This window comes from Melospiza melodia, chromosome 21, assembly GCF_035770615.1.
Source record: "Melospiza melodia melodia isolate bMelMel2 chromosome 21, bMelMel2.pri, whole genome shotgun sequence".
Classification (NCBI taxonomy): domain Eukaryota; kingdom Metazoa; phylum Chordata; class Aves; order Passeriformes; family Passerellidae; genus Melospiza; species Melospiza melodia.
Window position 1 is genome coordinate 2905459 of NC_086214.1, and position 71150 is coordinate 2976608.

At 54.5% G+C, this 71150-nt stretch overlaps 1 pseudogene; it reads left to right on the forward strand.

Annotated features, from left to right (window-relative positions):
* The first annotated feature begins 11700 nt into the window (after window positions 1-11700).
* Window positions 11701-56754, forward strand: LOC134427978 (Fc receptor-like protein 4; annotated as a pseudogene).
* The last annotated feature ends 14396 nt before the right edge of the window (window positions 56755-71150 follow it).

Genomic DNA, 71150 nt, shown 5'->3' on the forward strand with positions numbered 1-71150 from the left:
GTGTCCCTGTCCCCACAGATGCCCCAGCCCCAGGATGCCTCTGCCCACATTCCTATCCCTCCAGCCCTGTTCACCCTCTCCTGTCCCCACGGCCACCCCATGACCCCGGTCACTTCATGCTCTGGCTCTGCTGGCATTGGGAACCTCAGGGAACCCTGCAGCTCCCCTGTGCCCCCTCCCCACCACTCTCTGCCTCACCAGGGCCCATCCCTGGCGTACTACCAGTGAGGCCCATGCCCGGGCCTCACCCCACTGGAGCAGCGCCACCTTCCCGGCCATCCCGGTGTCCCCAGCCATGTGCACTGGATGTCACTCGCTGCTGTGGCCACCGCTCCCCTGGCTGGCGGCTCTTTGGATGAAGGGGAAGGAAGCGAGGTCACATCTCGTCCCCATGTGTAGGTGGCACCTAGTGGGGGCAGGGTGGCCACAAGCTGGGGACAGGCTGTGGGCAGTGGGGGGACATGCTGGGGTCAAGGCTGTCTCTCGATAGGTGGGACATGGACTTCCCAGGAGCAGGGGGGGCGTGGTGGGTTTGTGGAACCAGGGATGGGTGTCCAGGGGAATGGGGGTCCGGGGAATGGTTCCATGGAGAATTGGTGTCGTGAGGAGGGGGAGTCACAGGGGATGGAGGTGCCTTGGGAATGGGGGTCCCCAGGGCTGGGGGGACTCAGGGATAGGAGTCCCAGGGGAAGGTGGGCTCCAGGGATTTTGTGTCATGGTTTTGGTTTGCTAATTTGAGATATTTTGGTTAATGTAATAATTAGTATGGTGGGTTTAGTGTTGGTTAATTATTAGTGCATTTATCAGAATGTATTTATTTCTTTTTTGTTTTGAGATGAGACTAGGAGAAAGGTAAAGTATATTTAAAACTTTAAAAGGGTATAAAAGAAATTTTTTTAATTTAAATAGATTTATTAGTAATAAATCCCTCATCAAGGGATTTTTGTGCCAGGGATGGGTGCAGGGGGAATGGGGGGACCTGGGAGAATTAAGGTCCCAGAGGAATGGGGGATTTCAGGGCATGGAATGAATGGGAGAGGGTTCCTTGGGAATGGGGTCCTGGGCCATGGAGATCCTGGGCAATGGCAGCCCTGGGATGGGGGTCTCAGGAAAGGGGAGAGAGAAGGAATGGGGGTCCCATGGTCAGCTTCCCAGGGGAATGAGTTGGCCAGGGATGGACAGTGACGGGATGTGCATGCGGGTCACAGCTCCTTCCCTGGCTGCCTCAGACTTTGGGAAGACTCAGGGGCTAGTGCTGCCTGCTGGGTTGCCAGTGATTTGTGGCGGCAACAGGAGAGGATTCAGAGGTGCTCTGGGTTGTGCCACCACAACCTCCAGGGGCATTTCCCGTTCTTCATTTCCGTTTCCTTCCTTTTATCCCTCAATTTCACAACCTCCCAGTTCATGCCTTGGTGATCCTGGAGAGCTCCTGAGCAGGGAACGTGTTGGGGGAAGCCCAGGGTGGGGGAAGCAGGGGTGAGGGGTCTGTAGGGAGGGTTGGGGAGGCTGTGGGGGATGGAGGAGTGCAGCTTTCCCCTGCCTACACTTTCACTTTCTCTTTCCTGTAGCAGATGGAAGAGGCCGTTTGTGCTAAGTGTCACACGGGGGGGGGAGGGGACTATTATGGGTGGGCACATCCAGGGGGCTCCTGTCCTGGGGGGATCCTGTCCCAGGGCGTAAACATGCTGGACAAGGGGCTCCTGTCCTGGGGGATGGCAGCTCTGGAAGGTCGAGACTTCTTTATTGTCGCTCATGCCCTGTATGATCTGAACCAGCAAGAGCAGCTCAGGAATGGAGCTCTGGGCAGGAAGGAGCTCCCAAACTCCTGCTCCTTGAAGCCAGTGGCCATCCAAGGGTGGGGCCCAGCCATGGCCCAGCCCCACTGCACAGGGATGGCCATTGCCCAGCCCTGCTCTGCCCAGCCCCAGGGGGCAGTCAGCACCTGAGGGTCCCTCCTGCCCCCTTGACTTTTATTCTGGCAGCTTTAGAGCTGCTGCAGAGGTGAGAATTGTGTGGGGGAAAAAGGCCCTGCCTGTGGTTTGCTCAGCCCTGCAAGAAGCACAAACCACAAAGGGAGCCCAAGCAGTGGCTCTGTGAGGGCCTTTGATGGTTTTGAGAGCAGGGCTGACTGGAAACCCCCCTGCAGAGGCAGTTGAGAAGGAGCCAGTCCAGAAATGCAATTGATCACTTTGTCCCTCTCACCAAGTATTGTAAATACATATTATATTACTGGATTTTCACAAATGTTAGAATGGATCTTATATAAGCGATTTTAAAGTAACTTTGTTACAAAGATATAGTTTTTATGTCTGTTGTTAATTAAGCTTTGTGAAATAGCTGAATAAGTATGCTTGTGTTAAAATGCCTGCTTGGATGGGATAACATCCAATGAACACAGGATGAGGACACCTGCTACAGATATACCAACTATCAGCACTCACCACCTGAAGTCGGTGTGGACCCAGGCCCAGAAATGAAGATGATGATAAGAAAGGACTAAAAGCACAGCCAAGGAATAATGCTCTAAAAAGGCAGATCCAAGGAGGAGCCATGCTAAACAATTCTTAGAATGTAATTTAGTTTGGGGAAAAAGTTTTCGATGCATAAATGTATATGAATATGCAAGAGGCTGATTTGAGGTAAAAGATATTTAAGAGGTATCCCCAAAGAGAACAGTGTGCTCTTGGCTGCATGCCAAGATGCACCCACCCATAACAACCTTTGCCCTATGGTCCTTGTCCTCAATTGTCCTTTTTTAAATTTCCAAAATTTTCACAGGAGAGAGAACGTGTTTTTCCCATACGGCCAAGATGAGAATTCTGTGGGTGGAAAAAGGCCTGCCTGTGGTTTGCTCATCCCTGCAAGAAGCACAGAACTCAAAGGGAGCCTAAGCAGTGTCACTGAGAGGGCCTTTGATGGTTTCCAGAGCAGGGCTGGCTGGAAACTCCCCCTAAAAAGGCAGCTGTAGGGGAACCAGTCCAGAAATGCAGCAATTGATCACTTTGTCCTTCTAGGCAAGGGACTGGGAGAGACCCGAAAATCCTGCAAAGACAACAACAATTTGCTCAACAATCTGACCAGGACCCTCTTCCTCCTTCCTGTCTCAAACCTGCAGCCCTTTAGAACATCCCAGAAAGTATTTTTGGGTTCTGGCTCAGTTGTGAGACAAGAGAGAAAAGGATGGAAATGTCGAGCAGGGGGTTTACCCCGCGACCGTGGTGGGGCTGTGGGCAGGGACCCTGTCTGGATTCCAGGTGTCCCCAAAGCTGCTCCATCCCTGCGCTCCTCACCTGCACAGGGCACAGGGAATAGACAGGGCTCTGCCCTGCCCCTGCCCCACCCTTTCCAGGGTATCTCTCCAATTCCCAGACCTGTGAGGGCCTTACACTGACAACGCTCGGTCCAGACATATTGCAGCAGTGGCTTCGGGCACGCTGTCACAGTCGGTTTGGACACCCCGTTACCATCCCAGCACTCGCAGCACGATGGCAGCTGGGCCCCTTCCCGGTGCTCTGGGACCACCATTGCTGTCCCTCCTTTCCTCAGACCCCACCGCAGGGTCTCTGCTCCCCCCTGTCCCAGGGTCTCCCCTCCGCCATTTCGCTCCCTCCGTGCTCGGGGCTCCCCAGTGGGGTCCCGGTCCCTCCATCCCGGCCCCTCCCACCCGCTGTCCCCCGGCCCCTCCGGCCGCGCCCCCCGACAGCCCCGGGGCCGGCACCGGCAGAGGCTGCCGAGCTCCTGCAGGATGAGACGTTCCTGGGGCAGCGCCGGCCGAGCGGGGCCCGGCTCCCTCATGCCGTCCTTGCCCGGTCTTGCCCGCAACGCTCGGGCTCCAGCAGCCCCGGGCTGCTCTTTCGGGATGTGCCGACCGCTCCCAGAGTGCTGCCCTTTGTTGGAAATGAGCCCAGGAGCACCCGAATCACCCCGGGACCTCCTGTGAGGCTGTTCCCGAGCCCTGAGGGGTTTGGGAGCCGATGGGTGTCACTGCTCTGTCCCAAAATGTCGGGGGAGCAGGAATGGCAAGTGGTGCCCCAACATGGGCCCTGCGGAATTCCCTGCGCCTCGGGCCCTACCTGAATGTCCAGGTGCTGTTCCCATGGGCCCCCTGCTCCAGCCGCTCCCCGCCTCAGCCGCTGCTCCAGCTTGGCATTCCTGGCCGACCAGTGGGAAGCAGCGGCCACATGGCACAGGCACTGAATCATCCCCAGCACCAGCAAAAACATTCCGGGCAGCCTAAAAGCTCCTTGTGGGCAGAGCTGGCAGCATCTGACCCCCTAATTGTATCCAGTGCTGCCTTGTGTAGCCCAAAATCCCCAGGAGAGCCCAAAATCCCCCAGGAGCTGTGTGTTTGTGAACAGAGATGCTTTAGGAGCATGGCTGAACTTTAGGACCCCGGCCTTAATTACAACACCTCCTTAAGGGTCTGCAGCACCCAGAGCAGAACAGGGGCATTGACCCAATCAGCTCCAGTTGTGCCCCATTTTGCTGTCCCAAGGCACTGCTCCCATCCCAGGATGTCCCTGTGCTCCAGCTACTGCTGCAGAGCCCTTGGGGCCTCCTGAAGGCCACTTTGGCCATCAGAGCAAGGAAGGTCCAAGGCCCTGTCCTCAACAAACAAACACTGGAAACTCTCCCCAGAAGGTTTCCTCCTTCCTACCCTTGGGACCCTGAACCTTGTTGCTGTTGCTGTTGGTTTTATTCTCTCTCGTTGCTGTTTCAGGAAATTGTTCTTCTCTCAGCCCTTTGGGATCTTTGTGCCTCCACAGGGAGGGAGAGGGGCAGTTTTTAGTGGCAGCACACACACGAGTGGGTGCCCATGCGTGGGGACCCTCAGTGCCCCCCAGTTCCCCCCAGTGTCACAGCACATTCCTGTAGATGTCACCGGGTTCCCATGGTTGTCCCTGGGATCCCCACAGCTCCACGTAGGTCTCCTGGGGATCCTGGGGGACAGTGACATTGGGGGACCCTGCAAAAGACAGCAGTTTTAGGAACCAAGGTGGGGGTTGACACAAGTGGGTGACGTGTCACTGGCCCCCTCATCACTGTACTCACACTGTGCCTGTTTGCTGCTCACAACGTGAGTGTATGGAACCTTCCCCTCCTCTGGGGGGAGGGGGTGGGGGCGTTGGATCTGGGGGAGCTCTGTGGGGATAAACACAATGTGTGGAAGGGGCTGGAGAGTTTTGGAGTGGGGTAATAGGGGACTCATGTCTGGAGAGCCCCACTCAACTTTCTTGTTGCTTCCTGGCAGCTGCAAAAAAAAGAGGGGAGGGGTGACTGTGAGGTCCCAGGGCCTTGATCCCTCTCAGGAACCCTGTACCCCCCTGGGACCCTCATTTTCTCTCAGGATCCCCAAGCATCCCTGAAGCCCCTCAGAACTCATGAACCTCCCCAGTGCTCCAGGCCGACTTAGCCTCAAAAACCCAAAGCCCAGCAGGAACAGAGACCCTCCAAAAGCCCCCAGGGCCCCTGAAAGAAACCCCAACATCCCTGCAGGACACTCCAGCATTTTCCCAAACCCTACAGGACCCCCGGGCAAGGTCGCAATTCTGGGGCTGTGGGTGCTGCCCTATTGCTCCCAATCTCTGAGATCCTCTAAAGCTCCCTGGGATCCCCGTCCCCCCATTGTCACCCACCCACACGGTGCCACCACTGCCAGGCCACAATGACAGCCATGAACAGGAGCAGGAACAGAAGGGCCCCACCAAACCCTGTGGCAACTGCAAGAAACAGAGAGGGACACATCAGCATCACCCATTACCCCAGGGGGCCTGCACTCCTTGGTGACCCTGTGGGACCCCACCTGTGACCCAGGATGAGCCTGGTGTCACCTCCAGGGCCAGCTCGGGGCTGAGTGCCCGGAACAGGCAGTGCCCATCCTGTCCCAGCTGGTTGGTGGCCACGCACTGGTGGGTGCCCGAATGTCCCACATCGATGTCCCTGAGCTCCAGGAGGGGACCCCAGGCCACCTCCTGCCCGTTGTGCAGCCAGGTGAAGGTGACAGGGGCTGAGCTCACCTACACTGAGCAGCACAGGGTCACGTTGTCACCTGCATGCAGCTGGTGTGCCAGGGAACCGGGGGTGATGGTGACGTTGGCCACGGGCACTGCAGGGACAGAGACAAGCCTGAGGCCACTAGGAGGGGCTGGCAGCCTCTGTGACGGGATAGGGATGGGAGGGGATGAGTGTGATGGGGGATATTGGGGACAGAGTTAGGCCATGGATGTGTGAGGAGACAAGGGGAGGGGTGGAAGGACCCAAGAAAGGTGTCTGGGGGACATGGAGGTGCCCAGGCAAGGGACCCGAGGGGGATGTGGGGGCTCCCTGTGCCCATCTCTGCACTCACTGTGCACCGTGACACGGAGCCTGGCGCTGCTCTTCTGCACGGCCCCACCCTCAGAGCACACCTGGCAGCTGTAATTCCCTGAGTGGGAGACCCCCACGGGGGGCACCAGTAGCTGCAGGGACCCCTGCGGGCCCCCCACCACCTGCCTGTCCCGTGGAACATGTGCAGGCTCAGGGGGACCCTCCAGCACCTGCACAGGGAGGAGCTCAGGGCAGGAGATTGAAGGCAGTGGGGACAGTGACCCCAAGTCCTTGGGGAGAGGCTGTGGGGGTGTTGGGGTGGAAGCTGTGGGGTTCTCACCATGCACTGTCACTGTCACTGGCGCAGACACCACCCACTCCCTGTCTTTCAGCCAGCCCCTGCAGCGGCAGCGCCCACTGTGGTGCAGCTGCAGAGGGAACAGGGTCAGCTCTGTTCCATTTCGGAGCTCCACCAGCTGCTTCTCCTCACGGTAGAAGGACACCCAGGTGACCAGGTTGTTCCACCTGTCCCGGCAGCACAGTGTCACCCTGTCTCCCTCCAGCAGTGGCCGTGCTGGTCCCTGCAGCACTAGCCAGTCTGGGGAACAAGTGGGTCCTGTCACATCAGGAGGGCTTGGAGGGTCCTGAAGGCACCACCCAATAGCGACCTCCCTAGTGGGTCACAGCCAGCACACTAGGGGTCCCCAATTCCAACACAGGGGCCCCTCCACACTGGCATGCTTTGGCATGTCCCCATATGCAGAGGATGTGCTCTTGTCACACAGGAGGTGACCCATGGAGCAGAGCCCACCCAGAGCCCTTGGGGTTCCCGCAGGTGCCAGGCTGGGGATACTCAACCCCCCTTACCATCTAAGACTCTCATGGGGAGGCTGAGCGCACTGCCAGTTCTGTCACACGTGTAGGTGCCATTCTCAGTGATAGTGAGGAGGTCACATCCCTACTGCCACCAGCGCTGCCCATGCTTGTAGCAGGTGGTGGCACTGGTGGTCCCCGAGCCCTGGCAGGTCAGTGTCACCAGGTCCCACAGCACCGCCGGCATCCAGGGGGGCTCCATGACGATCCAGGTGGTCTGAGTGCCTGCAGGTGACAGAGGATCCCAGCCTGCCAGGGCCAGCGTGGGACTGGGGACAGCGGGGTGGGGCCATGGCATCCTCTGAGGACTCACTAGCGAAGCCGATGGTCTGGGCTGGAAGGGAGAAGGGACAGGGCTCAGTGAGGGTGGCTCTATAGGTACAGCGGCATCACGAGCTCGGGTTTTGGCATCATCCCCAGATTTCTTCTGTGGGGCTACCAGATTGGCACGGACCTCTCAGGAACTGGGGCTCCAAGGCAACCTCAGGCTGAGGCAGGACACAGGGACACCATGGACAGCGTGGGAATGGCGATACCAGGACCATCCTGTGCCAGCAGAGGTCACCCCCACCAGTCCCACGGTCTCTGTACCCAGGGCCCATCTGCATGGTGCTTTTCCCCTAGTTCATGTCCTGGCCCCCCCTGGCACCCTGTCCATGTCCCCACACCTTCACCAGTCCCATGATGCCTCCCCAAATCCCTGTCCCCCCTTTATTGTCCCCATGTTCCTTAACCCTCTCTCCTGTCCCCACAGCCTCCCCATGACCCTGGTCACCTCATGCATTGACTCTCCTGGCACTGGGGACTTCAGGGGACCCAACAGCTGCCCTGTGCTCCCTCCCCACCACTCTCTGCCTCACCAGGGCTCATCTCCGGGGTGACAGTCCTGTTCCTGGGGCACTCACCCCAGGGGAGCAGCACCACCTTCCCGGCCATCCCGGTGTCCCCAGCCATGTGCACTGGCTGTCACTCGCTGCTGTGGCCACTGCTCCCCTGGCTGGCGGCTCTTTGGATGAAGGGGAAGGAAGCGAGGTCACGTCTGTCCCCACATGTAGGTGGCACCTGGTGGGGACAGGGTGGGGACAGGATGGGGGCAGGGTGGGGACCTTGTGGGACATGGGGGGGATTGTGGGACATGGTGGGGACATGGTGTTGCCAGAATTTGAGGCTGAGGTGGTGTAGGAAGCCAGGGATGGGTGTCCAGAGGAATGGGGTGCCCAGGGATGGGGTCCCATGGGAATGGGGGTGTCAAGGGTTAGGTAGACTCATATCTGGGGATGAGGGTCCATGAACAACTTGGCCTCCAGGGATTTCTGATCATGGGGTGGTGGCAAAGGATGGGGGTGCCTGGGGTGAGGGGGGCCCTGTGAGAATGGGGCCCTGGGGAAATCGAGGTCCCCAAGGGAGTGGCGGGTCCACGGCTCTGGAATTACTGGGATGCGATACCTTGGAAATGAAGGTTCTGAGAAATTGCAGTGAAAGGTAGGGAGTCCCAGGGAAGGGGGGACAGAAGGAAATAGGGTCCCATGGGAATGGAAAAGCCAGGGATGGGCAGTGGCTGGGGGGGCCCAGGGGTCCCAGCTCCTTCCCTGGATGCCTCAGATTTTGGGTGACCCAGGGCCCAGCACTGCCCGTCAGGTTTGCTCATTTCCTGGGTAGGCATCACATGGAGGTCCTGGGTAGCTCTGCTTCTGTGCCCTCCCCTGCCCTGGACTTTTTCCTCTCTTTATTTCTCTTTTTTTCCTTATTTTCTTCAATTTTGTGCCATGTAGCCCCAATACCAGTTCCTGGCTCAGCAATCCTGGGGAGCACTTGAGCAGGGAAGGGGTTGGGGGCACCCAGGGGAGGAGGAAAATGGGGATTGGGGGGTGCAGGGAATGGTGGGGAGGCTGTGGGAGATGGAGGTGTTCAGCTTTGCCAACTCAACAATTTCACTTTCTTTTTCCTGGACAAGAAGGAAGAGGTTGTTTGTGCTGAGTGGCAAAGGTTGCAAAGGGGGGGGTTCAGTCCTGGAGTGGCACATCCAGGGCTCCTGTCGTAGGGGTATCCCGTCCCAGGGGGTGACACATCCTGGCATGGGGGGGCCTGTCCCAGGGGTGGCAATTCCAGAAATGTCCCTGCACATTCCTGGCTGTGTGCCTGTCCCAGGGGTGGCACATCCTGGGGACCCCTGTCAATGCAAGGCTGGGGCCCAGCCATGGCCCAGCCTCTCTGCACAGGGATGGCCATTGCCCAGCCCTGCTCTGCCCAGCCCCAGGTGGCAGCCAGCACCTGAGGGTCCACCCTGCCCCCTTGGCTTTGATTCTGGCAGCTTTAGAGCTGCTGCAGAGGTGAGATTTCAGTGGGTGGAAAAAGGCCTGGCTGTGGTTTGCTCAGCCCTGCAAGAAGTACAAAACCCCAAAGAGAGCCCAAGCAATGGCTCTGTGAGGGCCTTTGATGGTTTTCAGAGCAGGGCTGGCTGAAAACTGCCCCTACAAGGGCAGCTCTGGGGGAACCAGTCCAGAAATGCAGCAATCAATCCTTTTTTCTCTCCCCAAGAGACTGAGAGAGCCCAAGAACTACTGCAAAGACAACAACAATTCGGCTCCCTTTGAGTGAAATTGTTGAAGGGGCGCAGCCCAACATCTCCATCCCCCACAGCCTCCTCACCCTTCCCTGCACCTCCTGTTCTCCATTTTTCCTCTTCCCTCAGTCTCCCCAGCTCAGGTGCTCCCCGGGACTGCTGAGCCAGAAACTGGAGGTGAGGGGACCTGGCAAAAAAGTGAGGAAAATAAGGAATAAAGAGAAATAAAAAGACGAAAATCCAGAGCAGGAGAGGGCACAGAAGCAGAGCTACGCAGGACCCTCATGTGATGCCTGCTAAGGAAATGAGCACCCCAAGGGGGGCAGCTCTGGGCCCTGGGTCACCCCAAAATCTGAGGCACCCAGGGAAGGAGCTGAGACCCCTGTTCCCATCCAGCCACTGCCCATCCCTGACACCCCCATTCCCCAGGGAACCTAACCATGGGGCCCCCATTCCTAATGTCCCCTCATCCCTGAGACCCCCATCTCAGTACTGCCATTCCCTAGGATCTCCATTGCCTAGCACCCCATTCTCAAGGAACCCTCTCCTGTTAATTCTATCCCCTGAAATCCCCCTTCCACCAGGACCTTGATTCTCCCAGAACCCCCCTTCCCATGAGAACCCCTCATTCCTCCAGCATCCTCAGACCATGACCCCAAATCCCTGGAGCTGACGCTCCCCTGGGACTCCCAACCCTGAGTCCCCCCACCCTTGGCACCCCCAGACCCATGACTCCACCTCCTCAGGAACCCCATTCCCCTGCATACGCATCCCTGGCTCCCCAAACCCACCTAGCCCTCCCTTCCTGTGAACCCATGTCCCACTTTGTCCCACCTACTCTCATCCCCTTCCTGTGCCCAGCTTGTGGCCACCCTGCCCCCACCAAAGGCCACCTACACGTGGGGACGGATGTGACCTCGCTTCCTTCCCCTTCATCCGAAGAGCCGCCAGCCAGGGGAGCGGTGGCCACAGCAGCGAGTGACAGCCAGTGCACATGGCTGGGGACACCGGGATGGCCGGGAAGGTGGTGCTGCTCCTGTGGGCTGAGTGCCCTGGGCACAGGCATGACACCCTGAGGATGGGGAGGGGAGGGGGCACAGGCGGGCTGTGGGGTCCCCTTGGGTGCCCAATGCCAACAGAGCCAGTCCATGTTACCCAAAGTGGACCTTGGTGGGACTGGGGATGTGGGGTGGCTTTGAGGACAGGAAGAGGGGTCAGGAGTTTGGGGATGGGGATGTGGGGACAGGAATGTGGGGACTGGCACCTTTGGGCTCAGGTAGCTCTGGGGAGAGTGACAAGGCAATTGGGATACACGGACAGAAGGGGACAAGAACGGTGAGAATGTGGCCATGGGGATGGGATCATGGGGATGGGATCATGAGCTGGTGGGGGTGACCTGGGCCAGCATGGGCTGTGTCCATAGTGTCCTTGTGCCCAGGGTGTCCACAGTGTCCCCAAGTTCTCCCTCATTCCAGGGTGGCCTTGGTGTCCCTCTTCCCAAGGTGTCTGTGCCACATGTTCCCAAGATGGCTGTGACAGATGTGTCTCTCTCTGCCTCTCCAAATCTTTTGGAGACCACCCAGACACACTTTCTCAAAAGAACTGCTGTCCATATGGAGACAATTTGGGGACAGCCTCACAACCCGTGCTCCCGTGCTGCTGTCTCTGCAGTGCCACCCCCACTGAGCCCTGTTCCTTCTCCTTTCCAGCCCAGACCCTCGGCCTTGCTGGTGAGTCCTCAGGGGATGCCATGACCCCACCTCGCTGTCCTCAGCCCCACACTGGCCCTGGCAGACTGGTGTCCCCTGTCACCCACAGGTGCCCAGACCACCCAGCTCCTGGTGGATCCCCCCTGGAGGCCGGCGGTGCTGTGGGACCGGGTGACACTCACCTGCCAGGGCTCGGGGACCACCGGTGCCACCACCTGGTACAAGGATGGGCAGCACTGGTGGCAGGAGGGACATGACCGCTTCACTGTCACTGAGAGCGGCACCTACACATGTGACAGACCTGCCACCGGCCGCAGCCCCCCGGTGACAGTCTCAAATGGTGAGGGGGTATCTTTAATAATTCGCGTGGCCCCTGACAAGTCTGGGTCGGCTCCAGTCGGTGGGTGGCCTCACACCCCATGACTCTGAGGAAAAGAGCCTGTCCCCAGGACACCTGGACATCCCAGTGCATCCCAGTTCATCCCAGTGCACCCAGATGTCCCTGGTGCCAGGGGCACCCACCTCAGAGCAGTCTTGAGCCTCTCAGTGAGATGGGACCCTCCGGTCCCACAGATGATCTGGTGCTGCAGGTGCCAGCACAGCCACTGCTGGAGGGGGACATGATGACGCTGCGCTGCCGGAGCTGGTTGAACAACACGGTCACCGAGGTGCGATTTTACCAGGACGAGAAGGATCTGAGGGGGCCTGTCAATGGGACCGAGCTGTCCCTGTCCCGTCTGCAGCTGAACCACAGCGGCAGCTACTGCTGCAGGGGCTTGGTGAGGTCCTTTATGTCTCGGTCAGCAGCAGTGACAGTGACAGTGCATGGTGAGCACCCTCACGCCTGGAACTCTCATCTCCTCAGATCCCAAAGCCCCTTCCCACTGCACTCAGAGTCACAGTCCTCCCCTCCCCTCTCCTTCCCTGAGCTCTTCTCGGTGCAGGTGCTGGAGGGTCCCCCTGAGCCCACCGTGGGGTACCCCCTGAATCTCCACTGCCTCAGCACCCCCAGCCCCCTGCGGCCCCGAGCCCCCCTCCTGCATGTGTTCTACCAGGATGGACAGGTGGTGGGGGGTCCACAGGGATCCTTACAGCTGCTGGTGCCCACCGTGGGGGTCTCCCACTCGGGGAATTACAGCTGCCAGGTGCGCTCTGAGGGTAGGGCCGTGTGGAAGAGCAGTGCCTGGGTCCACGTCACAGTGTGCAGTGAGTGCAGGGATGGGCACTGGGAGCACCCACAGCCTGCTTGGGTCCCCTGGTTGAGCATCTCCATGTCCCCCTGACACCTTTCTTGGGTACTTCCATCTCTGCCCTTGTCCCTTCGCCCCTCCGTCTTGTGATCCCATCACCAAAATCCCTCACCACACCCACTCCCCTGTCTCTATCCCCCCACACCGGCTGCCAGCCCCTCCCTATGGCTTCATCCAAGTCTCTGCCCTCGCAGTGCCCGTGGCCAACGCCACCATCACACCCGGTCCCCTGGCACACCAGGTGCGTGCAGGTGACAATGTGACCCTGCACTGTTCAGTGCAGGTGGGCTCAGCCCCTGTCACCTTCACCTGGCTGCACAACGGGCAGGAGGTGGCTCAGGGTCCCCTCCTGGAGCTCAGGGACATTGATGTAGGACATTCGGGCACCTACCAGTGCGTGGCCACCAACCAGCTGGGACAGGACAGGCACCGTGTGTTCTGGGCACTCAGCCCCGAGCAGGCCCTGGAGGTGACACCGTGGGACAAAGGAACACATAGGGACACAGGTGGGTTCACACAAGGTCACCAGGGAGTGCAGGACCCCTGGGGTGATGGGTGACCCTGATGTGTCCCCCTCTGTTTGTTGCAGTGGCCGCAGGGGTCGGTGGGGCCCTTCTGTTCCTGCTCCTGCTCGTGTGTGTCATTGTGGCCTGGCACCGGTGGCACCGTTTGTGTGGGTGACAATGGGGGGACGGGGGTCCCAGGGAGCAGTAGAGGTTCCTAGAGTTGGGTAGCAATAGGGCAGTACCCACAGCCCCAGAACTGTGTCCTTGTCTGGGTGTTCTGAAGGGTTTGGAGATGTGCTGGAGTGTCCTGCAGGGATGTTGTGGGTTCTTTCAGGGGCCTTCTGAGTGTTTGGGGGTCTCTGTCCCTGCTGGGCTTTGGGTTTTGAGGCTGAGTTTGTAAGAGGCACTGGGGAGGTTCATGAGTTCTGGGGGGCTTCAGGGATGCTTGGCGGTCCCGAGGGGTTTCAAGAATTCTGAGAGGGTTCAGGTCCCTGGGACCCCACAGTCATTCCTCCCCTCTTTTGTTTGCAGCTGCCAGGAAGCAGCAGGAAAGGTGAGTGGGAGGCTCAAGCCAAACTCTCCCTTTTCAGCCCAACTCCCAAAACCTCCCATTCCCTCCCACACGTCCCCTTTGTTCCCTCAGTGCTTCTCCGGATGCCCCGGCCCCCCTAGAGGAGGGGGAGGTTATGTACACCCACGTCGTGGTCACCAAGAGGGCAGGGGGTGAGTACAGGGGGGACACACGCAGGGGGGACACGTCACCCACGAGTGTCACCCAACCCAGTACCCACAGCCCGTGTCTCTTGCAGTGTACCCCGTGCCACCACCCTCCAGGATCCCCAGGTGACCTACGCGGAGCTGCAGGGACCCTAGGGGCGACCACGGAAACCTGGTGACATCTACGGGAATGTGCTGTGACACTGGGGTTAACTGGAGGGCACTGGGGGTCAACAAGAGAGAATAAAAGCAACAGCAACAGCAACAAGATTCAGAGTCTGAATTGTCACAGAAGGAACAATTTCCAGGGAAAGCCACCAAAAAGGAACAAACCCTAGACATTTCCCTCAGCACATTTCCTCCACCAGAGGAACCTGGCAGGGCCCTGGACCTTCCTTGCTCTGATGGCCAAAGCAGCCTTCAGGAGGCTCTGGATTCTCTTTTCCCCGGTCCCAAACCCCTCCTCTGCCGCGTTTCCCCCACAATGATGTCACAAAGGCCCAGTGGAGGTTCCAGAGCCTTCCCCTTTTCCAGGGCAGTCATGTTCAGGCCATGGCACAGGGTGGGGTGTCAGAGAGAGGACAAGTTTGATGTCTGGAGACATTTTGGAACAGCTGCGTGTGGCAGGGATGGGTCAGGCCTTGCTTTTGGTGAGGTAGGGCCCCAGCTGTCCATCAGTCTGCCAGCCTGACGTTCTGCTAAAGCCAGCTCCTGAGTGGCTGTGTGACCAGAAGTGCCACCTGGAGAGAGGGCCCTTGTTGGGCCAACTGGCTTAAAAGAAAGAGCATGAGCTGGCCAAGTCCCTGACCTTGTCTCCTCTTGGGGTGTCTGTCCCATCCACACTGGAACCCAGGAGTTGGCAACTCATTTAAATGAGAAATATCTGTCAAAGAAAGTGGGAACGTTGCTGGAAGGGAAAGAAGACCTATGTCTAAATTGTTTTTTAATTTCAAAAATAAAGATTCTTCCAGACAAAAGTGTAGGAAAAGGAATAACAGCTCTTTACTAGGAAACTTATAAAGCAGAACAGAACAAACAACACAAACCCAGAACTTTCTCTCCTGCTAGGCTGTTAGTTTTTGTGGCAGTTATAACCGCGGCCAGCAGGGGGCGCTGAAATGAGCACTCCCGGCCAGCAGGGGGCGCCCCGGTCCAGCTCCATCCCCTCAGGGGCCATGGCGGCCTCAGACGGGAGGGAGGAGGGGAAATCGCTCCTTTTGCAAACTCACGGGCACCAATCGGTCCCGGCACCACCACTGGCAGCGGGCAGAAGCTGCCAAGGCAGCAGGTTGGATCCCAGTGCCCAGTGGCAGTGTAGCAGTGTCCCGGGGCCGGGCACACGCCCTGTGCCACACCCGTGACTGCTCTCCATGATCTCGAATGGAAGGAAGGCCACGGCTTAATCCAGACAGGTCTCAGGTCCACAGCAGCACCTCTGATGGCTTTACACCACAATTCCTGCAAACCTTCAGCTTTTCATTCCCTTTTCCTCCTTCAGCTCTGGCACAGATGGTCTGGGATTGTTTAATTGCCCAAGCATGTTGAGGAAAACTGGTGCTCTGTGCTGACTCTGCCAGGGCTCCTCAGGGGGCTCCAGAGCACGTTTGGAATTCCTGCTCTCCCTGGGACACCGCTGGTCCGGACACAAGCCACGGGGAGAGGAGGAGGAAAGCAGAGTGACAGCCCTGAGGGCTCTGCAGCTGCAGCTGGAGCACAGGGACAGCCCTGACTGGGAGCAGTGCCTTGGGAGGGAAAAATGGGGAAAAACTGGAGCTGTTTGGGCCAATGTCCCTGTGCTGCTCTGCGAGCTGCAGAACCTTAAGGAGGCGTTGTAATTAGGGCCGGGGTTGCTAAAGTTCAGCCATGCACCTAAAGCATCCCTGTTCACAAACACAAGGCTCTGCTGCCTCTCCTGGGGATTTTGGACTACACAAGGCAGCACTGGACACAATTTGGGGGTCAGATGCTGCCAGCTCTGCCCACAAGAAGCTTTTATGGCTGCCTGGAAGGTTTTTGCTGGTGCTGGAGATTATTCTGTGCCTGTGCCATGTGGCCGCTGCTCCCACTGGCCGGCCAGGAAGGCCAAACTGGAGCAGCAGCTGAGGCGGGAACAGCTGGAGCAGGGGGCCCATGGGAACAGCACCTGGACATTCAGGTGGAGCAGGAGTGCCGGGAATTCTGCAGGGTGTTTAGGAGAGGGCCACGGGGCTGGACCATGTTGGGGCACCGCTTGCCATTCCTGCTCCACTCAGAATTTGGGACAGAGCAGTGACACCCATCGGGCTCCCAAACCCCTCAGGGCTCAGGCACAGCCTCACAGGAGGTCCCGGGGTGATTCAGGTGCTCCTGGGCTCGTTCCCAACAAAGGGCAGCACTTCAGGAGCAGTCGGCACATCCCGAAGGAGCAGCCTGGCTCTGCCTGAGCCCGAGTGCTGCGGGCAAGGACGGTGTGAGGGAGCCAGGCCCCGCTCGGCCGGCGCTGCCCCAGGAACGTCTCATCCTGCAGGAGCTCGGCAGCCTCTGCCGGTGCCGGCCCCGGGGCTGTCGGGGGGCGCGGCCGGAGGGGCCGGGGGACAGCGGGTGGGAGGGGCCGGGATGGAGGGACCGGGACCCCACTGGGGAGCCCCGAGCACGGAGGGAGCGAAATGGCGGAGGGGAGACCCTGGGACAGGGGGGAGCAGAGACCCTGCGGTGGGGTCTGAGGAAAGGAGGGACCACAATGGTGGTCCCGGAGCACCGGGAAGGGGCCCAGCTGCCATCGCGCTGCGAGTGCCAGGACGGTCACGGAGTGTCCAAACCAACTGTGACAGCGTGTCCAAAGCCACTGTCGCGATGTGTCGGGACCGAGCGTTGCCAGGGTAAGGCCCCCACAGCTCCAGGAAGTGGAGGGGTACCCTGGAAGGGGTGCAGCAGGTGTGGAGCAGAGCCCTGTCTATTCCCTGTGCCCTGTGCAGGTGAGGCGGGCAGGGATGGAGCAGCTTTGGGGACACCTGGAATTCAGACAGGGTCACTCCCCATAGCCCCAGCACAGCCACAGGGCAGAGCCACTGCTCAATATTTCTACACTTTTCCCTCTTGTCTGGCAGCCGAGCCAGAACCCAAACATTGTTTCCATGAGGTTCCAGAAGCTGCAGGTTTTGTTCCAGAAGGAGGACCCAGTCAGGTTTTTGAGCAGATTGTTGTGACACTTGCAGTAGGGCAGGGGCTCTCTCAGTCCCTTTGGGACAGGGACTAAATTGCTGCATTTCCGGACTTGTTCCCACACAGCTGCCCCTACAGGGAGGAGTTTCCAGCCAGCCCTGCTCTGAAAACCACCAAAGGCCCTCACAGAGCCACTGCTTGGGCTCCCTTTGGGGTTTGTGCTTCTTGCAGGGCTGAGCAAACCACAGGCAGGCCTTTTTCCACCCACAGAATTCTCACCTCTGCAGCAGCTCTAAAGCTGCCAGAATCAAAGGCCAAGGAGGTGAGGGGTGATGGCTGCCCCCTGGGGCTGGCCAGAGCAGGGCTGGGCAATGGCCATCCCTGTGCAGTGGGGCTGCGCCATGGCTGGGTCCCATCCTCGGATGGCCACTGGCTTCAAGGAGCAGGAGTTTGGGATCCCTTTCCTGCCTGGTTCTCCATTCCCAAACTGCGCTTGCTGGGTCAGATCCTGCAGAGGATGAGCAAGAATGGAGAAGTCTGGAACAGAATTTCTCCCAAAACCCAAGTAATCCAAATCATCCCAAGCCCCAGGACAGAAATCCTATGGGGGGAATTATGGGGAGCAGGAAAGGCAGGGATGTCAGAATCCATCCTTGTGAACAGATGACCTGATGGTTCGTAGAAGTCATCTCAGGGTGCAAAAACCAACACGGTACAAGGGCGTTTGCAGTGATACTCAAAACAAATGCAGTTTTATTGAAATAACCACAGTAACAATGCGATAGACGGATTAAGGGAGAGAAAAAGATAGAGAAAGAGAGAGGAGAGAGAGAAAAAAAGGGGGGATATAGCTACCAATGCATAGATGAGGTCCTTTGGTCCAGTCCAGTTGAGGGTCCACCTGTTACACTGGGGAGATCTCAAAGGCACAGCTGAATTGCACCCCAATTATACTCTTTTTTGTTGGGGGAAGGGAGAATAAATTTCGCAACTGAAACAAAGGCCTCGGGGGGGAAGAATAGAAAGGGGGGTACACAGAGTCCAAGCTAGGCACCAGGCAAGAACCATTGTGTTAGTGGTCCAGTGGTCACAATCTGCAGGCAAACATCTTGCTTTGGTCAGCTTGCCTCCCCCCACACTCCTCCCCCTGGGTTGGGGGTTTCAGTCCCAGTCCTTGGAAGGAACACAGGGGCCTTTTAGGAGTTTCATGTCTCAGTCCTTGATGGAGAGGCTTCTTACATCTCAGTCTGTCTGTCACGGTGGTCGTAAAACAGGTGAGGGTCTTCTGTGAGAGAGACATCTGAAACTCAGGAGAAGTCCAGCCAGGCTGAGAGCTGGGACAGCTTCCAAAGCCATTGTTGCAAACGGGGCATGGTGCCCCCTTCTTAGCATACAGCAAATACACCTGTGAAAACAATAGCTTAACACTGAGCTTTCAGGTCTCAGGGCCTTTGGCGTGTGACTTTTCTCCTTCAGAGCCAGATATTCTAGACAGGGGGGTGTTCTTCTCTTCAGTGGTCGCCCCAATGACGATCGTGAGGCAGATGAGGGAAAATTTGGACAGACTCTCACAAGGGGGTAGGCTCAAATAGCTCCAGACTTCGGCAGTATCTCAGCCCTGTAGCAGCAATCTTGGGGCCAAGTCAGCCAGTTTTCCAGGGGGAAAAAATCTGCAGTTTTGCATCCCAGTGCTGAGCAGGGGAGGGGAGGATGGTCCTTGGGGTTGTGGACCGAGGGGGACACATTCAGTGGGGTCATGAGTGTTTCATCTGGCTCCCAGTGCTGAGACTCTGAGGGATGGGGTGGTTGCTGGGAGGTCTCAGGAGGTCTGTGCCCTCCCCAGCTGACACCCCCCCACTGTCACCACTGTGGGGGCTTCTCACACTTGGAAAGGTTTGGAGGGCTGTGGGATGGGGGGATGGGTTGCACCTAAAAATCTAAAAGGGGGATTGAGGGCTCCCAAACTGGGTGGGGCCGTTAAGGGTGGTTGTAGAGGGGACAGGCCACATCCCAAGCTGCAGCACCCCAGAGGTCACTATGTCCCAGCGAGGAGTGGGAGTGGGCAGAGCCCCACCCCAGGAAAAGGGTTCACAGGATGTCCCACCCCTGGGACAGTGACACCCCCTGCTAGAATGTGTCACCCCTGGGACAGGTTCCCCTGAGAACATGTCACCCCAGAACAGAACAACAAGAAAGGAACTTCCTGGATGTGCCCCCCCAGAACAGAACCACCCTGCTCCTCTGACCCTAAGCACAAACGGCCTCTTCCTTCTGTTGCAGAAAAGATGAAGTGAAAGCATTGTGGGGGGCACAGCTGGGCACCTGCATCACCCACAGCAGAGACCTGGAATCTTCTGGAACCTTCTGGAAGCCTCTTGTGGTACACATCACCCCCAGCCACAAGCACCCCATGGGCCTGCGCTGGACCCTGGGTGTCCCCCAAATTTGAGGCACCCAGTGAAGGAGCTGTGACCCCCATGCCCACCTAGCCACTGCTCATCTCTGGGACCCCCATTCCACTGGGAACCCAACCATGGGACCCCAATTCTTTAGGGTCCTCCTCCCCTGGGAGCCCCATCCCATGACTACCATTCCTCAGTGTCTCCATGGCCCAGGATCCACCTTCCCTTCATCCCATCCCATGGGTCCCCATTCCATTCCCCCAGGACCACACCTCCCACAGGCCCCAGCCCAACTGGCACCCCCATCCTGTGACTCAAAGTCCCTGGGAACGCCATTCCTGGGCCTCCCACCCATGGAGACCCCCATTCCTAGGCACCCCAATCTCCTTGGTCCCCCTCTTCAGGATCCCCATTCTCTGAACCCTCATTCCCTCAGGACATCCCTCCCAGGACCCCATTCCTGGGTTAACCCTTTCCCTGGTACACCCATCCTTCACTCCCTACATTCCCTGATTGCCCCAGTCCTGGGAACACCCTGTGCCCATCCTGCCCCCACAACGTGCCACCAACACATGGGGGTGAGATGTGACCTCGCTTCCTTCTCCCTTAGCCAAAGAGCCACCACCCAGGGGACAGGTGGCCCTGGCAGTGAATGACAGCCAGCCTGGATGGCTGGGGATACTGGGATGGCTGGGAAGGTGGTGCTGCTCCTGTGGATGAGTGCCCTGGGCATGGGCCTGATGCCCCAGAGATGGGCCCTGGTGAGGCAGAGACGGGTGGGGAGGGGGCACAGGGGGGCTGCAGGGTCCCCTGAGGTCCCCAAGGCCAGGGGACCAGTGCATGGGCAGGGAGCCCAGTGTGACCAGAGTTGTGGAGTGGCTGTGGGGACAGGAACAGGGGACCGGAATATGGCAGCTGGTATGTGGGAATGGGATGTAGGGAGAGGAGTGGAGAGAAGGGGATGTGGCGACAAGGATATGGCCACAGGCACCTTGGAGCTGGGGCACCTGTGGGGACAGGGACAGATGGACCTGCGCCATTCAGGTGGGCCATGTAGACTGCTACCATCAGAATGGAATCATTGATAGTGGAATCCTGGAAAAAGTTAAAGATAGAATCTAAAATGTTAGGCTTCGTGCTTTCCCAGATCAACTGCACCTGCGTAAGCAGTATGATAAATTATATAATTGTTAGATGTGATGATTGTTTAGTAACTAAATGTAATTATTATATAACCATAAGAAGAATAGTGATAAACTATGTTGGAAATTCAGAGAGGGGCTAAATTTATGTATACAATAGAACAATATAAGTTTAATAATTAACATGAAAGTTATGTAACGATAGAGTATAAAACATGATCATTTCGTATGTATGGTCGGAGTCAGATTTGGGTTGAATATACCCCGATTCCCAGAGCTCTTATTAAAAAGCACCGCATATAATCGCTCCATGATTATGTGTTTTTGAACACTAACATCATGGCCACAGGGCCATGGGCACATGGCCATGGGGACAGGTGTCATGAGGCTGGTGGGGATGACCCATGCTATCACCAGGTGTCTGTGGTGTCACCGCTGTTGGAATTCAGGACATCCCTCTGGCTGTCCTGGATGGCCAGGACTACAGCCAGGGGGCTCAGAGACCTTGGCACAGAGCCCCAGATGCTGGTGGTTTTGATTATGACCCATGGCAAAAGTTACCAACCTTATATGAAGATCTGCAAGCCACAAAAGTATAAGTAGAATATTAATTAGTTGGTCACGGGTGGAAAAATAAATTTTTTAGGGTTTTTGGAATGGGGGTTCAGAAGGCAAGATGGAGGCATCTGGGTGTGTCCAGCCTTTCTCCTTCTTCTTCTTGGCCTCCATCTTCTGCTGTGATGGTGGCACTTTTAGATTGGTTTAGAGTAGAAGCTCACTGCATGACATAGGTGATAGGTATTGGAAAGTAATTGTAAATATTGTACATGTAGTTTTTAATATAAAAAGATAACACCACCCTGGGGGCAGGCAGAATGCCTCAGTCTGTCTTGCTCAGCAGATCTCAGCTGGACAGGAGAAAGAATTTTATAGATAAGGAACAACAAACAACTTTGAGACCGAGAACTGAAGAGCTCTGACTCCTTCTTTGAGCACTGGGCTGGGAAAAGAGACTTTCTAACATTTCTCAGGGTCACTCTGACCAGCTAAAGCCCCGAGAACCACTTCCTTCCTCCACCCAGGGTGGCCACACTGGGTCCCCATCCCCAGGGAAACCATTCCCAACAGATGTGGCTGTGGGCAGCTGGGGCACAGACATGTCCCCAGCCTCATCAGACCTGTTGGGGACCATTCCTGAGCACTTTCTCATGAGAACCAGTGTCCCAAAGGGGACAGTTTGGGGACAGCAACCACACCTTGTCCCCCATGTGGTCCTCTTCCTGCAGTGCCACCCCCACCCAGCCCTGTCCCTTCTCCCTTCCAGCCCAGACCCCCAGCCTCGCTGGTGAGTACTCGGGAGATGCCATGGCCCCACCCCACTGTCCCTGGCCCTGCAATGGCCCTGGCAGGCTGATGTCCCCTGTCACCCACAGGTGCCCAGACCACCCAGATCCTCGTGCAGCCCCCCCAGAGGTTGGCGGTGCTGTGGGACCGGGTGACACTGACCTGCCAGGGCTTGGGGCCACCTGGTGGCACCACCTGGTACAGGAATGGGCAGCTCTTGTGGCCAGAAGGACACGAGCCCTGTCTCATCAGCTAGAGTGGCACCTACATGTGTGACACAACCGGCAGTGGGCTCAGCCCCTCCATGCACATTGTAAATGGTGAGAGCTCTTTGTGCCCATACCCTGACAACAGCAGGAACCCCGAGAGCTCTGGGTGAGCTCAGCTTCATGGCTCACACCCCTTGTGTGACCAGAGCCTATTCCCTGCACACGGGGACATCCCAGAGCATCACTGGAGCATCCCCTGCACACACCAGTGCATCCCAATGTGACAAGAGCACTCTATTGCAATGGGGGACCCCTGGTTCCTTCTTTTGCCATCGAGACCCTCCTGTCTCACAGCCACCCCAGTGCTGCAGGTGCCAGTGTTAGAAGAGACAGACGCTAACTGGCTCACAGAATTGACGTGGCTCCTTGTTCACCTACTGAGAACTTTGTTTCTTTCTTATGACCAACGGGCAGTGAACGTGTCTCTTAAGTAAATGTAAATATATTGAATAACTATAAAAGCAACATGTTGTTATAATAAATCTCTCTTTTACACCCTTCTGATGGAGTTGTGGTGTTTTGCGCTGTGTCGCACTCTATAGTGACATCTGCTGCCCGCCCGCTGTGATTGCAACTGGACTGTAAAAAACAGAAAGAACAAAGCAAGAAAAAAGTTGAAGGGTACCCTAAAAATGAGGATGCTGTGGAGGTCCACACCTAATTCAGACATCTGATTCAAGGTGTGTGATTATATACAAAAAATAATGGGACATAATTTATCAAAGGAGGAAAAGACTGTTTCGTCCACGTGGAAAACTTTATTCAAGAGGAAAAATGTTCAAGCTTCTGATTATGCTCTTCTTAGCTTACTGATATGGTGTAAATCACGGGACTTTGGAGCTGATGCCGACAATGCCTTCAGTGTCAGGGCATGGAAAAAGGTTTGGAAGAGACTATGGGAAGTGATATCTAAGGGGGATAAGATGGTTGTCGATTTGGCTATTTCCTGGAGACTGTTGTATGAGGCATTGAAGGAATGGAAAGCAGAACAAGATAGAGGGGAGGAACTGGAGGAGCAGGAATTGGAGCAAGAAACTGAAGTAGAGGAACAGGAGGAAGATGAGGCTGAGCCTGTTGATGAATCTCCCCCTAAGGAGGCTGCTGCAGCTGCTGTGGAGGGTTCCCCAGGGTTTGCTATGGTGAGAATCAAATGGCAGGCTAAGAGTGTTCTTCGGTATTTATCTCCAAAAGACGACGTTAAATCTCTGCATAGTTCGCCTGCTCAGCAGTTAGTTGAACTGAGTACTAAACCAAAGTATCTTACACTTGCACAGCAGTTAGCAAAAATGAAGCTACAGAAAAAGTGAAGTGAAAAACAGGCTGAGTCATTGGCCCTTTTGTCTCTCCCTGGGCCATCTGCTCCCCCCTCTCCCTCCTGTGCATCAGCTGCTCCCTCCCCCTCCTCACTTTCCCCTGAGCCATCCACCCCTTCTCTGCCCTCCTTCAAGTCGTCTGCCTCTGCTCAATCCCCTCTTGAGCCATCTTCTCCCCTCCTCCCTCCTGAACTGGTTGAACAAATGCGATCCTTAACATTGTGTCCTTCTTCATCTAGTGATAGTTCTGATGAAGAACTGCCAGTTTTAAGTACACCTAAAAAGATGCAAGAATCTGTTAGACCTCGTAGCAGATCCAGGCCAGCTGTTTTTTGGACTCTGCCTCCCTGCAGGGGGGCTGTGACTCCTTGACACCCTTTGCAGTTTTGGGAGCTTGTGAGAATGAAAGCAGCTGAAGTGGGAGATTGGAATTTGTTAGAGAAAAAAGGTCCACCTAAAAGGATGGAGATGGCTGCTGCTGCTTCTGGTGGGCTTGTGGCTTTTCCTCTTTTCAAAGCTGCTCCTAACTCAGGACAACAAGATAGTCATCAGGTTTTTGCATGGAGGGTTGTACAGGACTTTCAGTCAAAAGTAGATCAGTATGGTGTTAACTCTTCGCAGGTGATGCAAGTGATTCATGTTCTAAATGCTGATGTACTCGCATCTTATTGTTCTCCTTGCTAGGATTCTGTTTCAGCCAGTGCAGTATGGTGTGTTTCAATGTCTCAAGCTACCTGGAAACACATGGTTGAAAGAGTAGCATTGGACAATATGCAGTTACCTCAGCAGGATCCATGTCATGCTTGTGGGAGTTGATGCCTTGCTGGGCAATGGACCATTCTCTAACCTGGATTTGCAGGCAAGATGGGACCCCCTGGTTCTGGCACAGGCCCGGCAGCTGGGTATGAGTGCCTTAGTTAAAACAATGGAGATGGCAGCTCCTAAACCAAGGTAGATAACCATCCAGCAATGGGTGAAGGAACTTTTTCTGCAGTTTTTGGAGAGGGTTGCTGCAGCCCTTGAGAAGCAAGTAGAAGATGATAAGTTGAGGTAAGTTTTATGCAGACAGCTAGCATGGGAAAATGCAAACGATGATTGCAGGGGAATTATTGATTCTTTACCAGGAGATTCCTCGCTGTCTGATCTTGTAGTTGCTTGCTCAAAGGTTTGTTCGGTTGTGCAAAAAAAGGCTTCTTTGGCAAAAGTCATGAAGTCCTCACCCAGATGTTCTGCTTGTGAAGAATCAGGGCATGTGAAGACCCAATGCCCTCAAACTGCTGGACAATATGCACACTCTAGTTGGTTTGGTTATCGCCCCAGAGAAAGTTCAAAGACAGATGCCTTGGAAATATTTGGGGTTGATAATCGCCAATAGACAAATTCTGTCTCAACCTGTAAAATTGGACATTGAAATTAAAGCCTCTGCTGATGTGCAGAGATTGGTTGGTGCAATAGGTTGGCTTAGGCCATACTTGGGGATAACTAATCACCAACTACAACCTTTGTATGACCTACTATCAGGGATAACTTCCTCTACCGATGAGAGACATTTGACCACTGCAGCAAAAAAGGCTGTAGAAGTTGAATTGGCCTTGACATCTGGATTTGTTACAAGGATAGATGTTTCTGTTGGTGTGCAATTCTTTATTTTCAGAGATGATGAAATATCATGCAGATTGTTGTGTCAACAGAATGATAAAAGGGAAGAAAATTGCATATTTTGGAGTGGATATTTTTATCTTTCAGGTCCTGAAAAACAGCTCCAGGTCTGTATAAGCTTTTTGCAGACATCAGTATCAAAGGTCGCAGATGCTACCATGACACCTTAGGCCGTGATCCTGTAACTATGGTCATACAAGTACAACAATGGTATTTTGAGTGGTGTTTTCAAAACAATCATGAGCTACAATCTGCTTTATCTTCCTTTACAGGTCAAATAGTATATCATTTACCTTCTGTCATGGTTGGGCTCTGACACAATGCTAGTGCCTCTATGAGAATACCTTCTCTCTGATGTCTGCTGTGAGATGTGATCAGGAATAAGCAAAGCAGACTCTTGCTTAGAAATAAAGATGTCGGTTTCTCGGCTGTTTAGGTGGCCTGGAAAGGCCCAGGGTGGCCTTGGACAGCCCGGCGCTTCAAAGGACGAGGAGAGACTTCTGATCTTGTTTCGGTCTCAGTGTTTATTAATTGTTTATCTAAAAGATTTTCTTTCAGCCCAACAGAGGTCTGCACAGCAGTCAGCCATGGGCACACTGCGAGCCCCCGGGGCGGTCACTTATCTTTATACCCGAAGTTACGTGTACAATATTTATGATTTTTCCCCAATACCTTCTATTCTTATTAACCGGTGCACCTTTAGTAAAGACCAATCCCAAAGTGCCACCATCACCACAGAAGATGGAGGCCAAGAAGAAGAAGAAGAAGGACAGGACACGCCCCAATTCCTCCATCTTACTTCTCTAGACCCCCCTGTACAGAAATCCTAAACCCTGTGTATTATACTCTAACTAACTTATCCCTTCACCATTCACCCCAGTGAAATCCTCCCAGTCCTCATACAGATGTTATCTCCTGTGTAGGATCAAAGTCCAGCCACCAGACACTTCTGGCAACATTCCAGGACTCCCGAGCCCCCCAAGGGTGGTCTTGGTTGCTCTGCACCCTCATCCTGAGGTGCTGAGATCCCACATAAAGAAAACTTTATTAACTAAACTACAAGCAAGGAAGAAAAAAAAATACAAGGAAAATGAAAACCTTACAAAAGCATTTTCCTCCTCCCCCCCACCAAATTTCTCAATGCAATACATTATCCTAAATCACTAACTCTCAGTCTAGCACCACTCTTTAGAATACTCAGTCTTCAGTTCATCAAGAGGAGAGGAGTCCTTCTTGCACTATAGGCTTCTCCTGGAAACACGTTGAAACTTTGTGTGCTTCTACGTCACTCAGCACTGCTCAGAAAGTTCTTTGCTATCGTGACACCTTCCTTCTATGCTTAGTGCTTTCACTACTGCGCATGGACCAGAGCTGCTTCTAGGGTTGTCTTTCAAGGATGCCTTGTTTCACTCTAAAAAAGGCACAGTCTTTCCTTCAGGACATCTGTCTCCTCTAGTTTTTTCACCCGCTGGGGCTGAGGGGTACCCACACTGAACCCTCCTGGTTCTGAGGCACTGCCTCCCCCTAAATGCAGTCTCTATGTCACAGGAAAAAAAATGGTTCATTCTATGGCTGCACAAGAAAAGTCCAGCCAAAAGGCTACCCTATCATCTCTCCCCTCACTCAAGAGTCTTCTCTATTTTCTTCGTGGCTAATCCCTGCTTATCTCATCTCTTATCTCTCCTCTCATTCAGCTTCAGGAGGATCAGCATTTGCAAGGTTTCAATCATGCAAGAAAAGGGTTAAAAATTTCAGTCTCTGCTTGTCTTAGAGCTCCGGAACTCCCACCCTGCCCTGCCAGGCACCTTCTCGCCGCACTCCCCCCCCTTCACCTGCTGGGCCAGCTGCTATCAAATTCAGATGCCAGCTCTCCCTCTCTCTCTCCTGGGGAGGGCGGGTGGTTGCCTGGTGTCTCTTGCTGCTCCTCCACCCTTCCATCCTCAAGGGCCTCCTCACCCCCCCATCTCTGTCCAGGCCCAGGCCTACCACATGGCTGCCCCTCCCCCGCCCAGCAGCAGCAGCTGGACGGGGGAGGGAGATCTGACTTCTTTCCCTCGAAGTCTCAAGAGAGCTTCCCAGGGCCGCAGCTCTGGTTTTTAACTCCTGTGTGTTCTCAGAGGTGTGTCCAAACCTCACTGGCTACATAAGGTGCCAATATTAAAATTTGAGCACCCATTGGTTTGACTACAGCATCCCAGAATTCCCATTTCCTGGTCAAACCAGCACACCTTCTCATCCTATTTTGAATTTCACTAAGAGGATTCCTCTTCAGAGGAAACAACTTTGCTCTTCTGTGCCAGGAGAAGCTGTGACAGTTTTTACAGATGGATCAGGAAGAACTGGAAAAGCTGCTGTAGCCTGGAAGAAAGATGACCACTAGGAATATGAAGTAGTGGTTCAACAAGGGTCTCCTCAATTAATTGAACTTTGTGCCATACTCTTAGCCTTTACCTTATTTCCTAGTTCCGTAAATATAGTTACTGATTCTGTTCATGATGCTAATTTAGTAATACAGTTGGACCAAGTTGTGTTGTATAATGTAAAGGAGAAACCATTATTTGTTATGTTGTTGAAATTGTGGACTGTTATTCATAATCAAAGGCATTCTTATTTTATTATGCATATTTGTAGCCATACATCGCTACCTGGATTCTTTGTTGAAGGTAACACCTATGTGGATTCGCTTGTGGCTGCCTCAGCAGTAAAAATGGTGCCTAATGTGTTATAGCAAGCTGTTCTATCTCACCAATTTTTTCATCAGGATGCTCAGGCACCATGGCAGCAATTTAAATTATCACATAGTGAAGCAAAGTCAATTATTTCTTCTTGCCCTCATCGTCATACATCTCATGTTTCACAATATTACGGTACTAATCCTAGAGGCTTACTCCCTTTGCAAGAATGGCAAACAGATGTTACAAAAATGCCTGAATTTGGCTGTCAAAATATATTCATGTTACAATTGACACCTTTTCTCCCCATGGTTGCCTCAGCGTTGGCAGGTGAAACAGCTCAGGATGTTATTCATCATTTTTGCCACACCTTTTCCATCTTAGGCATTCCATCACATGTAAAGATGGATAACGGCCCGGCATATGTTTCAAAGAAATTCCAGGTGGTTTTTTGTGCCTGGGGTGTTGATCATTCCACTGCTACTCCTCGTGCCTCAACAGGCCAAGCAATTATTGGACGTGATCATGGTGTGTTGAAGTGCTAGGTACAAAAACAAAAATGGGGAATGCAAAGGGAATCGCTTCAAGTGAGATTAGACAAAGCCATTTATGTCTTAAACTTTCTGCATCCTTTACCTGCCTTACATGTGTCTCCTATATTCTATCATTTTCCATCTTTGAATTCAAAACAGCCAAGCTTTAAGAAAGGTATTAAGGTATGGGTAAAAGACTTAATCACAGAAAGGTGGACTGGCCCAGTGGAATTAGTAACATGGGGAAGAGGATATGCATGCATTTTAAGAGAAAATGGACCTCTTTGTGTCTCTGTCCATTTCGTTAAACCTTATTTGGAGCACAAAGAAAAGGACAGGATGGGTAGTTCTACAGCGGAAGCAAAATGAGTAGGTAATTGCGTTGATTATTAGGCGGATGGAATCATGGACCCTCAAGGAATGTATGGGAAAGATGGTAATTCAAGACAGAGTAAAGGGAGTTATAGGCTTACCCTGAAAATCAAAAATTTAAGGTAATGGATGTTACTTTTGCTTCTTTTTGAATTCTCTTATAGAGAGGTCGGTAGTACTGAGAAATGTGTCTTGTACCATTTCCTTTTGCAGGGCACACACAGTTCCAAAAATAAGGGAATTTGATGTACCTCAGGGAGAAATGTTGCCTTTGCATAAGGGTTGAATTAGTTGCTGAAGTCCATACTTCGAGCAACTAGGTTGGTTATGAGAGCAGCAACCAGTTGTAAAGTTAAGTGGATGCTACTTGGTTCTAAGTGGTGACTAGGAAGATGACTTGGTCTCTGATTCTGTGTGGGAGAAAGTTATTTGATTAGAGGTGAAGGTGTCATTCTGCTACAAACGTGTCATTTGAAAATTGTGAGGTATGTAATGGTATTTGAAGATCTGTTTTCATGGGCCTTGTTTGTATATGAATGTTAGGATTGTGAGGGTGTGTGTTGTGGAGTTGGCAGAAGTTGGTTATCTGTAAGTGAATGAAGAGTGGATCCTCTGTCTGCTTGGATTATTGCAAGGACCCTGCAAAAGTCCTTAGCAGTTGTGTTTGTGGGTGAAAGACAAAAAGGGGGAATTGTAGGAAAGGCATTTTGTGCTGTTCTTGTGAGCCAGTAAAGGCTTCCTAAAGATAAGGAAAGCCCCGTATCTCTCCAGAGGAAGACACTGAGGCTGTCACCACGGAGACATGATGAAGGAGAGAAAGTTAAAAGATACAGACTCTGGCTGGCTCACAGAATGACGTGGTTCCTTGTACACCTACTGAGAACTTTGTTTCTCTTTTACGACCCACGGGCACTGAATGTGTCTTTTAAGTCAATGTAAATATCTTGAAAAACTATAAAAAAACTATAATAAATCTCTCTTTTACATCCTTCTGATGGAGTTGTGTTGTTTTCTGCTCTGTCACGCTCTATAGCAACACCCCCCCAGTGCCCCACACCAGCCCCTTCCTGAAGTCCCCCCTCTTCCTCTCCAAGTGTCCTCTCCCTGAACCCCCCATCCTTCCTCAGGGTTCCTTTCCATACCCCTCATCCCTGCGCCCCCTCGCCCTCACTGGGGTTCCTCTGCCCCTCCCTGACACCCCCCCCCCCCGCCAGGTCCCTCACTGTCCCCTGGTGTCCCCCCCCTCCTGCAGAGGTCCCACACTCAGGGGTCCCCCAGTGGGCGCAGCCACAAAGGGGCAGAGATGGCACTCGAGGACCACCTGGTGCTGAGTTGTGCGGTGGCTGCTGGGACAGGTCCTCTGTCCTCCTGGCACCAGGAGGGCTCAGGGGCAGTGCCAGGCACTGGCCCCCACCTGGAGCTGCGCCACGTCGGGGACAAGGACAGCAGCCAGTAGTGATGCCAGGACAGCGTGGCTGAGTGTCCTCCTGAATGTCACCGTCCTGGGTGAGTGGGACCCTCTGGCTGGGGATTACTCCAACCACAGCACCCGTATTCCACCTTGCTCAGTGCCCTCAGCCCTGTCTCTCTCCCTGCAGTGCCCGTGGCAAATGCCACCATCACCCCTGGTCCCCTGTCACACAAGGTGCATGCAGGTGATGCAGTGACCCTGCGCTGCTCAGAGCAGGTGGGCTCAGCACTTGTCAACTGGCTGCACAACAGGCAGGAGGTGGCTCGGGGTCCCCTCCTGGAGCTTGGGGACTGATGTGAGATATTCAGGCACCTAAAAATGCGTGGCCACCAACCAACTGGGACAGGACGGGCACTGTGTGTTCAAGGCACTCAGCCCAGAGCTGGTCCTGTAGGTGACACCTGGCTCACCCTGGGTCACAGGTGGCATCACGCAGGGTCGCCGGGATGTTCAGGACCCCCAGGGTGTGTCCCCTCTGTCCCCAGCTGTGGCTGTGAATGTCGGCAGGACCCTCCTGTTCCTGCTCCTGCTCGTGGCTGTCATCAGGGGCTGTCACTGGTGGCACCACAGGGTGGGTGACAATGGGGGGAATGGGGGTCCTGGACTGACGAGAAGCCCTCAGAGTGGGGAAAGAGATTGGCAGTACCCAGGTCCCCTGAGCTGGGGGAAACTGAGCCCACAGTGACCTTGGCTGGGCATCCTATAGGAGAATATAGAGGGTCTTGGTTCTGCTCCAGGGCCATCCAGAGTGGGCTTTGAGGAAAAGTGGGATGGCACTGGGACGTCCCGGAGGGCTCGGAGAGCTTCCAGAGGGCTGTACAGAGATGTTTGAGATCATTTTAGGGTCCTGGGAAAGTTCGGGGATTCCTGCTAGAGCGGTGCCTGGCAATGAGCACAAGCCCTGTGCTGGGTGGGAAGGGCCATCCGTGTCCTTCTGCCTATCAGCTGCTGGCTGCAGTGCTGAGGGCTCCCAGGTGCCTCTGGATGGGGCTCCTCTGGAGCTACTGTGGGGCTGCGGCGCTGCTGCCAGCAAGCTTGGCCAGGCTGGGGGAAACCCTGAGGGGCTGAGGCACTGCTAAGCCCTGAGCAATGGGCTGTCAGAGGCCATAAGCAGCCCCCTGGCAGCCGCCTTGATCCCGACAGCCAGCTGCTCTGGCGCTTCCAGGTCGGTGGCCGGTTGGAGGGACGCCCTGGAATCAGGCCTGGAACCCTGGTCCTGGCCTTTCAGGGCTGTGAGGCCAGCTGTTGTGGGGCTGGGGGGGTGCCCTCCCTGTGCTCCAGACTGGAGCCCCCCACCCCTCAGCCTTAGGCATTGAGCTGCACTTCCTGATATCCAAGTCTTGCTTCTCTTGCTGTGGGGGAGGCCGAGCTCTGTGGCTTTAGGCCCCATTGAGCCAGAAGAGCAGCAGCTTTGAGCCCACAGGGGCCACAGAAAGGCCCTCCTGGACCACGGACATTCCTGTCCTGCCCAGGCCAGGCACACATGAGAGTGCAGCGGGCACCTTCAGGGTGCCACGCTGGCTTTGCACTGGGCCACCTCCCTGTGCTGTGCATGGCTGGCTCTTTGCTTTGCTGCTCTCGGCCTTGTGTCGTCGTACTCCTCTGGCTGCCTGCAGCCAGGGGCAGCCCTATCAGGAGGGTGAAAGGCCCCGTCTCCAACATCTCAAGGGGAAAACGGAGCTCTCCCAGCTCTCAGCCCACACTGTAAGCAGAGCAGAACCTTTTCCCAAGCCCCGTTGGCTTTCTGCCTGCTTCTGGCCCCTGGCCACCATGACCCACTGCACTCGCTCTGAGTCACCTACAGCATGCCTGGTGTCTCTTGATTTGCTGACCCTGGGATGTGAAGCTCACTGAGGGAAAGGTGGCTGTCCCAATGCTGAGGGCACACGTGGCTCACTGAGCAGACTTGAGGTTTCCCCAGCAGCTTGCAGGTGCCTTATGTGTCATGTTACAGTGCTTGTGCTCCTGCCTCTTCCTGTCCCTCTTCTCACCCTCACCCAACGTGGACCCTCTGACCTACCTTCTATAAACCTGTTGGATCAGACACGGTGCCAAGAGCCCTCCCTCGGCTGCCGGTCGAGGGCACGTTACAACCTCCGGGCCTGGGAGCAAGGTGGGCTGGGGGAGCTGGTCTCTCAGACCAAGAGGGAACGGCTCTCGACTGCACCTGCCCATGGACCTTCCCTGCACCAGATAAAATCATCTCCAAGTTTAGCCAGTAAGCCAGTACAGTATAAACCATTAATTGCCTGGAAATCTGGCACTAGTCTCTAAGTTCCATTAGTTTTCTTTATTGCTAATCTAGCAGTATTCAATTTTGACTCCCACACTTCCAATAGTCCTGATGTCAGGAATTTATTGATTGTTGGCTCTATTCCTTTCCTAGCTTCTAATCTTCAAGGGTATTGCTTTCTGACTACTGTCCTAACTCTTGTCTCTAGCTCAATTTTCATAGGGTCTGCTCGTTTTGATTTTCCTGGGCTATCAGTATCCCATAGTCTCGGGTACACCTGATTCAATACTTGCTCTAACTAGTTATTCTTGTTTGTTGGTCTGGTGTCAATTGTCAGTCCTACTGCTAAAACCGTTCACTTGTCTTTCTTTTTCTAACTGGAACTGTTGCTTCTAAATTTTCAAGCAAATCCCTGCATAGGACAGATTTGGGTGAGTTTGGTAAATAAAGAAACTGATGTATTCCCATTTTCTTCTTAATTTTTTTCATGGTTTGACTGGAAATGGGACATCTGGGATATGTTGTTTTTGCTGTGGTCACCAATGGGTGTTCGGATTTTAAGATGAGCACCTGGTTTGACCAGTGGGGCATTGGATCCGCCTCTTGAGACCACAAACCCAAGGAGTTAAAAGCAGGGCTCTTTTCCTTCAGAGCTCTCTTTGGATTTCCGGCAGGAAGGAGTTGGGTCTCTCCCCCGGCCCAGTTGCTGGCTGGGCAGGGTGAGGGGAAAAGCCATGCGACCCGGCCTGGGAGAGGTAGGCCTGGCCCCCCACCAAGGGTGGAAGGAAGAAGTAAAGAAATGCCAGGAAGCAATGGGCAGCCTGTCCCGTCCCCCCCCCTCCTTGGAGACAGACAGAGAGAGAGTGCAGCCTGCGTTTGTGGCCGTTACCTTGAAATTTAGTAAATATGTGCTGGCAGCAGGCAGCCCGGCTGAGGAGATGGGGGGGTGTGCAGCCAGGAGCCCAGCCGCTTGGAGGAGTTTTTAACCCTTCTGGGACAATGAAAACTTCACAGAACATTAACCCTTCCTAGACGAGTGATGAAGGTCTGGACCAGGGAGAGACAGAGTGAGAGATTGGGAAAATGGGGAAGATGGAGTGGCATTTTATGCTGGACACTTTTGTGTAGCCATGGACAGAGCCATGTTTCCATGTGATACAGAGACTGAGTCCAGGGGGAGAAATGTCCCAGAGCCAAAGAAGATTCAGTGTGGGTACCCCTTGGCCCCAGGGGGTATATAAAATATGGGGGGGACAGATGTCCCAAAGGTGGAAGACTGTGCTTTTCTGGAACTGGACAAAGCATCCTTAAAAATACAACCCTGGAAGCAGCCCTGATTCTTGTTCGGTGGTGAGAGAACCGGAACAAGGACGGAAAAGGCCACCACGACACACGGAAGGACTCCCTCTCCTCTTGAGGAACTGAAAGGTGAGCATTCTAAAGGGTGGGGCTGGACCCAGAATTGGTGATTTTGGAAGATGTATTGTATTGGGAATTTAGGGGGGAGGAAGGAGGAGGAGAGTGTTTTTGTGAGGTTTTAATTTTCCTTGTCTTTTTTCTTTTTTCTTTTGTGTGTAGTTTAGTTTTTTGTAGTTTACTTAATAAAGTTGTTTTTTTTTCCTTTTTCCTTAAGTGGGAGCCTGTTTTGCTTATTTCCGGGTACCACCTCACATCAGATGCCAGGGAGAGGGAATTTTCATGGGGGCACTGGCATTGTGCCAGTGTCAAACCATGACAATTTTACAACAAAGTGGTTTCAGGAAGAATGCATTTTCTGGCTGCCCCATAGTTGCTTCTATTGCTTGAAGATAGTTTTCACTTTTGGGTATCAGTGCTTGATTCAAGAGTGAAAATGTGTCTCCACTATTTCTTAAAATTTTAACTTCTTCATCATTCTTTAGCTGTATTTTAACCGGTGGCCTGCTAGGGTAAGAATTGCCAGTCTCGGTCATTTCTTATCATCTAGAGTGGCTGCAAGAATTTTGTGTACTTTCTCTGCTAACTCTGGGCACTGGCCCTATTTCCAGTGTCCTGATTTCTTACAAGATGCACATTGATTTGGCCCCAGCTTGGTCTGTGGCTGCTTTGAACCTCCTCTGCCTCTGCTATTTTTGCCCCTGCCTCTGCTTCATCCACGCCTACATCCGTCCTCTCCCTGGTGCTGATCCAGAGCTGCCACCATGGCTGCAGGGAGCTCTTTTTATTTTTCTCTCTCTTGATTATCATACACTTTCTATGCTTTTCTCATTCATGCCCTTAAGTTTCTCTTTACAGGCTCTTCCAGCTTCTGAAATTTCTGCCTGACATCTGCGCTAGATTGCCCTGACATCAGGGAAACCCACTGCTGCTTTCCCATATCCCATCAGGCATCCAGGGCTGTGCCTTTACGTGCAGCTGCTCAGAGCCTGTCCACAAAGTCAGTGGGTGACTCGTGCTGTCCCTGTGTAACGTTATCTATTACTGACCAAGTTATTGCTTCTGGAATGGCATTTTTTAATTCCAATGTGACCAGTTCCTGGTATCTGGTTAACATTGCACAGCTGCCTGCATCGTTCGCATCCCACAAAGGGCTTACAAAAGGACACAGCTGGTCCACTGTACCTTGTAAGGCTCCACTAGCAATTTGTCCCTGCACACGTGCTCTGGCTACCTTGATCACCAACTCTTTTGCTGTTTTTTTTAGCTCTGTCAACATGAAATCACTATCACCTCACTCTGGCTCTTGACTCTTGACTCTGGACTCCAATCTTTTTGCTACTTTGCTAGGATTTTCTCTATATATTTTAACTTTTTTCCACCAACTCTTCAGGTCGCTAGTACAAAAGCAGATGTTCACCCCACATGGCTTTTCCTGGGGGACTCAAGACTTGCCTTAAGGGGCTGACTAAAAGCAAAGATTTCTTGGTTTTATTCCTTGGGTTGCTTGTCACTGGGGCTCTCTGAAATTGTCCCCTCACCTGGATTATTCATCTCATCCTCACTGCCAGTTGGCTTTCATTCAGGGGGCAGAGCGGTTGCCCGAGGGGGAGTGTACCTGAGGTAGCCTGGACTAACTCGGCTGTAAGTCTTGGACACCTAGAACATAATCTTCCTCTTGCATTTGAGCTAATTTCAAACATGTCTGCCTTATGCTGAATGCTGAACGACATCTCTTCTTTTCTGCCTCTTATCTCTTTCTAAAGTTAGGACTAAAAGTCCTGTGGGGCCAAATCAAAGCCACATTCTTTCTGACATTCAAGTCTATTCTTCAGGGTAAAAAACATGTCTGCATATATGACTGGATCTCATTTTTCTTCTTGTCTTAAAAATAACATCAACTGGAACAATGGATCATAATGTTCCCTTAGGGGGTCACTTTTCATCATTTTCTAAATAATACCAAGCCTACTTTTGGGTAAGAGTATTTCATCAGATTACCTTTCCTTGAAAAGTTACCCTCTGGAATTCCTCCCAAATCTTTCTCATCTGCTAAATTACATTCTAGTGGACTCTCTTTAATACCATCTTTACTTCTTGTGTTATTCATTCTTCTAAATGCTATCTAAATTTCCAAACTTATCAGGATGTATTAGTACATCTCTTTTCCTTCTCTTTATCCCCTGTAGACTACACTTAACACACACGGGCTGACTCTGAATCACCCAGCACCAATATTTTTTTTATAATCCTAAAAAGCAATGAAAATAAAAAGGATTCCACGTGTGGTAAATAGGTATGATTCGTGCTGCAAAATTGAAACTGTAATCAATATTGATACAGCAATTAATAATTGCAAATAATAAAACATTTAAAAGTTGTAATGCCAAAAAAGAAAGAGATAGGAGGGGTTCCACCCCCACCTCCCTGCAGATGTTTATGGACAGGAGGAAAAAGCAAGAGATAACAGGTACTAAAAATTAACAAAAAGAAGGTACAATCTGGTTGGTTCCCAGGAAAATGCCAGCTGTAAGAGATTTATTACTTTGATGCTTAAATGCAGTAATATGTTAGTTTTGGCTTTCATTGTACTGGCTTGATGTGCATGTGTAACCCAAAGGTGAATTAAAGGACAGAGATGAAGAATAGAGGCCTTCATCAATGACGACCCCCAAAGACTTGTGTGACCCCCAAAACAAGTGGTGGCGCATGCACGGTAACGGTGGTGATGAGGGCGGAGGTAGAAGTGTGATGAAATGAAAATGGGAGGAGATGACTGACACATGGCATATAGGGGGGAATCTTCACTTGGCAAGCTCGTATGTGAGGTGGCAAGAGTCCAAGAGCCCTGCACTCCGTACCCTGCAGTTATCTTTTGCCTATGCGCTATTATTGGAACTGAATTATCCCTTATTTTTAAACAAATTATATTGTTAATATTTCAAGTATGTCCAATTTTATATATTTTCTAAACTTTTCAATTAAAATTACTGCTACCTCTAATATTGTTTGGTTTTTTGATGATGGGATAATTGGGCAAACATAACAATATGGAAAAACAGGCCTGGGAGCCTCCCTCATGGCTGCTTACCACACAGCTCACCTTTGAGATGGGTGCTTCACCTTTTATACCTCTGGGGGTTGCATCAGCCAACCCTGGCGCCTCCCAAAGTCTGTCAGTCAACTCTTCTTTGCCGTTTATTGGTGGAGATTGCTTTCCTGCAACTTGATTGGTGGGTCAGGTGTTGTCATGCTGTGCCCTCCAGTAGCAACGAGCTTTTTCATTCTCAGCTGCCCTGTAGGAGGGGCACACGTACACGCCTTCCTTTTACCTGTGCTAAATAACCCAGGCTGCCCGGTGGTGACAATACAGAGGATGTGGAAAGGGGACTGTGAGGAGAACAGAGGACATCTAAACAATAAACTAAAATAACATACCTTTACATCAATAAAGCTTCTCTTAATATTCACACAGTATTCATTCCTTAATTGTTAGGACAAATCATCTCATTATTCATCTATACCAATTTTGATTTTTATTTTTACATTTTCCTACTGTTATTCCTAAATTCCCTCCTACATTAAGGGGCTCTCAGGTAAAGATACTCCCCTATCTTTACCTGAGAGCCCCTTAATTCCAAAATTTTAATAATTCAGAAGGAAAGGGTTTATATTTTCCATTTCCAGAGAAGCTCCTTCCTTCCTTAACAGACACCTGTCTTTGAAACCACGACAGACCCCCAAAAATCCCACAAAGATCTGTGCAACAACATGACCGGGTCCCTCCTTCCTGAGCCAAACAGGGCAGAGCTGAACAAACAAAAACCATTTCTCCTGGTTTAAGAAAAAAGCTGTGTTTTGGGTCCCATAGGAGGGACAGTGATGTTGTGCCCCATGGTACTGGGGGAGGGAATGGGGAGATCCTGGGGGTACTGGGAGCACTGGGAGCACTGAAACGGGGAGCTCTGGGCAGCCCCACATGGGACCCCACACTCGTGGCCATCGCCCCATGGCACGGTGGGCATCCATGGGAGCTGGGGGGTGGACACACAGTGGGAGGTGCCCTCAGGCAGGGATCTCCAGTGCCCCCAGTGCCCCCAGTGTCACAGCATGTTCTCATAGATGTCACTGGAGTCCTGCTGTTGCCCATGGGGTCCTGGCAGCTCTGCATTGGTCACCTGGGGGGTTGTGGCACAGGGGGGCACTGCAAGAGACACCGGGTGGGGGAAGTTGGATGGGAGGTGACACCCCTAGGGCGACATGTCCCTGTCCCCCCACCTGTGCTCACCCCCTGCCTTCTTGTTTCGCACGACCTGGCTGTGCAGCACCTCCCCTGCCTCTGGAGGGGCCGAGGGCCCTGGGGGGCCCCTGCAAGGATAAGGGGGTGTCTGTGGGGGTGTGGGGGGTCTTAATGAACATAAAATGGGGGTTCAGGCCTGGACCCCCCCACTCACCTTTCCTGCTGTTTCCTGAGGGCTGCAAAGGAAAGGGGGGAGGGGTGACTATGGAGTCCTCAGGGCCCCTGAGACCTCTGACTGCCCCCAGGAGCCTGGTGCATCCCTGAAGCTCCTAATGAGCCTTGAATCACCCACTGAATCCACTGAGCCCCCAAACTCCTCCAAACCCCTGACAGAACCCTCAATATCCCTGCACGACCCTGTAGGACCTCCCCAAATCCCCCAGGACCTCCAGGTGAGATCTCTGGGGATTCAGCTTCACCCACGTCAGGAGCTGTTGGTGCCACCCTCTGGACCTCAAACTCTTTGGGGGATTCATCCCAATCCCTGGCACCCCCATTCCCCCCATTGTCACCCACCCAGGTGTGGCCACCAGTGCCAGCCTCCAATGACAGCCAAGAGCAGAACCAGTAACAGGAGGGACCCACAGACCCCTGCGGCCACTGCTGGGGACAGAGAGGGACACATTGGGGTCACCCAGAACCCCGGGGGTCCTGAACTCCCCATGTGACCCTGTGTGACCCTACCTGTGCCTTGTTCCTGTGTTGTCACCTCCAGGGCCAGCTCAGGGCTGAGTGCCTGGTGCCCGTCCTGTTGGTTTTTTACCATGCACTGGTAGGGGCCCGAATGTCCCACATCGCCAGCCCTGTGGAGGGGACCCTGGGCCACCTCCTGCCCATTGTGCAGCCAGGTGAAGGTGACAGGGGCTGAGCCCACCTGCACCGAGCAGCGCAGAGTCACGGTGTCTCCTGCGCGCACCAGGTGTGCCAGGGGACTGAGGGTGATGGTGGCATTGGCCACGGGCACTGTGGGGACACAGACAGGGCTGGCACCTGGTGAGGTGGATGGGGATGCCATGGGTGGGGTCACCCCCAGTCTGAGGGTCCCGCTCACAAAGGACAGTGACATTCAGGGGGACACTCTCAGCCGTGCTGTCCCCGCACTGGCAGTGGCTGCTGCCATTGTCCCCAGTGTGGTGCAGCTCCAGACAGGGCCAGTGCCAAGTGGTGCCCCTGAGCCCTCCCGGGCACCAGGAAATGGACAGGTGACCTGTCCCTGTGGCCACCGTGCAGCTCAGCACTAGGCTGCACTGACAGAGACGCCCCCAAGGGCAGAACCCCTGCGGGAGGGGGTGACACCAGGGGACATTGAGGGACTTGGGGGGAGGTCAGGGAGGGGCAGGGAGAGACCAGTGAGGGAGAGGAGAGGAGGTGCAGAGCTGGGGGGGGGGGGGGGGGGGCTTGGATAGGTACCCCAAGGAAGGATGGGGGGTTTAATGAGGGGACACATGGAGCAGGAGATAGGAGGACCCCAGTGCGGGTATGGAGACCCAGAGAAGGTATGGTGGGACTTGGCGACTGCGGGGAAATAGCAGAGAGGGGTGGAGTTGACACAGAGATGGGTGAAGGGACCCAGGGAGGGATGGGTGGACCGGGGCAGTAATGGAGGTACCCAGGCAGGGGACCCAAGCAGGGCGTGGGGGCTCCCCGTGCCCATCCCCACCCACACTCACTGCACACGGAGCCGGGTGCTGCTCTTCCGCAGCCCCCCCCCCTTGGAGCGCACCCCGCAGTTGTAATTCCCCGAGTGGGAGACCCCCACGGCGGGCACCAGCAGCTGCGGGGACCCCTGTGGGCCCCCCAGCACCCGCCCGTCCCGGTAGAACACGTGCAGGAGGGGGGCTTGGGGCCGCAGGGGGCTGGGGATGCTGAGGCAGCTGAGAGTCGGGGGGGACCCCTCGGTGGGCTCAGAGTGAACTTCCAGCACCGGCACCGTGAAAAGCTCTGGAAAGGAGAGGGGAGGGAGATTTGTGAGCCCGAGTCACTAGGGAGGGGCTGTGGGGGGGCTGGAGTGACAGTTGTGGAGTGCTCACCATGCACTGTCACAGTCACTGATTCCGACTTCTCCCATCCTCGTGATGCCGTGGATTTCACCCAGCCCCTGCAGCTGTAGCGGCCGCTGTGTTGCAGCTGCAGAGGGGACAGGGACAGCTCAGTCCCATCGCGGAGCTCCTGCAGTTTCTTCTCCTCATGGTAGAAGGACACTGAGCTGACCGGGTTGTCCCGCCAGCGCCGGCAGCGCAGTGTCACCGTGTCCCCGTCCAGCAGCGCCTGTGCCGACACCTGCAGCACCAATGGGGCTGTGGGACACGGGGGTGTTACACCTGGCGGGTCCCAATGCCATCGCGACCCCCACATTGGCTCACACACAGCACACCAGGGATCCCCAAATCCACAAACAGGGTCTGCCAGCACTGGGATGCTCTGGGATGCCCCCAGAGTAGGGGACAGGCTCTGGTCACACAGGAGGTGACCCAAGGAGCAGAGCCCACTCAGTGCCCCGGGGTCACTGCTGGTGCCAAGATGGGGAAACTCAAACCCCCCTCACCATCTAAGACTCTCACAGGAGGGCTGAGCCCAGTGCCGGGTCTCTCACACGTGTAGTTGCCTTTCTCAGTGACAGTGAGGCAGTTGTGTCTCTCCTGACTACAGTGCTGCCCATGCTTGTACCAGGTGCTGATACCAGTGTTCCCCGAGCCCTGACAGGTGAGTGTCACCTGGTCCCACAGCACCGCCGGCCTCCAGGGGGGCTCCACCAGGAGCTGGGTGGTCTGGGCACCTGTGGGTGACAGGGGACAGCAGCCTGCCAGGGCCACTGTGGGGCTGGGGACAGCAAGGTGGGGCCATGGCATCCCCTGAGGACTCACCAGCAAGGCCAAGGGTCTGGGCTGGTAGGGACAGGGGACAGGGCTCAGTGAGTGTGGCACCATGGGGACAGTTGTGCACAGGGGAATGGCTCATAGGGGCTGCCCTTGAACTGTCCCCCTGAGGGAATTGGTGTGGCAGAGATGTCTCGATGGGGACACTGTGCTAGCAAAGGTCGCCCCCGCCAGCCCCATGGCCTCTGTCTCCATGGCCCATCCACATTGTGCTTGTCTTCTTCTCCCTGTCCCTGCATCCCTGCATCCCTGTGTCCCTGTCCCCACAGATGCCCCAGCCCCAGGATGCCTCTGCCCACATTCCTATCCCTCCAGCCCTGTTCACCCTCTCCTGTCCCCACGGCCACCCCATGACCCCGGTCACTTCATGCTCTGGCTCTGCTGGCATTGGGAACCTCAGGGAACCCTGCAGCTCCCCTGTGCCCCCTCCCCACCACTCTCTGCCTCACCAGGGCCCATCCCTGGCGTACTACCAGTGAGGCCCATGCCCGGGCCTCACCCCACTGGAGCAGCGCCACCTTCCCGGCCATCCCGGTGTCCCCAGCCATGTGCACTGGCTGTCACTCGCTGCTGTGGCCACCGCTCCCCTGGCTGGCGGCTCTTTGGATGAAGGGGAAGGAAGCGAGGTCACATCTCGTCCCCATGTGTAGGTGGCACCTAGTGGGGGCAGGGTGGCCACAAGCTGGGCACAGGCTGTGGGCAGTGGGGGGACATGCTGGGGTCAAGGCTGTCTCTGGGTCAGTGGGACATGGACTTCCCAGGAGCAGGGGGGGCGTGGTGGGTTTGTGGAACCAGGGATGGGTGTCCAGGGGAATGGGGGTACAGGGAATGTGTCCATGGGGAATTGGGGTCATGAGGAGGGGGAGTCACGGGGGTTGGGGTGCCATGGGAATGGGGGTCCCCAGGGCTGGGGGGACTCAGGGATAGGAGTCCCAGGGGAAGGTGGGCTCCAGGGTTTTTGTGTCATGGTTTTGGTTTGCTAATTTGAGATATTTTGGTTAATGTAATAATTAGTATGGTGGGTTTAGTGTTGGTTAATTATTAGTGCATTTATCAGAATGTATTTATTTCTTTTTTGTTTTGAGATGAGACTAGGAGAAAGGTAAAGTATATTTAAAACTTTAAAAGGGTATAAAAGAAATTTTTTTAATTTTAATAGATTTATTAGTAATAAATCCCTCATCAAGGGATTTTTGTGCCAGGGATGGGTGCAGGGGGAATGGGGGGACCTGGGAGAATTAAGGTCCCAGAGGAATGGGGGATTTCAGGGCATGGAATGAATGGGAGAGGGTTCCTTGGGAATGGGGTCCTGGGCCATGGAGATCCTGGGTAATGGCAGCCCTGGGATGGGGGTCTCAGGAAAGGGGAGAGAGAAGGAATGGGGGTCCCATGGTCAGCTTCCCAGGGGAATGAGTTGGCCAGGGATGGACAGTGACGGGATGTGCATGCGGGTCACAGCTCCTTCCCTGGCTGCCTCAGACTTTGGGAAGACTCAGGGGCTAGCGCTGCCTGCTGGCTTGCCAGTGATTTGTGGCGGCAACAGGAGAGGATTCAGAGGTGCTCTGGGTCTGTGCCACCACAACCTCCAGGGGCATTTCCCGTTCTTCATTTCCGTTTCCTTCCTTTTATCCCTCAATTTCACAACCTCCCAGTTCATGCCTTGGTGATCCTGGAGAGCTCCTGAGCAGGGAACGTGTTGGGGGAAGCCCAGGGTGGGGGAAGCAGGGGTGAGGGGTCTGTAGGGAGGGTTGGGGAGGCTGTGGGGGATGGAGGAGTGCAGCTTTCCCCTGCCTACACTTTCACTTTCTCTTTCCTGTAGCAGATGGAAGAGGCCGTTTGTGCTAAGTGTCACACGGGGGGGGGAGGGGACTATTATGGGTGGGCACATCCAGGGGGCTCCTGTCCTGGGGGGATCCTGTCCCAGGGCGTAAACATGCTGGACAAGGGGCTCCTGTCCTGGGGGATGGCAGCTCTGGAAGGTCGAGACTTCTTTATTGTCGCTCATGCCCTGTATGATCTGAACCAGCAAGAGCAGCTCAGGAATGGAGCTCTGGGCAGGAAGGAGCTCCCAAACTCCTGCTCCTTGAAGCCAGTGGCCATCCAAGGGTGGGGCCCAGCCATGGGCCAGCCCCACTGCACAGGGATGGCCATTGCCCAGCCCTGCTCTGCCCAGCCCCAGGGGGCAGCCAGCACCTGAGGGTCCCTCCTGCCCCCTTGACTTTTATTCTGGCAGCTTTAGAGCTGCTGCAGAGGTGAGAATTGTGTGGGGGAAAAAGGCCTGCCTGTGGCTTGCTCAGCCCTGCAAGAAGCACAAACCACAAAGGGAGCCCAAGCAGTGGCTCTGTGAGGGCCTTTGATGGTTTTGAGAGCAGGGCTGGCTGGAAACCCCCCTGCAGAGGCAGTTGAGAAGGAGCCAGTCCAGAAATGCAATTGATCACTTTGTCCCTCTCACCAAGTATTGTAAATACATATTATATTACTGGATTTTCACAAATGTTAGAATGGATCTTATATAAGCAATTTTAAAGTAACTTTGTTACAAAGATATAGTTTTTATGTCTGTTGTTAATTAAGCTTTGTGAAATAGCTGAATAAGTATGCTTGTGTTAAAATGCCTGCTTGGATGGGATAACATCCAATGAACACAGGATGAGGACACCTGCTACAGATATACCAACTATCAGCACTCACCACCTGAAGTCGGTGTGGACCCAGGCCCAGAAATGAAGATGATGATAAGAAAGGACTAAAAGCACAGCCAAGGAATAATGCTCTAAAAAGGCAGATCCAAGGAGGAGCCATGCTAAACAATTCTTAGAATGTAATTTAGTTTGGGGAAAAAGTTTTCGATGCATAAATGTATATGAATATGCAAGAGGCTGATTTGAGGTAAAAGATATTTAAGAGGTATCCCCAAAGAGAACAGTGTGCTCTTGGCTGCATGCCAAGATGCACCCACCCATAACAACCTTTGCCCTATGGTCCTTGTCCTCAATTGTCCTTTTTTAAATTTCCAAAATTTTCACAGGAGAGAGAACGTGTTTTTCCCATACGGCCAAGATGAGAATTCTGTGGGTGGAAAAAGGCCTGCCTGTGGTTTGCTCATCCCTGCAAGAAGCACAGAACTCAAAGGGAGCCTAAGCAGTGTCACTGAGAGGGCCTTTGGTGGTTTTCAGAGCAGGACTGACTGGAAACTCCCCCTAAAAAGGCAGCTGTGGGGGAACCAGTCCAGAAATGCAGCAACTGATCACTTTGTCCTTCTAGGCAAGGGACTGGGAGAGACCCGAAAATCCTGCAAAGACAACAACAATTTGCTCAACAATCTGACCAGGACCCTCCTCCTCCTTCCTGTCTCAAACCTGCAGCCCTTTAGAACATCCCAGAAAGTATTTTTGGATTCTGGCTCAGTTGTGAGACAAGAGAGAAAAGGATGGAAATGTCGAGCAGGGGGTTTACCCCGCGACCGTGGTGGGGCTGTGGGCAGGGACCCTGTCTGGATTCCAGGTGTCCCCAAAGCTGCTCCATCCCTGCGCTCCTCACCTGCACAGGGCACAGGGAATAGACAGGGCTCTGCCCTGCCCCTGCCCCACCCTTTCCAGGGTATCTCTCCAATTCCCAGACCTGTGAGGGCCTTACACTGACAACGCTCGGTCCCGACATATTGCAGCAGTGGCTTCGGGCACGCTGTCACAGTCGGTTTGGACACCCCGTTACCATCCCAGCACTCGCAGCACGATGGCAGCTGGGCCCCTTCCCGGTGCTCCGGGACCACCATTGCGGTCCCTCCTTTCCTCAGACCCCACCGCAGGGTCTCTGCTCCCCCCTGTCCCAGGGTCTCCCCTCCGCTGTTTTGCTCCCTCCGTGCTCGGGGCTCCCCAGTGGGGTCCCGGTCCCTCCATCCCGGCCCCTCCCACCCGCTGTCCCCCGGCCCCTCCGGCCGCGCCCCCCGACAGCCCCGGGGCCGGCACCGGCAGAGGCTGCCGAGCTCCTGCAGGATGAGACGTTCCTGGGGCAGCGCCGGCCGAGCGGGGCCCGGCTCCCTCATGCCGTCCTTGCCCGGTCTTGCCCGCAACGCTCGGGCTCCAGCAGCCCCGGGCTGCTCTTTCGGGATGTGCCGACCGCTCCCAGAGTGCTGCCCTTTGTTGGAAATGAGCCCAGGAGCACCCGAATCACCCCGGGACCTCCTGTGAGGCTGTTCCCGAGCCCTGAGGGGTTTGGGAGCCGATGGGTGTCACTGCTCTGTCCCAAAATGTCGGGGGAGCAGGAATGGCAAGTGGTGCCCCAACATGGGCCCTGCGGAATTCCCTGCGCCTCGGGCCCTACCTGAATGTCTAGGTGCTGTTCCCATGGGCCCCCTGCTCCAGCCGCTCCCGCCTCAGCCGCTGCTCCAGCTCGGCATTCCTGGCCGACCAGTGGGAAGCAGCGGCCACATGGCACAGGCACTGAATCATCCCCAGCACCAGCAAAAACATTCCGGGCAGCCTAAAAGCTCCTTGTGGGCAGAGCTGGCAGCATCTGACCCCCTAATTGTATCCAGTGCTGCCTTGTGTAGCCCAAAATCCCCAGGAGAGCCCAAAATCCCCCAGGAGCTGTGTGTTTGTGAACAGAGATGCTTTAGGAGCATGGCTGAACTTTAGGACCCCGGCCTTAATTACAACACCTCCTTAAGGGTCTGCAGCACCCAGAGCAGAACAGGGGCATTGACCCAATCAGCTCCAGTTGTGCCCCATTTTGCTGTCCCAAGGCACTGCTCCCATCCCAGGATGTCCCTGTGCTCCAGCTACTGCTGCAGAGCCCTTGGGGCTGTGGCTCTGCTCTCTTCTTCCTCCTCCTCGTTCCCCTGTGGCTTCCATGTTGGGACCAGGAGTAGACAGGAAGAGCAGGAACTCCAAACATGTTCTGCAGTCCCCTGAGCTCCTCAACATCCCAGAGGAATTCAACATTCCCAGAGCTGCTGTGACCAGGCTGAAAGAGGAAAAGGGAGTGAAAGGCTGAGGGTTTGCAGGAATTGTGGCATAAAGCCACCAGAGGTGCTGCTGTGGATTCGAGACCTGCCTGGGGATAGGCGCTGCCTTCGTTCCCTTCCGGATCATGGAGAGCGGTCATGGTGTTGTGCAGGGCGCGTGCCTTGCCACAGAACACTGCTACACTGCCACTGGGCACTGGGATCCAACCTGCTGCCTTGGTGGCTTCTGCCCGCTGCCGGTGGTGGTGCCGGGACCGATTGGTGCCCATGAGTTTGCAAAAGGAGCGATTTCCCCTCCTGCCTCCCGCCCGAGGCCGCCATGGCCCCTGAGAGGCCCCTGAGAGGAGCGGGGCGCCCCCTGCTGGCCGGGAGTGCTCCCTGCAGCGCCCCCTGCTGGCCACAGTTTTAACTGCACCAATGATGAACAAAGCACTGAGAAGAAGTCAATGTTCTGCTTTTGTATTGTTTGTTCTGGTTTTTTTTATAAATTTCCTCATAAAGAATGTTTATTCCTTTTCCTACACTTTTGCATGGATGCCACATCATTTTTGAAATAAAAATGCTTTTAGAGATTGGTCTTCTTATTCCAGAAAGGTGTCCACTTTCCTTGGCAGATATTTCTCCCGTAGACCAAGATGCTTAAAAACTCCTGGGTTTCAGCATGGATAGGACAGATACTCCCCGAGGACACATGGTCAGGGACTTGCCCACTTCATTCTCTGCCTTTTAAGCCAGTTGGGTCACCAAAAGCGGTCTCCCCAGCTGGCATTTCTGGTCACCCAGCCACTCAGGAGCTGGCTTTAGAAGAGCATCACACTGTCTGTCCCCAGTGTACAATGGCTGAGAGACTGATGGACAGACGGGGTCCTGTCTCAGCAAAAGCAAGGCCTGACCCACCCCTGCCACACACAGCTGTTCCAAAATGTCTCCAGATATCAAACTTTTCTTGTTGCTGACACCCCCACCCCATGCCATGGCCTCACCCTGACTGCCCTGGAAAAGGGGAAGGCTCTGGAATCCCCACAGGACCTTTGTGACATCCTCGTGTGGGGAACACGGCAGAGGAGGGGTTTGGGACAGGGACACGAGAATCCAGAGCCTCCTGAAGGCCACTTTGGCCATCAGAGCAAGGAAGGTCCAAGGCCCTGTCCTCAACAAACAAACACTGGAAACTCTCCCCAGAAGGTTTCCTCCTTCCTACCCTTGGGACCCTGAACCTTGTTGCTGTTGCTGTTGGTTTTATTCTCTCTCGTTGCTGTTTCAGGAAATTGTTCTTCTCTCAGCCCTTTGGGATCTTTGTGCCTCCACAGGGAGGGAGAGGGGCAGTTTTTAGTGGCAGCACACACACGAGTGGGTGCCCATGCGTGGGGACCCTCAGTGCCCCCCAGTTCCCCCCAGTGTCACAGCACATTCCTGTAGATGTCACCGGGTTCCCATGGTTGTCCCTGGGATCCCCACAGCTCCACGTAGGTCTCCTGGGGATCCTGGGGGACAGTGACATTGGGGGACCCTGCAAAAGACAGCAGTTTTAGGAACCAAGGTGGGGGTTGACACAAGTGGGTGACGTGTCACTGGCCCCCTCATCACTGTACTCACACTGTGCCTGTTTGCTGCTCACAACGTGAGTGTATGGAACCTTCCCCTCCTCTGGGGGGAGGGGGGGGGGGGCGTTGGATCTGGGGGAGCTCTGTGGGGATAAACACAATGTGTGGAAGGGGCTGGAGAGTTTTGGAGTGGGGTAATAGGGGACTCATGTCTGGAGAGCCCCACTCAACTTTCTTGTTGCTTCCTGGCAGCTGCAAAAAAAAGAGGGGAGGGGTGACTGTGAGGTCCCAGGGCCTTGATCCCTCTCAGGAACCCTGTACCCCCCTGGGACCCTCATTTTCTCTCAGGATCCCCAAGCATCCCTGAAGCCCCTCAGAACTCATGAACCTCCCCAGTGCTCCAGGCCGACTTAGCCTCAAAAACCCAAAGCCCAGCAGGAACAGAGACCCTCCAAAAGCCCCCAGGGCCCCTGAAAGAAACCCCAACATCCCTGCAGGACACTCCAGCATTTTCCCAAACCCTACAGGACCCCCGGGCAAGGTCGCAATTCTGGGGCTGTGGGTGCTGCCCTATTGCTCCCAATCTCTGAGATCCTCTAAAGCTCCCTGGGATCCCCGTCCCCCCATTGTCACCCACCCACACGGTGCCACCACTGCCAGGCCACAATGACAGCCATGAACAGGAGCAGGAACAGAAGGGCCCCACCAAACCCTGTGGCAACTGCAAGAAACAGAGAGGGACACATCAGCATCACCCATTACCCCAGGGGGCCTGCACTCCTTGGTGACCCTGTGGGACCCCACCTGTGACCCAGGATGAGCCTGGTGTCACCTCCAGGGCCAGCTCGGGGCTGAGTGCCCGGAACAGGCAGTGCCCATCCTGTCCCAGCTGGTTGGTGGCCACGCACTGGTGGGTGCCCGAATGTCCCACATCGATGTCCCTGAGCTCCAGGAGGGGACCCCAGGCCACCTCCTGCCCGTTGTGCAGCCAGGTGAAGGTGACAGGGGCTGAGCTCACCTACACTGAGCAGCACAGGGTCACGTTGTCACCTGCATGCAGCTGGTGTGCCAGGGAACCGGGGGTGATGGTGACGTTGGCCACGGGCACTGCAGGGACAGAGACAAGCCTGAGGCCACTAGGAGGGGCTGGCAGCCTCTGTGACGGGATAGGGATGGGAGGGGATGAGTGTGATGGGGGATATTGGGGACAGAGTTAGGCCATGGATGTGTGAGGAGACAAGGGGAGGGGTGGAAGGACCCAAGAAAGGTGTCTGGGGGACATGGAGGTGCCCAGGCAAGGGACCCGAGGGGGATGTGGGGGCTCCCTGTGCCCATCTCTGCACTCACTGTGCACCGTGACACGGAGCCTGGCGCTGCTCTTCTGCACGGCCCCACCCTCAGAGCACACCTGGCAGCTGTAATTCCCTGAGTGGGAGACCCCCACGGGGGGCACCAGTAGCTGCAGGGACCCCTGCGGGCCCCCCACCACCTGCCTGTCCCGTGGAACATGTGCAGGCTCAGGGGGACCCTCCAGCACCTGCACAGGGAGGAGCTCAGGGCAGGAGATTGAAGGCAGTGGGGACAGTGACCCCAAGTCCTTGGGGAGAGGCTGTGGGGGTGTTGGGGTGGAAGCTGTGGGGTTCTCACCATGCACTGTCACTGTCACTGGCGCAGACACCACCCACTCCCTGTCTTTCAGCCAGCCCCTGCAGCGGCAGCGCCCACTGTGGTGCAGCTGCAGAGGGAACAGGGTCAGCTCTGTTCCATTTCGGAGCTCCACCAGCTGCTTCTCCTCACGGTAGAAGGACACCCAGGTGACCAGGTTGTTCCACCTGTCCCGGCAGCACAGTGTCACCCTGTCTCCCTCCAGCAGTGGCCGTGCTGGTCCCTGCAGCACTAGCCAGTCTGGGGAACAAGTGGGTCCTGTCACATCAGGAGGGCTTGGAGGGTCCTGAAGGCACCACCCAATAGCGACCTCCCTAGTGGGTCACAGCCAGCACACTAGGGGTCCCCAATTCCAACACAGGGGCCCCTCCACACTGGCATGCTTTGGCATGTCCCCATATGCAGAGGATGTGCTCTTGTCACACAGGAGGTGACCCATGGAGCAGAGCCCACCCAGAGCCCTTGGGGTTCCCGCAGGTGCCAGGCTGGGGATACTCAACCCCCCTTACCATCTAAGACTCTCATGGGGAGGCTGAGCCCACTGCCAGTTCTGTCACATGTGTAGGTGCCATTCTCAGTGATAGTGAGGAGGTCACATCCCTACTGCCACCAGCGCTGCCCATGCTTGTAGCAGGTGGTGGCACTGGTGGTCCCCGAGCCCTGGCAGGTCAGTGTCACCAGGTCCCACAGCACCGCCGGCATCCAGGGGGGCTCCATGACGATCCAGGTGGTCTGAGTGCCTGCAGGTGACAGAGGATCCCAGCCTGCCAGGGCCAGCGTGGGACTGGGGACAGCGGGGTGGGGCCATGGCATCCTCTGAGGACTCACTAGCGAAGCCGATGGTCTGGGCTGGAAGGGAGAAGGGACAGGGCTCAGTGAGGGTGGCTCTATAGGTACAGCGGCATCACGAGCTCGGGTTTTGGCATCATCCCCAGATTTCTTCTGTGGGGCTACCAGATTGGCACGGACCTCTCAGGAACTGGGGCTCCAAGGCAACCTCAGGCTGAGGCAGGACACAGGGACACCATGGACAGCGTGGGAATGGCGATACTAGGACCATCCTGTGCCAGCAGAGGTCACCCCCACCAGTCCCACGGTCTCTGTACCCAGGGCCCATCTGCATGGTGCTTTTCCCCTAGTTCATGTCCTGGCCCCCCCTGGCACCCTGTCCATGTCCCCACACCTTCACCAGTCCCATGATGCCTCCCCAAATCCCTGTCCCCCCTTTATTGTCCCCATGTTCCTTAACCCTCTCTCCTGTCCCCACAGCCTCCCCATGACCCTGGTCACCTCATGCATTGACTCTCCTGGCACTGGGGACTTCAGGGGACCCAACAGCTGCCCTGTGCTCCCTCCCCACCACTCTCTGCCTCACCAGGGCTCATCTCCGGGGTGACAGTCCTGTTCCTGGGGCACTCACCCCAGGGGAGCAGCACCACCTTCCCGGCCATCCCGGTGTCCCCAGCCATGTGCACTGGCTGTCACTCGCTGCTGTGGCCACTGCTCCCCTGGCTGGCGGCTCTTTGGATGAAGGGGAAGGAAGCGAGGTCACGTCTGTCCCCACATGTAGGTGGCCCTTGGTGGGGACAGGGTGGGGACAGGATGGGGGCAGGGTGGGGACCTTGTGGGACATGGGGGGGATTGTGGGACATGGTGGGGACATGGTGTTGCCAGAATTTGAGGCTGAGGTGGTGTAGGAAGCCAGGGATGGGTGTCCAGAGGAATGGGGTGCCCAGGGATGGGGTCCCATGGGAATGGGGGTGTCAAGGGTTAGGTAGACTCATATCTGGGGATGAGGGTCCATGAACAACTTGGCCTCCAGGGATTTCTGATCATGGGGTGGTGGCAAAGGATGGGGGTGCCTGGGGTGAGGGGGGCCCTGTGAGAATGGGGCCCTGGGGAAATCGAGGTCCCCAAGGGAGTGGCGGGTCCACGGCTCTGGAATTACTGGGATGCGATACCTTGGAAATGAAGGTTCTGAGAAATTGCAGTGAAAGGTAGGGAGTCCCAGGGAAGGGGGGACAGAAGGAAATAGGGTCCCATGGGAATGGAAAAGCCAGGGATGGGCAGTGGCTGGGGGGGCCCAGGGGTCCCAGCTCCTTCCCTGGATGCCTCAGATTTTGGGTGACCCAGGGCCCAGCACTGCCCGTCAGGTTTGCTCATTTCCTGGGTAGGCATCACATGGAGGTCCTGGGTAGCTCTGCTTCTGTGCCCTCCCCTGCCCTGGACTTTTTCCTCTCTTTATTTCTCTTTTTTTCCTTATTTTCTTCAATTTTGTGCCATGTAGCCCCAATACCAGTTCCTGGCTCAGCAATCCTGGGGAGCACTTGAGCAGGGAAGGGGTTGGGGGCACCCAGGGGAGGAGGAAAATGGGGATTGGGGGGTGCAGGGAATGGTGGGGAGGCTGTGGGAGATGGAGGTGTTCAGCTTTGCCAACTCAACAATTTCACTTTCTTTTTCCTGGACAAGAAGGAAGAGGTTGTTTGTGCTGAGTGGCAAAGGTTGCAAAGGGGGGGGTTCAGTCCTGGAGTGGCACATCCAGGGCTCCTGTCGTAGGGGTATCCCGTCCCAGGGGGTGACACATCCTGGCATGGGGGGGCCTGTCCCAGGGGTGGCAATTCCAGAAATGTCCCTGCACATTCCTGGCTGTGTGCCTGTCCCAGGGGTGGCACATCCTGGGGACCCCTGTCAATGCAAGGCTGGGGCACAGCCATGGCCCAGCCCCACTGCACAGGGATGGCCATTGCCCAGCCCTGCTCTGCCCAGCCCCAGGGGGCAGCCAGCACCTGAGGGTCCCCCCTGCCCCCTTGGCTTTGATTCTGGCAGCTTTAGAGCTGCTGCAGAGGTGAGATTTCAGTGGGTGGAAAAAGGCCTGGCTGTGGTTTGCTCAGCCCTGCAAGAAGTACAAAACCCCAAAGAGAGCCCAAGCAATGGCTCTGTGAGGGCCTTTGATGGTTTTCAGAGCAGGGCTGGCTGAAAACTGCCCCTACAAGGGCAGCTCTGGGGGAACCAGTCCAGAAATGCAGCAATCAATCCTTTTTTCTCTCCCCAAGAGACTGAGAGAGCCCAAGAACTACTGCAAAGACAACAACAATTCGGCTCCCTTTGAGTGAAATTGTTGAAGGGGCGCAGCCCAACATCTCCATCCCCCACAGCCTCCTCACCCTTCCCTGCACCTCCTGTTCTCCATTTTTCCTCTTCCCTCAGTCTCCCCAGCTCAGGTGCTCCCCGGGACTGCTGAGCCAGAAACTGGAGGTGAGGGGACCTGGCAAAAAAGTGAGGAAAATAAGGAATAAAGAGAAATAAAAAGACGAAAATCCAGAGCAGGAGAGGGCACAGAAGCAGAGCTACGCAGGACCCTCATGTGATGCCTGCTAAGGAAATGAGCACCCCAAGGGGGGCAGCTCTGGGCCCTGGGTCACCCCAAAATCTGAGGCACCCAGGGAAGGAGCTGAGACCCCTGTTCCCATCCAGCCACTGCCCATCCCTGACACCCCCATTCCCCAGGGAACCTAACCATGGGGCCCCCATTCCTAATGTCCCCTCATCCCTGAGACCCCCATCTCAGTACTGCCATTCCCTAGGATCTCCAAGGCCTAGCACCCCATTCTCAAGGAACCCTCTCCTGTTAATTCTATCCCCTGAAATCCCCCTTCCACCAGGACCTTGATTCTCCCAGAACCCCCCTTCCCATGAGAACCCCTCATTCACTCAGCATCCCCAGACCATGACCCCAAATCCCTGGAGCTGACGCTCCCCTGGGACTCCCAACCCTGAGTCCCCCCAACCTCGGCACCCCCAGACCCATGACTCCACCTCCTCAGGAACCCCATTCCCCTGCACACCCATCCCTGGCTCCCCAAACCCACCTAGCCCTCCCTTCCTGTGAACCCATGTCCCACTTTGTCCCACCTACTCTCATCCCCTTCCTGTGCCCAGCTTGTGGCCACCCTGCCCCCACCAAAGGCCACCTACACGTGGGGACGGATGTGACCTCGCTTCCTTCCCCTTCATCCGAAGAGCCGCCAGCCAGGGGAGCGGTGGCCACAGCAGCGAGTGACAGCCAGTGCACATGGCTGGGGACACGGGATGGCCAGGAAGGTGGCACTGCTCCTGTGGGGTGAGTGCCCTGGGCACGGGCCTGACACCCCAGGGATAGGGAGGGGAGGGGGCACAGGGGGCTGTGGGGTCCCCTGAGGTCCCCAATGCCAGCAGAGTCAGTCCATGTTACCCACAGTGGACCTTGGTGGGACTGGGGATGTAGGGTGGCTTTGGGGACAGGAACAGGGGGCAGAAATTTGGGGATGGGGATGTGGGGACAGGAATGTGGGGACTGGCACCTTTGGACTCAGGGAGCTCTGGGGAGAGTGACAAGGCAATTGGGATACACGGACAGAAGGGGACAAGAACGGTGAGAATGTGGCCATGGGGATGTGGCCATGGGGATGGGATCATGAGCTGGTGGGTGTGACCTGGGCCAGCATGGGCTGTGTCCATAGTGTCCTTGTGCCCAGGGTGTCCACAGAGTCCCCAAGTTCTCCCTCATTCCAGGGTGGTCTTGGTGTCCCCGTTCCCAAGGTGTCTGTGCCACATGTTCCCAAGGTGGCTGTGACAGATGTGTCTCTCTCTGCCTCTCCAAATCTTTTGGAGACCACCCAGACACACTTTCTCAAAAGAACTGCTGTCCATATGGAGACAATTTGGGGACAGCCTCACAACCCATGCTCCTGTGCTGCTGTCTCTGCAGTGCCACCCCCACTGAGCCCTGTCCCTTCTCCCTTCCAGCCCAGACCCTCGGCCTTGCTGGTGAGTCCTCAGGGGATGCCATGACCCCACCTCGCTGTCCCCAGCCCCACACTGGCCCTGGCAGACTGGTGTCCCCTGTCACCTGCAGGTGCCCAGACCACCCAGCTCCTGGTGGATCCCCCCTGGAGGCCGGCAGTGCTGTGGGACCGGGTGACACTGACCTGCCAGGGCTCGGGGACCACCGGTGCCACCACCTGGTACAAGGATGGGCAGCACTGGTGGCAGGAGGGACATGACCGCTTCACTGTCACTGAGAGCGGCACCTACACATGTGACAGACCTGCCACCGGCCGCAGCCCCCCGGTGACAGTCTCAAATGGTGAGGGGGTATCTTTAATAATTTGCGTGGCCCCTGACAAGTCTGGGTCGGCTCCAGTCGGTGGGTGGCCTCACAACCCATGACTCTGAGGAAAAGAGCCTGTCCCCAGGACACCTGGACATCCCAGTGCATCTCAGTTCATCCCAGTGCACCCAGATGTCCCTGGTGCCAGGGGCACCCACCTCGGAGCAGTCTTGAGCCTCTCAGTGAGATGGGACCCTCCGGTCCCACAGATGATCTGGTGCTGCAGGTGCCAGCACAGCCACTGCTGGAGGGGGACATGATGACGCTGCGCTGCCGGAGCTGGTTGAACAACACGGTCACCGAGGTGCGATTTTACCAGGACGAGAAGGATCTGAGGGGGCCTGTCAATGGGACCGAACTGTCCCTGTCCCGTCTGCAGCGGAACCACAGCGGCAGCTACAGCTGCAGGGGCTTGGTGAGGTCCTTTATGTCTCGGTCAGCAGCAGTGACAGTGACAGTGCATGGTGAGCACCCTCACAGCTGGAACTCCCATCTCCTCACATCCCAAAACCCCTTCCCAGTGCACTCAGAGTCACAGTCCTCACCTCTCCTCTCCTGCCCTGAGCTCTTCTCGGTGCTGGTGCTGGAGGGTCCCCCTGAGCCCACCATGGGGTCCCCCCTGAATCTCCGCTGCCTCAGCACCCCCAGCCCCATGCGGCCCCGAGCCCCCCTCCTGCATGTGTTCTACCAGGATGGACAGGTGGTGGGGGGTCCACAGGGGTCCTTACAGCTGCTGGTGCCCACCGTGGGGGTCTCCCACTCGGGGAATTACAGCTGCCAGGTGCGCTCTGAGGGTAGGGCCGCGTGGAAGAGCAGTGCCTGGGTCCACATCACAGTGTGCAGTGAATGCAGGGATGGGCACGGGGAGCACCCACAGCCTGCTTGGGTCCCCTGGTTGAGCATCTCCATGTCCCCCTGACACCTTTCTTGGGTACTTCCATCACTGCCCTTGTCCCTTCGCCCCTCCGTCTTGTGATCCCATCCCCAAAATCCCTCACCACACCCACCCCCCTGTCTCTATCCCCCCACAACGGCTGCCAGCCCCTCCCTATGGCTTCATCCAAGTCTCTGCCCTCGCAGTGCCCGTGGCCAACGCCACCATCACACCCGGTCCCCTGGCACACCAGGTGCGTGCAGGTGACAATGTGACCCTGCACTGTTCAGTGCAGGTGGGCTCAGTCCCTGTCACCTTCACCTGGCTGCACAACGGGCAGGAGGTGGCTCAGGGTCCCCTCCTGGAGCTCAGGGACATTGATGTAGGACATTCGGGCACCTACCAGTGCGTGGCCACCAACCAGCTGGGACAGGACAGGCACCGCGTGTTCCGGGCACTCAGCCCCGAGCAGGCCCTGGAGGTTACACCGTGGGACAAAGGAACACATAGGGACACAGGTGGGTTCACACAGGGTCACCAGGGAGTGCAGGACCCCTGGGGTGATGGGTGACCCTGATGTGTCCCCCTCTGTTTGTTGCAGTGGCCGCAGGGGTCGGTGGGGCCCTTCTGTTCCTGCTCCTGCTCGTGTGTGTCATTGTGGCCTGGCACCGGTGGCACCGTTTGTGTGGGTGACAATGGGGGGACGGGGGTCCCAGGGAGCAGTAGAGGTTCCTAGAGTTGGGTAGCAATAGGGCAGTACCCACAGCCCCAGAACTGTGTCCTTGTCTGGGTGTTCTGAAGGGTTTGGAGATGTGCTGGAGTGTCCTGCAGGGATGTTGTGAGTTCTTTCAGGGGCCTTCTGAGTGTTTGGGGGTCTCTGTCCCTGCTGGTCTTTGGGTTTTGAGGCTGAGTTTGTAAGAGGCACTGGGGAGGTTCATGAGTTCTGGGGGGCTTCAGGGATGCTTGGCGGTCCCGAGGGGTTTCAAGAATTCTGAGAGGGTTCAGGTCCCTGGGACCCCACAGTCATTCCTCCCCTCTTTTGTTTGCAGCTGCCAGGAAGCAGCAGGAAAGGTGAGTGGGAGGCTCAAGCCAAACTCTCCCTTTTCAGCCCAACTCCCAAAACCTCCCATTCCCTCCCACACGTCCCCTTTGTTCCCTCAGTGCTTCTCCGGATGCCCCGGCCCCCCTAGAGGAGGGGGAGGTTATGTACACCCACGTCGTGGTCACCAAGAGGGCAGGGGGTGAGTACAGGGGGGACACACGCAGGGGGGACACGTCACCCACGAGTGTCACCCAACCCAGTACCCACAGCCCGTGTCTCTTGCAGTGTACCCCGTGCCACCACCCTCCAGGATCCCCAGGTGACCTACGCGGAGCTGCAGGGACCCTAGGGGCGACCACGGAAACCTGGTGACATCTACGGGAATGTGCTGTGACACTGGGGTTAACTGGAGGGCACTGGGGGTCAACAAGAGAGAATAAAAGCAACAGCAACAGCAACAAGATTCAGAGTCTGAATTGTCACAGAAGGAACAATTTCCAGGGAAAGCCACCAAAAAGGAACAAACCCTAGACATTTCCCTCAGCACATTTCCTCCACCAGAGGAACCTGGCAGGGCCCTGGACCTTCCTTGCTCTGATGGCCAAAGCAGCCTTCAGGAGGCTCTGGATTCTCTTTTCCCCGGTCCCAAACCCCTCCTCTGCCGCGTTTCCCCCACAATGATGTCACAAAGGCCCAGTGGAGGTTCCAGAGCCTTCCCCTTTTCCAGGGCAGTCATGTTCAGGCCATGGCACAGGGTGGGGTGTCAGAGAGAGGACAAGTTTGATGTCTGGAGACATTTTGGAACAGCTGCGTGTGGCAGGGATGGGTCAGGCCTTGCTTTTGGTGAGGTAGGGCCCCAGCTGTCCATCAGTCTGCCAGCCTGACGTTCTGCTAAAGCCAGCTCCTGAGTGGCTGTGTGACCAGAAGTGCCACCTGGAGAGAGGGCCCTTGTTGGGCCAACTGGCTTAAAAGAAAGAGCATGAGCTGGCCAAGTCCCTGACCTTGTCTCCTCTTGGGGTGTCTGTCCCATCCACACTGGAACCCAGGAGTTGGCAACTCATTTAAATGAGAAATATCTGTCAAAGAAAGTGGGAACGTTGCTGGAAGGGAAAGAAGACCTATGTCTAAATTGTTTTTTAATTTCAAAAATAAAGATTCTTCCAGACAAAAGTGTAGGAAAAGGAATAACAGCTCTTTACTAGGAAACTTATAAAGCAGAACAGAACAAACAACACAAACCCAGAACTTTCTCTCCTGCTAGGCTGTTAGTTTTTGTGGCAGTTATAACCGCGGCCAGCAGGGGGCGCTGAAATGAGCACTCCCGGCCAGCAGGGGGCGCCCCGGTCCAGCTCCATCCCCTCAGGGGCCATGGCGGCCTCAGACGGGAGGGAGGAGGGGAAATCGCTCCTTTTGCAAACTCACGGGCACCAATCGGTCCCGGCACCACCACCGGCAGCGGGCAGAAGCTGCCAAGGCAGCAGGTTGGATCCCAGTGCCCAGTGGCAGTGTAGCAGTGTCCCGGGGCCGGGCACACGCCCTGCGCCACACCCGTGACTGCTCTCCATGATCTCGAATGGAAGGAAGGCCACGGCTTAATCCAGACAGGTCTCAGGTCCACAGCAGCACCTCTGATGGCTTTACACCACAATTCCTGCAAACCTTCAGCTTTTCATTCCCTTTTCCTCCTTCAGCTCTGGCACAGATGCTCTGGGATTGTTTAATTGCCCAAGCATGTTGAGGAAAACTGGTGCTCTGTGCTGACTCTGCCAGGGCTCCTCAGGGGGCTCCAGAGCACGTTTGGAATTCCTGCTCTCCCTGGGACACCGCTGGTCCGGACACAAGCCACAGGGGGAGGAGGAGGAAAGCAGAGTGACAGCCCTGAGGGCTCTGCAGCAGCAGCTGGAGCACAGGGACAGCCCTGACTGGGAGCAGTGCCTTGGGAGGGAAAAATGGGGAAAAACTGGAGCTGTTTGGGCCAATGTCCCTGTGCTGCTCTGCGAGCTGCAGAACCTTAAGGAGGCGTTGTAATTAGGGCCGGGGTTGCTAAAGTTCAGCCATGCACCTAAAGCATCCCTGTTCACAAACACAAGGCTCTGCTGCCTCTCCTGGGGATTTTGGACTACACAAGGCAGCACTGGACACAATTTGGGGGTCAGATGCTGCCAGCTCTGCCCACAAGAAGCTTTTATGGCTGCCTGGAAGGTTTTTGCTGGTGCTGGAGATTATTCTGTGCCTGTGCCATGTGGCCGCTGCTCCCACTGGCCGGCCAGGAAGGCCAAACTGGAGCAGCAGCTGAGGCGGGAACAGCTGGAGCAGGGGGCCCATGGGAACAGCACCTGGACATTCAGGTGGAGCAGGAGTGCCGGGAATTCTGCAGGGTGTTTAGGAGAGGGCCACGGGGCTGGACCATGTTGGGGCACCGCTTGCCATTCCTGCTCCACTCAGAATTTGGGACAGAGCAGTGACACCCATCGGGCTCCCAAACCCCTCAGGGCTCAGGCACAGCCTCACAGGAGGTCCCGGGGTGATTCAGGTGCTCCTGGGCTCGTTCCCAACAAAGGGCAGCACTTCAGGAGCAGTCGGCACATCCCGAAGGAGCAGCCTGGCTCTGCCTGAGCCCGAGTGCTGCGGGCAAGGACGGTGTGAGGGAGCCAGGCCCCACTCGGCCGGCGCTGTCCCAGGAACGTCTCATCCTGCAGGAGCTCGGCAGCCTCTGCCGGTGCCGGCCCCGGGGCTGTCGGGGGGCGCGGCCGGAGGGGCCGGGGGGCAGCGGGTGGGAGGGGCCGGGATGGAGGGACCGGGACCCCACTGGGGAGCCCCGAGCGTGGAGGGAGCGAAATGGCGGAGGGGAGACCCTGGGACAGGGGGGAGCAGAGACCCTGCGGTGGGGTCTGAGGAAAGGAGGGACCACAATGGTGGTCCCGGAGCACCGGGAAGGGGCCCAGCTGCCATCGCGCTGCGAGTGCCAGGACGGTCACGGAGTGTCCAAACCAACTGTGACAGCGTGTCCAAAGCCACTGTCGCGATGTGTCGGGACCGAGCGTTGCCAGGGTAAGGCCCCCACAGCTCCAGGAAGTGGAGGGGTACCCTGGAAGGGGTGCAGCAGGTGTGGAGCAGAGCCCTGTCTATTCCCTGTGCCCTGTGCAGGTGAGGCGGGCAGGGATGGAGCAGCTTTGGGGACACCTGGAATTCAGACAGGGTCACTCCCCATAGCCCCAGCACAGCCACAGGGCAGAGCCACTGCTCAATATTTCTACACTTTTCCCTCTTGTCTGGCAGCCGAGCCAGAACCCAAACATTGTTTCCATGAGGTTCCAGAAGCTGCAGGTTTTGTTCCAGAAGGAGGACCCAGTCAGGTTTTTGAGCAGATTGTTGTGACACTTGCAGTAGGGCAGGGGCTCTCTCAGTCCCTTTGGGACAGGGACTAAATTGCTGCATTTCCGGACTTGTTCCCACACAGCTGCCCCTACAGGGAGGAGTTTCCAGCCAGCCCTGCTCTGAAAACCACCAAAGGCCCTCACAGAGCCACTGCTTGGGCTCCCTTTGGGGTTTGTGCTTCTTGCAGGGCTGAGCAAACCACAGGCAGGCCTTTTTCCACCCACAGAATTCTCACCTCTGCAGCAGCTCTAAAGCTGCCAGAATCAAAGGCCAAGGAGGTGAGGGGTGATGGCTGCCCCCTGGGGCTGGCCAGAGCAGGGCTGGGCAATGGCCATCCCTGTGCAGTGGGGCTGCGCCATGGCTGGGTCCCATCCTCGGATGGCCACTGGCTTCAAGGAGCAGGAGTTTGGGATCCCTTTCCTGCCTGGTTCTCCATTCCCAAACTGCGCTTGCCGGGTCAGATCCTGCAGAGGATGAGCAAGAATGGAGAAGTCTGGAACAGAATTTCTCCCAAAACCCAAGTAATCCAAATCATCCCAAGCCCCAGGACAGAAATCCTATGGGGGGAATTATGGGGAGCAGGAAAGGCAGGGATGTCAGAATCCATCCTTGTGAACAGATGACCTGATGGTTCGTAGAAGTGATCTCAGGGTGCAAAAACCAACACGGTACAAGGGGGTTTGCAGTGATACTCAAAACAAATGCAGTTTTATTGAAATAACCACAGTAACAATGCGATAGACGGATTAAGGGAGAGAAAAAGATAGAGAAAGAGAGAGGAGAGAGAGAAAAAAAGGGGGGATATAGCTACCAATGCATAGATGAGGTCCTTTGGTCCAGTCCAGTTGAGGGTCCACCTGTTACACTGGGGAGATCTCAAAGGCACAGCTGAATTGCACCCCAATTATACTCTTTTTTGTTGGGGGAAGGGAGAATAAATTTCGCAACTGAAACAAAGGCCTCGGGGGGGAAGAATAGAAAGGGGGGTACACAGAGTCCAAGCTAGGCACCAGGCAAGAACCATTGTGTTAGTGGTCCAGTGGTCACAATCTGCAGGCAAACATCTTGCTTTGGTCAGCTTGCCTCCCCCCACACTCCTCCCCCTGGGTTGGGGGTTTCAGTCCCAGTCCTTGGAAGGAACACAGGGGCCTTTTAGGAGTTTCATGTCTCAGTCCTTGATGGAGAGGCTTCTTACATCTCAGTCTGTCTGTCACGGTGGTCGTAAAACAGGTGAGGGTCTTCTGTGAGAGAGACATCTGAAACTCAGGAGAAGTCCAGCCAGGCTGAGAGCTGGGACAGCTTCCAAAGCCATTGTTGCAAACGGGGCATGGTGCCCCCTTCTTAGCATACAGCAAATACACCTGTGAAAACAATAGCTTAACACTGAGCTTTCAGGTCTCAGGGCCTTTGGCGTGTGACTTTTCTCCTTCAGAGCCAGATATTCTAGACAGGGGGGTGTTCTTCTCTTCAGTGGTCGCCCCAATGACGATCGTGAGGCAGATGAGGGAAAATTTGGACAGACTCTCACAAGGGGGTAGGCTCAAATAGCTCCAGACTTCGGCAGTATCTCAGCCCTGTAGCAGCAATCTTGGGGCCAAGTCAGCCAGTTTTCCAGGGGGAAAAAATCTGCAGTTTTGCATCCCAGTGCTGAGCAGGGGAGGGGAGGATGGTCCTTGGGGTTGTGGACCGAGGGGGACACATTCAGTGGGGTCATGAGTGTTTCATCTGGCTCCCAGTGCTGAGACTCTGAGGGATGGGGTGGTTGCTGGGAGGTCTCAGGAGGTCTGTGCCCTCCCCAGCTGACACCCCCCCACTGTCACCACTGTGGGGGCTTCTCACACTTGGAAAGGTTTGGAGGGCTGTGGGATGGGGGGATGGGTTGCACCTAAAAATCTAAAAGGGGGATTGAGGGCTCCCAAACTGGGTGGGGCCGTTAAGGGTGGTTGTAGAGGGGACAGGCCACATCCCAAGCTGCAGCACCCCAGAGGTCACTATGTCCCAGCGAGGAGTGGGAGTGGGCAGAGCCCCACCCCAGGAAAAGGGTTCACAGGATGTCCCACCCCTGGGACAGTGACACCCCCTGCTAGAATGTGTCACCCCTGGGACAGGTTCCCCTGAGAACATGTCACCCCAGAACAGAACAACAAGAAAGGAACTTCCTGGATGTGCCCCCCCAGAACAGAACCACCCTGCTCCTCTGACCCTAAGCACAAACGGCCTCTTCCTTCTGTTGCAGAAAAGATGAAGTGAAAGCATTGTGGGGGGCACAGCTGGGCACCTGCATCACCCACAGCAGAGACCTGGAATCTTCTGGAACCTTCTGGAAGCCTCTTGTGGTACACATCACCCCCAGCCACAAGCACCCCATGGGCCTGCGCTGGACCCTGGGTGTCCCCCAAATTTGAGGCACCCAGTGAAGGAGCTGTGACCCCCATGCCCACCTAGCCACTGCTCATCTCTGGGACCCCCATTCCACTGGGAACCCAACCATGGGACCCCAATTCTTTAGGGTCCTCCTCCCCTGGGAGCCCCATCCCATGACTGCCATTCCTCAGTGTCTCCATGGCCCAGGATCCACCTTCCCTTCATCCCATCCCATGGGTCCCCATTCCATTCCCCCAGGACCACACCTCCCACAGGCCCCAGCCCAACTGGCACCCCCATCCTGTGACTCAAAGTCCCTGGGAACGCCATTCCTGGGCCTCCCACCCATGGAGACCCCCATTCCTAGGCACCCCAATCTCCTTGGTCCCCCTCTTCAGGATCCCCATTCTCTGAACCCTCATTCCCTCAGGACATCCCTCCCAGGACCCCATTCCTGGGTTAACCCTTTCCCTGGTACACCCATCCTTCACTCCCTACATTCCCTGATTGCCCCAGTCCTGGGAACACCCTGTGCCCACCCTGCCCCCACAACGTGCCACCAACACATGGGGGTGAGATGTGACCTCGCTTCCTTCTCCCTTAGCCAAAGAGCCACCACCCAGGGGACAGGTGGCCCTGGCAGTGAATGACAGCCAGCCTGGATGGCTGGGGATACTGGGATGGCTGGGAAGGTGGTGCTGCTCCTGTGGATGAGTGCCCTGGGCATGGGCCTGATGCCCCAGAGATGGGCCCTGGTGAGGCAGAGACGGGTGGGGAGGGGGCACAGGGGGGCTGCAGGGTCCCCTGAGGTCCCCAAGGCCAGGGGACCAGTGCATGGGCAGGGAGCCCAGTGTGACCAGAGTTGTGGAGTGGCTGTGGGGACAGGAACAGGGGACCGGAATATGGCAGCTGGTATGTGGGAATGGGATGTAGGGAGAGGAGTGGAGAGAAGGGGATGTGGCGACAAGGATATGGCCACAGGCACCTTGGAGCTGGGGCGCCTGTGGGGACAGGGACAGATGGACCTGCGCCATTCAGGTGGGCCATGTAGACTGCTACCATCAGAATGGAATCATTGATAGTGGAATCCTGGAAAAAGTTAAAGATAGAATCTAAAATGTTAGGCTTCGTGCTTTCCCAGATCAACTGCACCTGCGTAAGCAGTATGATAAATTATATAATTGTTAGATGTGATGATTGTTTAGTAACTAAATGTAATTATTATATAACCATAAGAAGAATAGTGATAAACTATGTTGGAAATTCAGAGAGGGGCTAAATTTATGTATACAATAGAACAATATAAGTTTAATAATTAACATGAAAGTTATGTAACGATAGAGTATAAAACATGATCATTTCGTATGTATGGTCGGAGTCAGATTTGGGTTGAATATACCCCGATTCCCAGAGCTCTTATTAAAAAGCACCGCATATAATCGCTCCATGATTATGTGTTTTTGAACACTAACATCATGGCCACAGGGCCATGGGCACATGGCCATGGGGACAGGTGTCATGAGGCTGGTGGGGATGACCCATGCTATCACCAGGTGTCTGTGGTGTCACCGCTGTTGGAATTCAGGACATCCCTCTGGCTGGCCTGGATGGCCAGGACTACAGCCAGGGGGCTCAGAGACCTTGGCACAGAGCCCCAGATGCTGGTGGTTTTGATTATGACCCATGGCAAAAGTTACCAACCTTATATGAAGATCTGCAAGCCACAAAAGTATAAGTAGAATATTAATTAGTTGGTCACGGGTGGAAAAATAAATTTTTTAGGGTTTTTGGAATGGGGGTTCAGAAGGCAAGATGGAGGCATCTGGGTGTGTCCAGCCTTTCTCCTTCTTCTTCTTGGCCTCCATCTTCTGCTGTGATGGTGGCACTTTTAGATTGGTTTAGAGTAGAAGCTCACTGCATGACATAGGTGATAGGTATTGGAAAGTAATTGTAAATATTGTACATGTAGTTTTTAATATAAAAAGATAACACCACCCTGGGGGCAGGCAGAATGCCTCAGTCTGTCTTGCTCAGCAGATCTCAGCTGGACAGGAGAAAGAATTTTATAGATAAGGAACAACAAACAACTTTGAGACCGAGAACTGAAGAGCTCTGACTCCTTCTTTGAGCACTGGGCTGGGAAAAGAGACTTTCTAACATTTCTCAGGGTCACTCTGACCAGCTAAAGCCCCGAGAACCACTTCCTTCCTCCACCCAGGGTGGCCACACTGGGTCCCCATCCCCAGGGAAACCATTCCCAACAGATGTGGCTGTGGGCAGCTGGGGCACAGACATGTCCCCAGCCTCATCAGACCTGTTGGGGACCATTCCTGAGCACTTTCTCATGAGAACCAGTGTCCCAAAGGGGACAGTTTGGGGACAGCAACCACACCTTGTCCCCCATGTGGTCCTCTTCCTGCAGTGCCACCCCCACCCAGCCCTGTCCCTTCTCCCTTCCAGCCCAGACCCCCAGCCTCGCTGGTGAGTACTCGGGAGATGCCATGGCCCCACCCCACTGTCCCTGGCCCTGCAATGGCCCTGGCAGGCTGATGTCCCCTGTCACCCACAGGTGCCCAGACCACCCAGATCCTCGTGCAGCCCCCCCAGAGGTTGGCGGTGCTGTGGGACCAGGTGACACTGACCTGCCAGGGCTTGGGGCCACCTGGTGGCACCACCTGGTACAGGAATGGGCAGCTCTTGTGGCCAGAAGGACACAAGCCCTGTCTCATCAGCTAGAGTGGCACCTACATGTGTGACACAACCGGCAGTGGGCTCAGCCCCTCCATGCACATTGTAAATGGTGAGAGCTCTTTGTGCCCATACCCTGACAACAGCAGGAACCCTGAGAGCTCTGGGTGAGCTCAGCTTCATGGCTCACACCCCTTGTGTGACCAGAGCCTATTCCCTGCACACGGGGACATCCCAGAGCATCACTGGAGCATCCCCTGCACACACCAGTGCATCCCAATGTGACAAGAGCACTCTATTGCAATGGGTGACCCCTGGTTCCTTCTTTTGCCATCGAGACCCTCCTGTCTCACAGCCACCCCAGTGCTGCAGGTGCCAGTGTTAGAAGAGACAGACGCTAACTGGCTCACAGAATTGACGTGGCTCCTTGTTCACCTACTGAGAACTTTGTTTCTTTCTTATGACCAACGGGCAGTGAACGTGTCTCTTAAGTAAATGTAAATATATTGAATAACTATAAAAGCAACATGTTGTTATAATAAATCTCTCTTTTACACCCTTCTGATGGAGTTGTGGTGTTTTGCGCTGTGTCGCACTCTATAGTGACATCTGCTGCCCGCCCGCTGTGATTGCAACTGGACTGTAAAAAACAGAAAGAACAAAGCAAGAAAAAAGTTGAAGGGTACCCTAAAAATGAGTGAACGCAGCAAGGATGCTGCGGAGGTCCACACCTAATTCAGACATCTGATTCAAGGTGTGTGATTATATACAAAAAATAATGGGACATAATTTATCAAAGGAGGAAAAGACTGTTTCGTCCACGTGGAAAACTTTATTCAAGAGGAAAAATGTTCAAGCTTCTGATTATGCTCTTCTTAGCTTACTGATATGGTGTAAATCACGGGACTTTGGAGCTGATGCCGACAATGCCTTCAATGTCAGGGCATGGAAAAAGGTTTGGAAGAGACTATGGGAAGTGATATCTAAGGGGGATAAGATGGTTGTCGATTTGGCTATTTCCTGGAGACTGTTGTATGAGGCATTGAAGGAATGGAAAGCAGAACAAGATAGAGGGGAGGAACTGGAGGAGCAGGAATTGGAGCAAGAAACTGAAGTAGAGGAACAGGAGGAAGATGAGGCTGAGCCTGTTGATGAATCTCCCCCTAAGGAGGCTGCTGCAGCTGCTGTGGAGGGTTCCCCAGGGTTTGCTATGGTGAGAATCAAATGGCAGGCTAAGAGTGTTCTTCGGTATTTATCTCCAAAAGACGACGTTAAATCTCTGCATAGTTCGCCTGCTCAGCAGTTAGTTGAACTGAGTACTAAACCAAAGTATCTTACACTTGCACAGCAGTTAGCAAAAATGAAGCTACAGAAAAAGTGAAGTGAAAAACAGGCTGAGTCATTGGCCCTTTTGTCTCTCCCTGGGCCATCTGCTCCCCCCTCTCCCTCCTGTGCATCAGCTGCTCCCTCCCCCTCCTCACTTTCCCCTGAGCCATCCACCCCTTCTCTGCCCTCCTTCAAGTCGTCTGCCTCTGCTCAATCCCCTCTTGAGCCATCTTCTCCCCTCCTCCCTCCTGAACTGGTTGAACAAATGCGATCCTTAACATTGTGTCCTTCTTCATCTAGTGATAGTTCTGATGAAGAACTGCCAGTTTTAAGTACACCTAAAAAGATGCAAGAATCTGTTAGACCTCGTAGCAGATCCAGGCCAGCTGTTTTTTGGACTCTGCCTCCCTGCAGGGGGGCTGTGACTCCTTGACACCCTTTGCAGTTTTGGGAGCTTGTGAGAATGAAAGCAGCTGAAGTGGGAGATTGGAATTTGTTAGAGAAAAAAGGTCCACCTAAAAGGATGGAGATGGCTGCTGCTGCTTCTGGTGGGCTTGTGGCTTTTCCTCTTTTCAAAGCTGCTCCTAACTCAGGACAACAAGATAGTCATCAGGTTTTTGCATGGAGGGTTGTACAGGACTTTCAGTCAAAAGTAGATCAGTATGGTGTTAACTCTTCGCAGGTGATGCAAGTGATTCATGTTCTAAATGCTGATGTACTCGCATCTTATTGTTCTCCTTGCTAGGATTCTGTTTCAGCCAGTGCAGTATGGTGTGTTTCAATGTCTCAAGCTACCTGGAAACACATGGTTGAAAGAGTAGCATTGGACAATATGCAGTTACCTCAGCAGGATCCATGTCATGCTTGTGGGAGTTGATGCCTTGCTGGGCAATGGACCATTCTCTAACCTGGATTTGCAGGCAAGATGGGACCCCCTGGTTCTGGCACAGGCCCGGCAGCTGGGTATGAGTGCCTTAGTTAAAACAATGGAGATGGCAGCTCCTAAACCAAGGTAGATAACCATCCAGCAATGGGTGAAGGAACTTTTTCTGCAGTTTTTGGAGAGGGTTGCTGCAGCCCTTGAGAAGCAAGTAGAAGATGATAAGTTGAGGTAAGTTTTATGCAGACAGCTAGCATGGGAAAATGCAAACGATGATTGCAGGGGAATTATTGATTCTTTACCAGGAGATTCCTCGCTGTCTGATCTTGTAGTTGCTTGCTCAAAGGTTTGTTCGGTTGTGCAAAAAAAGGCTTCTTTGGCAAAAGTCATGAAGTCCTCACCCAGATGTTCTGCTTGTGAAGAATCAGGGCATGTGAAGACCCAATGCCCTCAAACTGCTGGACAATATGCACACTCTAGTTGGTTTGGTTATCGCCCCAGAGAAAGTTCAAAGACAGATGCCTTGGAAATATTTGGGGTTGATAATCGCCAATAGACAAATTCTGTCTCAACCTGTAAAATTGGACATTGAAATTAAAGCCTCTGCTGATGTGCAGAGATTGGTTGGTGCAATAGGTTGGCTTAGGCCATACTTGGGGATAACTAATCACCAACTACAACCTTTGTATGACCTACTATCAGGGATAACTTCCTCTACCGATGAGAGACATTTGACCACTGCAGCAAAAAAGGCTGTAGAAGTTGAATTGGCCTTGACATCTGGATTTGTTACAAGGATAGATGTTTCTGTTGGTGTGCAATTCTTTATTTTCAGAGATGATGAAATATCATGCAGATTGTTGTGTCAACAGAATGATAAAAGGGAAGAAAATTGCATATTTTGGAGTGGATATTTTTATCTTTCAGGTCCTGAAAAACAGCTCCAGGTCTGTATAAGCTTTTTGCAGACATCAGTATCAAAGGTCGCAGATGCTACCATGACACCTTAGGCCGTGATCCTGTAACTATGGTCATACAAGTACAACAATGGTATTTTGAGTGGTGTTTTCAAAACAATCATGAGCTACAATCTGCTTTATCTTCCTTTACAGGTCAAATAGTATATCATTTACCTTCTGTCATGGTTGGGCTCTGACACAATGCTAGTGCCTCTATGAGAATACCTTCTCTCTGATGTCTGCTGTGAGATGTGATCAGGAATAAGCAAAGCAGACTCTTGCTTAGAAATAAAGATGTCGGTTTCTCGGCTGTTTAGGTGGCCTGGAAAGGCCCAGGGTGGCCTTGGACAGCCCGGCGCTTCAAAGGACGAGGAGAGACTTCTGATCTTGTTTCGGTCTCAGTGTTTATTAATTGTTTATCTAAAAGATTTTCTTTCAGCCCAACAGAGGTCTGCACAGCAGTCAGCCATGGGCACACTGCGAGCCCCCGGGGTGGTCACTTATCTTTATACCCGAAGTTACGTGTACAATATTTATGATTTTTCCCCAATACCTTCTATTCTTATTAACCGGTGCACCTTTAGTAAAGACCAATCCCAAAGTGCCACCATCACCACAGAAGATGGAGGCCAAGAAGAAGAAGAAGAAGGACAGGACACGCCCCAATTCCTCCATCTTACTTCTCTAGACCCCCCTGTACAGAAATCCTAAACCCTGTGTATTATACTCTAACTAACTTATCCCTTCACCATTCACCCCAGTGAAATCCTCCCAGTCCTCATACAGATGTTATCTCCTGTGTAGGATCAAAGTCCAGCCACCAGACACTTCTGGCAACATTCCAGGACTCCCGAGCCCCCCAAGGGTGGTCTTGGTTGCTCTGCACCCTCATCCTGAGGTGCTGAGATCCCACATAAAGAAAACTTTATTAACTAAACTACAAGCAAGGAAGAAAAAAAAATACAAGGAAAATGAAAACCTTACAAAAGCATTTTCCTCCTCCCCCCCACCAAATTTCTCAATGCAATACATTATCCTAAATCACTAACTCTCAGTCTAGCACCACTCTTTAGAATACTCAGTCTTCAGTTCATCAAGAGGAGAGGAGTCCTTCTTGCACTATAGGCTTCTCCTGGAAACACGTTGAAACTTTGTGTGCTTCTACGTCACTCAGCACTGCTCAGAAAGTTCTTTGCTATCGTGACACCTTCCTTCTATGCTTAGTGCTTTCACTACTGCGCATGGACCAGAGCTGCTTCTAGGGTTGTCTTTCAAGGATGCCTTGTTTCACTCTAAAAAAGGCACAGTCTTTCCTTCAGGACATCTGTCTCCTCTAGTTTTTTCACCCGCTGGGGCTGAGGGGTACCCACACTGAACCCTCCTGGTTCTGAGGCACTGCCTCCCCCTAAATGCAGTCTCTATGTCACAGGAAAAAAAATGGTTCATTCTATGGCTGCACAAGAAAAGTCCAGCCAAAAGGCTACCCTATCATCTCTCCCCTCACTCAAGAGTCTTCTCTATTTTCTTCGTGGCTAATCCCTGCTTATCTCATCTCTTATCTCTCCTCTCATTCAGCTTCAGGAGGATCAGCATTTGCAAGGTTTCAATCATGCAAGAAAAGGGTTAAAAATTTCAGTCTCTGCTTGTCTTAGAGCTCCGGAACTCCCACCCTGCCCTGCCAGGCACCTTCTCGCCGCACTCCCCCCCCTTCACCTGCTGGGCCAGCTGCTATCAAATTCAGATGCCAGCTCTCCCTCTCTCTCTCCTGGGGAGGGCGGGTGGTTGCCTGGTGTCTCTTGCTGCTCCTCCACCCTTCCATCCTCAAGGGCCTCCTCACCCCCCCATCTCTGTCCAGGCCCAGGCCTACCACATGGCTGCCCCTCCCCCGCCCAGCAGCAGCAGCTGGACGGGGGAGGGAGATCTGACTTCTTTCCCTCGAAGTCTCAAGAGAGCTTCCCAGGGCCGCAGCTCTGGTTTTTAACTCCTGTGTGTTCTCAGAGGTGTGTCCAAACCTCACTGGCTACATAAGGTGCCAATATTAAAATTTGAGCACCCATTGGTTTGACTACAGCATCCCAGAATTCCCATTTCCTGGTCAAACCAGCACACCTTCTCATCCTATTTTGAATTTCACTAAGAGGATTCCTCTTCAGAGGAAACAACTTTGCTCTTCTGTGCCAGGAGAAGCTGTGACAGTTTTTACAGATGGATCAGGAAGAACTGGAAAAGCTGCTGTAGCCTGGAAGAAAGATGACCACTAGGAATATGAAGTAGTGGTTCAACAAGGGTCTCCTCAATTAATTGAACTTTGTGCCATACTCTTAGCCTTTACCTTATTTCCTAGTTCCGTAAATATAGTTACTGATTCTGTTCATGATGCTAATTTAGTAATACAGTTGGACCAAGTTGTGTTGTATAATGTAAAGGAGAAACCATTATTTGTTATGTTGTTGAAATTGTGGACTGTTATTCATAATCAAAGGCATTCTTATTTTATTATGCATATTTGTAGCCATACATCGCTACCTGGATTCTTTGTTGAAGGTAACACCTATGTGGATTCGCTTGTGGCTGCCTCAGCAGTAAAAATGGTGCCTAATGTGTTATAGCAAGCTGTTCTATCTCACCAATTTTTTCATCAGGATGCTCAGGCACCATGGCAGCAATTTAAATTATCACATAGTGAAGCAAAGTCAATTATTTCTTCTTGCCCTCATCATCATACATCTCATGTTTCACAATATTACGGTACTAATCCTAGAGGCTTACTCCCTTTGCAAGAATGGCAAACAGATGTTACAAAAATGCCTGAATTTGGCTGTCAAAATATATTCATGTTACAATTGACACCTTTTCTCCCCATGGTTGCCTCAGCGTTGGCAGGTGAAACAGCTCGGGATGTTATTCATCATTTTTGCCACACCTTTTCCATCTTAGGCATTCCATCACATGTAAAGATGGATAACGGCCCGGCATATGTTTCAAAGAAATTCCAGGTGGTTTTTTGTGCCTGGGGTGTTGATCATTCCACTGCTACTCCTCGTGCCTCAACAGGCCAAGCAATTATTGGACGTGATCATGGTGTGTTGAAGTGCTAGGTACAAAAACAAAAATGGGGAATGCAAAGGGAATCGCTTCAAGTGAGATTAGACAAAGCCATTTATGTCTTAAACTTTCTGCATCCTTTACCTGCCTTACATGTGTCTCCTATATTCTATCATTTTCCATCTTTGAATTCAAAACAGCCA